Genomic DNA, 69,617 nt, shown 5'->3' on the forward strand with positions numbered 1-69,617 from the left:
CAGTGGGAGGTGTCCCTGGGTGGGATTTGGGGTCCCCCCCAGCCCAGCCCTGCCCACTCTGGGGCTCTGGGCCCCTCCCGAGCCCAGCAGCTCTGCTGGCACAGGATGCAAACCCGGCCGGGAAAAGCTCCGAGGAAAAGCAACTACCCCGCGGTGTCCTGGTCACCCAGAACTCCATGAATCCACAAATCCCTGCAGGCACAGAGCCACCTCCCGAGCATCCCCGGCACCGCCGCGTTTCCACGGCAACCCCGCCGAGACACAGCTCCCTCCCGGAGCGCTCCCGTGGCAGGAGAAGCGTGGTGGGAAAACGGCTGGGAAAGAAAGCGCTTCCATCGCCGGAGGGCCGGGGAGCGCCTCGGGAACCTCCGCAGGCCCGCTCCCGAACCGCCCCACCTGCACTGACCCGCGGCTGGAGCCGGGAGGGGCACACGGGAATATCCCGGGACCTGCCCTGCTGGAGGGGGAGCCGGGATCGGGACTATCCCGGGAATATCCCGGGAATATCCCGGTACCTGCCCTGCTGGAGAGGGAGCTGGGATCGGGACTATCCCGGGAATATCCCGGGAATATCCCGGTACCTGCCCTGCTGGGGCGGGAGTCGTGATAAGGAATATCCTGGGAATATTCCGGGAATATCCCGGGAATATCCCGGTACCTGTCTTGCTGGAGCGGGAGCCGGGATCGGGAATATCTCGGGAATATCCTGGGACTATCCTGGGAATATCCCGGTACCTGTCCTGCTGGAGCACAGCCTGCATTCCCTTTGCTTTTCCCAGAGCACAGCCTGCATTCCCTTTGCTTTTCCCAGAGCACAGCCTGCATTCCCTTTGCTTTTCCCAGAGCACAGCCTGCATTCCCTTTGCTTTTCCCAGAGCACAGCCTGCATTCCCTTTGCTTTTCCCAGAGCACAACCTGCATTCCCTTTGCTTTTCCCAGAGCACAGCCTGCATTCCCTGCCCTGCCCAGCAGAGCCTCCTCCCCAGCAGGAAGGAGAAACCTCGGGAATTTAAATCAGAGGGTTTCCATTCTGATCACTGCTGCTCCACTCCGGCTTTACAGTTCCCATAAACCCTTAAAGAGAGTATCCGGCTGGATTTATTTTGATGGATTGCACCTGCCCACTCTCGTGCATTTTAAGGTGCCTCATTACTGGGTGTTGGAGGATTTAATTTCTGGGCATGTGTAATAAACCTGGTACTTTGGCCACTTAATTGGTTCAGAAGCGCTGCCGTGCCCGCTGCAAAGCCAATAAAGGGAGCACAGAAAAGAAGAATATGAACAGTTCTGGCTTTGTACAGATAAGCTCAGCAGACAGGCCACGCTTTAATTAATACATGGAGAGCAAGGAACGCTGCCTTAAAGAGAGATTAAAGAATTCCTTGAGATTCTTTATTTTTTAATTCATTTCTGTGTCCCACACGCGTTTAACCCTCTGCGTCCCTTACAGGAGCTTCAGCTCTGACTTCATGCACCCCTAGAAAAAGGCACATTAAATTCTGGAGGAGTGCAGAGTGCCCAAGAACACTTTAATCATCGCCTTTACCAGAGGATCCTCTCTAGTAATTATCCTTACTTTGATTTAAATACTTACTTAGGGTGAAACTGACCAAGAATTAAATTTATCGCTCAGTTTCTCCCACCACAGATCTTTGCAGGCGGAATTCAAAAGGAGAAGGGTGAGGTTGGCTGCTCTGAGGGTCTCAGTGGGGGTTACAAAAATGTGCTTTGAGTAGCTTGGTGTGCAGGGAGTTAAATGGGGACCATATACAAATATTATGCACATATATGTAAATTATAAATAGAACAGAATTTTGCTGCAAGATACATTTTTCTAGGCATGTTTTCTTCTTGCATATGGCAATTCCAGCGAGCACCTGGCCTGGCACCAGCAGCTCTTCCCTCCCAGGGCAGGGAACGGAGCTGGGAAGGGGCTGGAGAATCCCTGAGGAGCTGGGAAGGGGCTGGAGAGTCCCTGAGGGAGCTGGGAAGGGGTTGGAGAATCCCTGAGGGAGCTGGGAAGGGGCTGGAGAATTCCTGAGGGAGCTGGGAAGGGGCTGGAGAATTCCTGAGGGAGCTGGGCAGGGGCTGGAGAGTCCCTGAGGAGCTGGGAAGGGGTTGGAGAATCCCTGAGGGAGCTGGGAAGGGGCTGGAGAATTCCTGAGGGAGCTGGGAAGGGGTTGGAGAATCCCTGAGGGAGCTGGGAAGGGGCTGGAGAATTCCTGAGGGAGCTGGGAAGGGGCTGGAGAATTCCTGAGGGAGCTGGGCAGGGGCTGGAGAGTCCCTGAGGAGCTGGGCAGGGGCTCAGCCTGGAGCAGAGGAGGCTCAGGGGGCCCTTGTGGCTCTGCACAGCTCCTGCCAGGAGGGGACAGCCAGGGGGGTCGGGCTGTGCTCCAGGGAACAGGGACAGGAGCAGAGGGAACAGCCTCAGGCTGGGCCAGGGGAGCTCAGGGTGGATATTTTGGGAATATTCCTTCCTGGAAAGGCTGTCCAGCCCTGGTGGCCTTGTCAGGGCCGGGGAATGGTTGGACTCTGGGCTCTGAGGGGCTGTTCCAGCCTGAACAGCCCTGGGTTCCATCAGTGACCCCCCAGCCCATCCATTGGGATCCTTCACCCCAGCCCCTCCCGTGGGAGCAGCACCAGCTCCTCCTGGATGGGGACAGGGCCCTGTTTCCCTTTGCTCCTGACCAACAACCCCTCTGGAAAAGGCATTTCCTTGCTTTCCCCACCTGCCAATGCCAACAGGAATTCTGATGGGGTATTTGACTTGCTTGAACAAATGCAGCCTTCATTAGCTGTTATTTTTCCCAGCGACAGGCACTGGTAAATCCCACACCAGACTTTTGTGACTGTGTCTAATAAATGTTGCCTCGAGGCCCGGTGCTGTCTTTAATAAGCACAAATCTTGCTGCTACGCTGCTTTCCTGGCCTTTCTTCCCAAAAAGAAATCTCTGCTGCTGCTGCTGCTGCTGCTGGTGCCTCACCCTCCCTTTGTTGGCAGAAAGGATCATTTTTTCCAAGGTTCTGAACGGAGATTGTTTTCTACTCTTTAGAAAAAGAGACCAAAACAACACAAAAAAAAAAAAGCCCTTTCTCTTTGTTTGCTGCCTTTTGCTTAGGAAAAGGGAAAAAAGGAAAACCAGCGACATTTGGAGAGCTGGGAGAGCCCAGAACCATTCCGTGCCTCTGTGAACATATGGAGGAAGGAAATGCATCCTCACGTTGACTGCAATCCTCTCCTACCCTCCCTGAACTTCCTTTATGCTCTTCCTTACTTTTTATAAACCTTTTTTTGCCAAAACTCCCAAGCTGAGGGCCAAGGTCACCCAGGCAGCTCTTCCTCTGTGAGTGTCCCTCCCCAGGAAAAGCGATATCCAGGAAAATGTAATTTAATCCCTGATGGGGACCCATAAAGCAAAGCCAGGCATTGAGGATGCAGAGCTACTGATGGCCCTGGGGTGTCACTGAGTGCAGCCATAAACACAGGATGGATCCCTGGGGAAGGGGACCAGGGCAGAAAACCCACAGCAGCACCAGGTGGGAATGATTCCCACAGGGACCATGGATCCACCTCCTGGCCCTGCACAGACCCCCCAGCCATCCCCCCTGTGCCGGGAGCCTCGGCCAAACCCTCCTGATGGAGGAGCTCCGGGACAGCCCTCTGGGATTGCTGCTGCAGGCAGCTCCCTGCCCCTCTCCCTCTTCCCGTTTCTGTGGGATCCAGGCTGCTCTCCCGAATTTCAGGCTGGATTGTGCCGCTCTGCACGGCAGGTCCGGGATGAGCAGGATGCCGGGAAAACCTGGCAGTGCCACTTCCCCCGTGCCATGGGCAGGTGGGCATTGCTGCACTGAGCTGTGCCTCCTGGGCCACCCCCTCCCGGGCCACCAAGGGTCCCTGCACCGGGAATGTCCCTGCACTCACCTGGGAAGGTCCAGGAGTGTCCCTGCCCCGGGAATGTCCCTGCACTCACCTGGGCAGGTCCTGGCAATGTCCCTGCCCCGGGAATGTCCCTGCACTCACCTGGGAATGTCCCAGGAGTGTCCCTGCCCCGGGAATGTCCCTGCACTCACCTGGGAATGTCCCAGGAGTGTCCCTGCCCCGGGAATGTCCCTGCACTCACCTGGGAATGTCCAGGCAATGTCCCTGCCCCGGGAATGTCCCTGCACTCACCTGAGCAGGTCCCAGGAGTGTCCCTGCCCCGGGAATGTCCCTGCACTCACCTGGGAACTGTCCCTGCAATGTCCTGCCCTGGGAATGTCCCTGCACTCACCTGGGAATGTCCAGGCAATGTCCCTGCCCCGGGAATGTCCCTGCACTCACCTGGGAATGTCCCAGGAGTGTCCCTGCACTGGGAATGTCCCTGCACTCACCCGGGCAGGTCCAGGCAATGTCCCTGCTCTGGGAATGTCTCTGCACTCACCTGAGCAGGTCCCAGGAGTGTCCCTGCCCCAGGAGTGTCCCTGCACTCACCTGGGCAGGTGCAGGTGCAGGTGCTGACAGCAGGACAGCCCCAGGGATGTGCTCCTGCAGCCCCCTCAGCCCTGCCTCTGTCCCAGGCTGCAGTGACACAAACAGCTCTGCAGGACCTGGCCGTGGCTTGGGTTTCTCTGCAAACCCCCAGGCCCTTCCCCCTCAGTTTTCCCAGGAAATCCCATTTGTTCCCACTCCCTGGCAGGGTGTGCTTCAGGGGCAGGAGCTGATTTACCCCCCTGATAAAGCACAATAAATGCAAATAACCTGCACACAACCACCCTGGGCTCCTCAGAAACCAGAACGTCAGCAGCTGGGAGCACAGAACCCACAACAGCCCCAGCATTTCCTGGGATAGTCAGGCACCCCCAGGGATTCCAGGAGCCAAGGAGGGAGCACAGAACGCCCAGCATTTCCGGAAGTCAGCACCCCCAGATTCCGGAGCCAAGGAGGGGCATTTCCTGGGATAGTCAGGCACCCCCAGGGATTCCAGGAGCCAAGAGGGAGCACAGAACAGCCCCAGCATTTCCTGGGATAGTCAGGCACCCCCAGGGATTCCAGGAGCCAAGGAGGGAGCACAGAACAGCCCCAGCATTTCCTGGGATAGTCAGGCACTCCCAGGGATTCCAGGAGCCAAGGAGGGAGCACAGAACAGCCCCAGCATTTCCTGGGATAGTCAGGCACTCCCAGGGATTCCAGGAGCCAAGGAGGGAGCACAGAACCAGAACAGCCCCAGAATTTCCTGGGATAGTCAGGCACTCCCAGGGATTCCAGGAGCCAAGGAGGGAGCACAGAACAAGAACAGCCCCAGAATTTCCTGGGATAGTCAGGCACTCCCAGGGATCCCAGGAGCCAAGGAGGGAGCACAGAACAGCCCCAGCATTTCCTGGGATAGTCAGGCACCCCCAGGGATTCCAGGAGTGGGGCTGTGTCCTGAGCTCCCCAGAGCCACCAGAGCCATTCCCAGCCTTTCCTGTGCTCCTCCTGAGTGCTTGGACCTTCCAGTTTGTCTGATTGCCCTGAGCTGGGGAAAGGAGCCCCAGTGAACCCCAATTCCCCTTCCCCCTCTGGAGACTGGGGAGCAGGAGAGGGAAACACCCCGGGCAGGCTCAGCCTTGGGCACAGCTTCTCCCGGGGGCAGAGCCTGCTCTGGGCAGCTCCAGGAGCTCCCAGGCCATTCCCTGCCCTGGTGCTCCCACATTCCCCCAGCATGGAAGGCAGCTCCCTTCCCAGGAACAGGCAGGGAGCGTGTCTGGTCCGGAGAGGTGAAGGTTCTGTGATCCAAATAAAGTTTATTAAAGTTTAAACACAGCTCTGAGAGCTTCAGGGGGGAACAAACCCTGGAATTTCGTTCCTTCTCCCTCCTGCAGAGGATTAGGTTTTACATCCCAGGAATTGTCCAAGGATCAGCCAAGTAAAAATAGAGGATTTGTGATTGCACTGGCTCTCCTCAGGAAGCACCTCCCACAATTAAAAATTCCCGTTTTCCGCCCGGCTCCTCGCTTAGGAGCATCCTTTCAGAGCATGGCTAGGTGCTCTTCCCCCCATTATTCCTTCCTTCCTTCCTTCCTTTTATCCACACATTTTGCTTTGGCAATGTGAAATTCCTATTTTTATCAGTCCAAGGCAGCCTGGCTGAGACGTGCTGGGTTCAGAGTGGGAGCCACAAACCCACGGAAACCCAGAGATAATGGCAAAACTTGCCTTCAGGATTTTTATCCTTTGCCTTCTGCCAAGTTTGAAATGCAAATTGCAGGGGCCTGTGGTGAAGTGCTTAAAGCTAAACAAATGCAGCTTCAAAAACTCCTTTAAAGAGCCAGGAGAGGCTCTGAGGATCCCAGGCTGGGGCTGGAGCTGGGAAATGCCACGGGAGGCACGTTGCATCTGGAATGTGAGGTGTCAGGACCATCCAGGCAGCACATTGATTCCCAGGCTGGCTCTGTGACATTCACCCCAGGTGCTCCCTGCCCTTCCTGCCCCTCACTGTTGTCCCTACTCAGCCCTAATAAAATTCCCACTGGTTTTGATGCCAGGCTGGGAATTCCCATCAGGGATTGTTTTCCCGAGGTGCCAAAGGGTTACAGGGCGTGGGAGCCCTCCCCTCACCCTCCCAGCCACGTCCTCTGCTCTGGGAGAGGGGACAGGACCCTCCTGGGGCTGCCTCGGGCTGGGGACATGGGGGGAACACTTCTCCCCCAAAACTTGGGAGGGTTGGCTCCAGAGGAGCCACTGGAGCTGGGTTATCCATGGGTTTATCCATTGCTGAGGGACTCCCTGGGCAGGGCAGTGCTGGCACTGCTGAGAGCCTCCAGTGCTGGGGCAGAGTGGGGATCCTCAGGACAAGGGACCCCGAGGGGCTGGAAAGTGTCCAGGGCAGGGGACAGAGCTGGGGAGGGGCTGGAGAATCCCTGGGGGAGCTGGGAAAGGGGCTGGAGAGTCCCTGAAGGAGCTGGGAAGGGGCTGGAGAATCTCTGAGGGAGCTGGGCAGGGGCTGGAGAATCCCTGAGGGAGCTGGGAAGGGGCTGGAGAATCCCTGAGGAGCTGGGCAAGGGCTGGAGAATCCCTGAGGAGCTGGGCAGGGGCTGGAGAATCCCTGAGGGAGCTGGGAAGGGGCTGGAGAATCCCTGAGGAGCTGGGCAGGGGCTGGAGAATCCCTGAGGGAGCTGGGCAGGGGCTGGAGAATCCCTGAGGGAGCTGGGCAGGGGCTGGAGAGTCCCTGAGGGAGCTGGGCAGGGGCTGGAGAGTCCCTGAGGGAGCTGGGCAGGGGCTCAGCCTGGAGCAAAGGAGGCTCAGGGGGCCCTTGTGGCTCTGCCCAGCTCCTGCCAGGAGGGGACAGCCGGGGGGGTCGGGCTGTGCTCCAGGGAACAGGGACAGGAGGAGAGGGAACGGCCCCAGGCTGGGCCAGGGGAGCTCAGGGTGGATATTGGGAATATTCCTTCCTGGAAAGGCTGCCCAGCCCTGGCACAGCTGCCCAGGGCAGGGCTGAGTGCCCATCCCTGCCCTTGGGGACACGGTCAGGGGTGGCCTGGGCAGGGCTGGGGATGGCTGGTCCCAGGAACCCTGGAGAGCTTTTCCAACCCCAACCATTCCGTGGCTCCATGCTGTTCCACTCCTGGGTTCCCTGGGTTGCTGGGTGTCCCTGTGCTGTCACTGCTCTGCCAGGCAGAGGTGTCACTGTCCTGTCACACCCCACACAGCTGTCCTGTGTCCATGCCCAGCTCCCAGTGCTGCATTCCCTGGACAATCCCATCCCAGGACACCAGCAGAGCCCAGAGCCCCTGCCCAGGGTCCCCACCTGGCTCTGCTCCACACCAAAGGCTGGGCAAGCAAAGGCTGAGTTTAACTTAGCAGCCCTTGGCAGATTTTTCTGGGGCAGACAATACCAGGAAGGATCATTTATCATAAGCACATTCCTCTAATATTCAGAGAAACAATTTTTCAGCTCTGTGTTATCTGTTATTGCTCCTTTTATGTTCTCGTTCCTTACTATGAGTTTCTGTTCAGGAGGAAAAAAAAATAAGTCTATTTCAGAGTGACTGGAGTCCTACATGCAGCTCTTGTGTGATATGCTCAATATTTTATGATTCCTTTCTTCTTAAGTATTTCTAAGAAGCAGAACGTCGCCGGCTGCCGAGGAGAAATCGGATTTGTTACTATTGAACAATCCTCAGAAAAGGAGATGGAACCACAGAGGTGTGGGGGAAGCTTAAAGGCTGAACTCTTCCATCTCCAAAGGACACAGAAGGCAGCTGGAAATAAGAGCTGTGGCTTCTGACCTTTGTGTCATCCCAGTTTTGAAAGAGAATCCAGGATTGGGAGCCGGAGGTGAGCTTTGGTTCCAAGGCTGTCCCTGCCTGGCGCTGGTGCCTGTCCCTGGCAGCAGCAGGGAAAGATCCCAGAGGCAGAGAATCCCAGAGAATCCCAATGAACCTTCTGGGCTGGAAAACCCTCCCAGGGTCACTGAGTCCAGCCTGACCGCCCTGTCCCCAGCCCAGGGCTGTGAGTGCCACCTCCAGGGATGGGCACTCCAACCCTCCCTGGGCAGTGCCAGTGCCTGACCCCCTTTCCATGGGCAAATTCCTGCTGTGTCCAGCCCAATTCTCACCTGACACAACTCAGGGCCATTCCCTCTCCTCCTGTCCCTGTTCCCTGGAGCACAGCCCGACCCCCCGGCTGTCCCCTCCTGGCAGGAGCTGTGCAGAGCCACAAGGGCCCCCTGAGCCTCCTCTGCTCCAGGCTGAGCCCCTGCCCAGCTCCCTCAGGGACTCTCTAGCCCCTTCCCAACTCCCTCAGGGACTCTCCAGCCCCTTCCCAGCTCCCTCAGGGATTCCCCAGCCCCTTCCCCACTCCATTCCCTGCCCTGGGCTCTCTCCATCCCCTCCTCATCTCTCATCCTGATGGTCCCAAAGTGCCCCATCAGCACCTCCTGGAGCAGCCACATGTTCAGGTTTTCCCATCTCAGGGCACGGTGCAGGAGCAGCAGCACACAGGTCATTGGGAGGTGAAAATCCTTCTCCAGCAGCAACGTGAGCCCAGGAGAAAAAAAAAAAAAAGGAGAAATAGTGCTAAAAAGATCATCCAACTCTTCCTCCTTTCCTTCTCTTACTTCATAAATCATTTTGTTTATGTAAGGGAGAACAATAAAGCAGGCCAGATTTAGAAAACATTTTTTCCTGTCAACGAGCAGAATGATTGATGCTGTGCAAAACCAGTATCTAAGTAGGAAAAAAAAGCTTTCAGGGATGATTTACTGAAACCCACCGAACAATTGGATTTGGATGCTGAAAAATACCAACTCCTGAGACTAAATTAATTAATGAAATATTTGGGAATGGCCCTGAATAGTTAGAACTAAACAGAAGTGGGGGGGAAGATGGGACTGCATAAGGTTTTCTTCAATTCCAACCTACTGTCCACATTATAAAGGAAATTATTTCAGAATAACAATGCAGCCCAAATATCTGGAGACAGAGAGGAGCCCCGAGCAGTGGAGCCTGCTCAGGAGGCCTTGGTGGCTGTGTGACAAGGTGTGAGTGGCTCTGGGATGCCAGCTCCCTGCTGGGAGCACTCAGCTCCCAGGGGTCCCAGGGTGTCCCAGCGCCTCCCTGCCCTGCATTCCTGGGAAGGGAGCTCAGGATGGGGTGCAGAGGCTGCAGGGTGGCAGGAGAGGAACTTCCCTCAGCCAGGGAAGGGGAGAGGGACATTTCCCTCTCCTGGGATGGCTGGGAATGCCAGCCTGGGATATTTGAACTGGGATATTTGCCCTGGCCAGTCCCAGTGTGGACAGAAGCACGAGCCTGCCCGCTTGGCTGGGGATATTTTGGGAGCTGCCTGGCCCAGGATGATTTTTCTTCTCCGTGCTCAGCTTTGAAGCCTTGGCAGCACACAAGCACTGCATTGATCCCAGCCCTTTCCCACAGCTCTTGCCTGGCTGAAAATCTGTTCCACAGGTTAAACGTCAGCGGATTGAGAGCTGCCAGCTCCTGCTTGTGACCCAACCCCCCTGGGATGCTCCTGCAGCACCAGAGCTGCAGATCCACACACTCCCAGCAGGAACAACGTGGGCTCAGCACATCCTGCTCACTTTGGAACTAAACCCACACATCCTGTCTGAGGCTGCAAATGCAAGATGTGGCTGGGGGTGTGTGTTCTATCACCATCCACCAGAGGTGGGGCATCATCCCCTGTTCATTGGGCAGTTTTATTTACCTCTGCCACAACCAATCCTCCCTCCTGGACAGTTCTTTCCAGGAGGAATTTCCCCAGAACCCAGCCTGACCCTCCCTGGCCCAGCCTGAGCCCTTTAGGGTCCCTACCTGGACTCCTCCAGACCCATTTGTCACCATCTCCCCAGGACTGACAGGCTTTTATCCCTCCCCGAGGCTTTCAGAGGAGGATTTTGTGCTGCTTTCCACAAGATTTACACCCAGCCTCCATCTCCTGCAGGTAAGGAGAAATCACTGCACTTTCCCATTCCAGCTGATGTGGGAATTAATCTCCAGGAGCCTCCACACTGAGCCCATCACCTGCAGGTATCAACCTTAATGCAGAGCAGTGGCTGAACCAAAGCACAGTGACAATAATCCCTCTCTGCTCTCATCCATCCCTGCTCTCCCAGCCCCGAGCTGGCTGAGCTGTTCCATGCCCTGCCTCTGAGCTGCAGCTTTTGTTTCCTGTGGATCTCCAGTTTCCAGATTCACTCTCCTGACGTGGCTGAGAATGAAGCTTGAAATACAGAGATTTCTCCAAGGCAGGGTTTGTGTGAGTTTGACTAAGACACGAAGAATAATGTCTACAGTTTCTCCAGGAGAAATGATTTTTAACTTCAATATTTTGCCTGGAGAACACGAAGCACTTCCCAGAAAACCATTCTCATGGAGAAGGGCCACCCCCAGCAGAAATCTCTGAGTTAAACATTCCTGTTTCACTGGCCCAAATCGCCAGCAGCTGGGTGGAAAATCCACCCGTGACTGGAGCTGCTGGCATGGAACTGACACCCGTGCACTGGGCAGGGGAAATAAAACCAGCTGGTCCTGGACTGGAGGGGATGGGGGGGATCACTCAAGGCAAACACAAAATCCGGCAGGAATACAGCATGGAGGGCAAACATGGATAATCCAGCAGCAGAATACAGGGCTGGGAGGGAAACTGGATAAATCCAGCAGCAGGATACAGGGCATGGAGAGGGCAAACCGGATAAATCCAGCAGCAGGAATACAGGGCATGGAGAGGGAAACATGGATAAATCCGCAGCAGGAATACAGGGCATGGAGGGCAAACACGGATAAAATCCAGCAGCAGGAATACAGGCATGGAGAGGGCAAACATGGATAAAATCCAGCAGCAGGAATACAGGGCATGGAGAGGGAAAACATGGATAAAATCCAGCAGCAGGAATACAGGGCATGGAGAGGGAAAACATGGATAAAATCCAGCAGCAGGAATACAGGGCATGGAGAGGGAAAACATGGATAAAATCCAGCAGCAGGATACAGGGCATGGAGAGGGAAAACTGGATAAATCCAGCAGCAGGAATACAGGGCATGGAGAGGGAAAACATGGATAAAATCCAGCAGCAGGAATACAGGGCATGGAGAGGGAAAACATGGATAAAATCCAGCAGCAGGAATACAGGGCATGGAGAGGGAAAACATGGATAAAATCCAGCAGCAGGAATACAGGCATGGAGAGGGAAAACATGGATAAAATCCAGCAGCGGGCATGGCAGGGATAAAATCCAGCAGCAGGAATACAGGGCATGGAGAGGGCAAACATGGATAAAATCCAGCAGCAGGAATACAGGCATGGAGAGGGAAAACATGGATAAAATCCAGCAGCAGGGATACAGGGCATGGAGAGGGAATCAGTGGGCATTCTGAGACACGTCCAAAGCACAGGGTTCAGTCCAGAGAGTGGATTTAGGGCTGATGGCTTGCTCCAGAGCTGGTCTAACTGGTGACATCTCAGATCCCCAGAATCCCAGAGCAGTTTGGGTTGGGAGGGACCTTAAACTCCATCCAGTGCCACCCTGCCATGGCAGGGACACCTCCCTCTGTCCCAGCTGCTCCAGCCCTGCCTTGGCCACTGCCAGGGATCCAGGGCAGCCACAGCTGCTCTGGGCACCTGTGCCAGGGCCTGCCCACCCTCCCAGCCAGGAATTCCTTCCCAGGAAGTTTCCTCTTGTATCCCTCACCCCTGGATCCCAATGCCCTTGGCTTATGATAAATTTCCATGCATTAATTACAACCAGACTCATTATTCATTTTAGCTCCTTTGCAGAGATCCTGGGACGTTTTCTAATGAGTTCCTGAGCTGTACAAGTGCAGTTTGGTTGGACTGGAGCTGACCCACAGCACAGGCAGCACGGAGCAGCCTGCAGCAAGCAGCTCACACAGAGAGAGGGGATTTTCTGGGCTGTGCTGGGGGGTTGGCCAGGTCTGGGGCATTCAGGAGCCTTGGCTGTGCAGGTCTCTGCTGCTCTGTGCATTCCCACACACACTGAGCTGCAGCTCTTCCCACAGACCCTTTAGCAGCCCTCCCACAGCCCATAAACCTCACCATTCATTTATCTATCCATTCCCACCACTGATGCTCGGGACCTCCTGGAAACAACATTTATTTCCAATTTTTAGCAGTTTCTCAGCAATGTAACATTTCCCAGTGTTAACACCACCAGCAGCAAGTGTAAATGCTGGTGAGGAGCCAGAGTTCAGCCCTTCTGCTTTAGCACATGGAATTTATTTCCCTGTTCCCAGCCCTGACTCAGCCCAGCCCTGTCCTGCCCAGAATCACAGAGTTAATGGATTAGCAGGGCAGGAACAGCTAATTACTGGAACATCAATATCTTGGTGCTGTGGAGGATCAGAGGTCACAGAGAAATGGATGTGGGTTTAAATCAGGGCTTTGATTGTGAGCTCATGCTAAAGAGTAATTAGCAGTGTGTGTTAGTGCATGTAACAACTGCTAATTATGGGGTGTGGGGCAAAACTTCTGCTCCAGCCAGAAACTTCAGCCCTGCAGCTCCTGGATTTGAGACCAGCTGATCCTTACAGAACCACAGGATCATCCAGGTTGGAAAATTCCCTGAGCCCATCCAGTCCAACCATGCCCCACAGAGCTTTAAATCCCTCCAGGGATGGGCACTCAGTCCTGCCCTGGGCAGCTGTGCCAGGGCTGGGCCAGCTTGTACATTTGGGGAAAGTCCTTCCCTTCCTGGAGAGGGTTGTGCATCCCTGGACATTTCCCCTTGTCCTGTCCCTGTTCCTGGAGCACAGCCTGACCCCCCGGCTGTCCCCTCCTGGCAGGAGCTGTGCAGAGCCACAAGGGCCCCCTGAGCCTCCTCTGCTCCAGGCTGAGCCCCTCCCCAGCTCCCTCAGGAATTCTCCAACCCCTTCCCAGCTCCCTCAGCCTCTCCTGAGGCTCCAGACCCTTCCCTGGACACGCTCCAGCCCCTGGGGGTCTCCCTTGTCCTTCCTGAAGGACAGCAGGTGACACCATGGGAGGGATTTGTTGCTTCCACACCAGGGACAAATTCTGATTATTGATGGGAAGTGACTGTAACACCATTGCTACCAAAAAAGGACCTAAAACCAGGCCAGCTTATCCAGACCCCATGGAATCAGAACCCCAGCCTGGTTTGGGCTGGGAGGGACCCAAAGCCCACCCAGTGCCACCTCTGCCATGGCAGGGACACCTCCCACTGTCCCAGTGCTCCAGCCCCAGTGTCCAGCCTGGCCTGGGGCACTGCCAGGGATCCAGGGGCAGCCCCAGCTCCCGTGGAAGATTCCTTTGGAGGAAGCTCTGGTCTGTTGGAAGTGCCTGGCACAAGTCAAGGCATCCATTGATTTCCTCAGTAAATGAATCAGATCTGTGGAGCACAAATTGATCCAAATATTGGGATTTTCCTATGTAAATGTCAGGACTCTACAAACAGCAATTAATGAAAGACAAGGTGAGCACTGGGGGGGTTGCAGAGGCATTTTGGGGGAATAAATGGGAATAGCAGGCATTGCTCTCCAGTGAGCTGCCCTGCTGGGAGCTCAGGCTCTGGGCAGGTGGGCAGTGAGCCCCGGGAGCACCAGGAGCTGCTGGGGAAGCACAAGGAGCTGTGGGAGCTGGGGGAAAGCAGAGGGGAAATGGGAACAAGGGAAGAACAGGCCAAAAGGAAGAGAGTAATTGTGAGCAAGAACATTCCCATTGGAGATGGAACACGAAGAACTGCACAGGACAAGGTTTTTGTTCTGAACATGAGATGAAACCTAAAATTACTCACATCTTTACATTTTTATCAATGGCCTTAATACACTTTGCCATTTAATTGTATAGAGCCATCCTTTACAAGAGTATCTGTACTTTTTAAAATAAATTGTGCTTTTAATTTAAAAAACCCCTCAACACCCCATGAAAAGCTACAGATGGAGTTTCCATAGAGAGCTGTTTGAGTCCCTCTCCCATTGAACACGTCCTCAGCAGAGCCTTGCTGCACCTGCTGCTTTACATCTCTGAATATTCATGGTCCAGCCCGGAGGGAGGGCTGGGGGGGCTGTCCCAGCACGGGGAGGGGTCCCAGGCTCACCCATCCCACCCAGCCCCAGCTGGTCCCACTGCTCAGGCTCAGGGACTGCAGCCAGCAGGGAAAAATCCCTCTCTGGAAGCAGGTGAGGCCCTGGCACAGGTGCCCAGAGCAGCTGTGGGTGCCCCTGGATCCCTGGCAGTGCCCAAGGCCAGGCTGGACACTGGGGCTGGAGCAGCCTGGGACAGTGGGAGGTTTCCCTGCCATGGCAGGAGGTGGCACTGGGTGGCTCTGGGTGGCTTTGGCCCTCACACCCAAACCAGCCATGACTCTGATTTTATGAGCTCCACCTCCTTGGCCTTCACTTGGAATTCTTCCATTAATTTTGTTTTTTTTTTAGTGAGGGTAAAACCAGATCTTGCTGTGACCTTGCAGTGTTTGCATGGGAGCAGCACCCCAGAGGATCCAGGGACCCAGAGGATCCAAGGACCCAGAGAATCCAGAGATCCAAAGGGATCCGGGGACCCAGAGGGATCCAGGGACACAGAGGGACCCAGAGGGATCCGGGGACACAGAGGATCTGGGGACCCAGAGGATTCAGGAACCCAGAGAGATCCAGGGACCCAGAGGTATCCAGGAACCCAGAGGGACCCAGAGGGACCCAAAGGATCCAGGGACCCAGAGATTAAGGAACCCAGAGGGATGCAGGGACCCAGAGGATCTGGGGACCCAGAGAATCCAGGAACCCAGAGAGATCCAGGAACCCAGAGAGATCCAGGCACTCAGAGGATCCAGGAACCCAAAGGATCCAGGGACCCAGAGGGATCTGGGGACCCAGAGGGACACAGAGGGACCCAGACGGACCCAAAGGATCCAGGGACCCAGAGATTAAGGAACCCAGAGGGATGCAGGGACCCAGAGGATCTGGGGACCCAGAGGATCCAGGGACCCAAAGGATCCAGGGACCCAAAGGATCCAGGGACCCAGAGAGATCCAGGGTCCCAGAGGGATCTGGGGACCCAGAGGGACCCAGAGGATTCAGGAACCCAGAGAGATCCAGGGACCCAGAGGTATCCAGGAACCCAGAGGGACCCAGAGGATTCAGGAACCCAGAGGGATGCAGGGACCCAAAGGATCCAGGGACCCAGAGATTAAGGAACCCAGAGGGACTCAGAGGGACCCAGAGGATTCAGGAACCCAGAGGATTCAGGAACCCAGAGGGATGCAGGGACCCTGAGCAAGCAGCAGTGGTGCCTCTGCTGGGAGGCCATTCCAACACAAGGCTAAATCTCCACGTGGTCAGTTATTACAAATTCCAATGCAAATAGAGACAGGGATTTTTATTTCTGCCTTCTGAGCATATGTAGAATTTTAACACAAGCGTTTTATTAAAAATCAGAGCTATGAATCATTCATGGCCAACAAGTGACTCCCACTCGTTGGCAGAATGACCCAAGCCTGGCTTTTCACTGACAACAAATAAAGCAGTGCTTAATGAGCCCAGACAGGTTGTTCTGAAGGCACGGGAGAAGCAAAATCAGGTGGATTTTTAGGATTCAAAAAAAAAGATATATTTTGTCAGCATCTCACTGGGTTGTTGGGTTTTTTTTTTCCTTTTTTGAATAATGAATGGAGTTGTTTTAAGGCAGTGCTAATGCTGGAGTGCTGGGTGAGGGATTGAATGGAGAGGCTGTCAGGGGCTCTGCTGTTCCTCTGACAAGGTTGTCATGTCCCTGTGACACCTGACGTGCACAGCCACGGCTGATCCACGGCTGGAAGATGGAATTGTCACTCTGCATTACCTGGCACCAGCAATTACCTGGGAGGAGAGGAGAGGAGAGGAGAGGAGAGGAGAGGAGAGGACGGAGAGACAGACGTGAGTGGAGGAGCGAAGGAGAGGATACTGAGGAGAGGATCTGTGATGAGGAGAGGACGTAGAACGCGATGAGAGAGAGGAGAGGAGAGGAGATGTCGGAGAGGAGAGCGAGAGGCGAGGAGAGGAAAGAGGAAAGGAAGGAGAGGAGACGGAGAGGAGAGGAGAGGAGAGAGCGAGAGGGGAGAGGCAGAGGAGATGAGAGAGGAGGACCGGAGAGTGACCAGAGGAGAGGGAGAGGAGAGGAGAGGAGAGGAGAGGAGAGGAGAGGAGAGGAGAGGAGAGGAGAGGAGAGGAGAGGAGCCAGGCTGGCTGGGGCTGGCAGCACCCTGGGCTGTGGCAGGTGTCCCTGCCCATGTTCCTGCCATGGAACCAGAGGAGCTTTAAGGTCCCTTCCAACCCAAGCCCTTCCATGATTCCCCGATCCGATCCAGTTTGGATGGGGAGCAGCGCCCGTTCTTGCAGAGAGGAGCCCCGGGTGTGGATCCCTCCGGGGAGCTCATTTCGGTGGAAGAGCCCCCAGCTGCCAGCGGTTCCCCGTCCCTCAGGCCGGCCGTGGCCCTTCCCTCGGTGCCACCCGCGGTGTCCCGGCAGCAGCAGGACACGGACCCTGACGCTCTCAGCGTCCCTGGGCTCGTCCCCTTCCTCAGGGGGCTCCGGGAACGGCTCTGCCATAACCATGGCAACGTGGAACCGCTGCTGGCAGCCCCGGCGGAGCTGTGACACGAGCAGGAGGCACAGTCCCACCCTGCCGGGCTGGGCAGGGACCCTGCGGGGCTGGGGGGGTCACACTGAGCCGTGGTGACAGATCCCACACTGGGGACAGAACTGCCCCACCTGGCACATCCCGGGATCCCTCTGCCTCACCTGGCACCTCCCGGGTCCCTCCTGCCCCACCTGGCACCTCCCGGGGTCCCTCCTGCCCCACCTCTGCCTCACCCAGGCTCTGCACCGTCCCCTTGTCACAAGTTTGGGCTGGGGACCGGACCCAGCCTCAGGGCAAGGGTGGCTGACCCATCTCAGGAGGGTTTGGGGAGCAGGTCTGAGCTGAGGAGGTGCTGAGCTGCCGGCCCCCCACACCCTCCTGAGCTGGGCTCTGGCCCTTTTGCTGGTGGCAAACAGCCTTGTGTGGGATTCCCAAATTCCCCAGGAGCCGAGGAACACCTGGGGATCTCCCTGGACATCCAGAGGATCAGGTCACAGGGATGCACCCCTAGGAGTGACCTTCTGGGCTGCTCCCTCCTCGGGGCTGCTCAGTTCCTTCAGCCACGCTCCTCCTCTTTGGCTGGTTGGTTGTTGGTTTATTTTGTTAGAACACAATTTGGAGAAGAAGCCAAACATTTCCTGTCAGGGAGATGCAAAAGCAGAGAGCAGCAGTGAGCTCCAGGTGTGAGGGGTCACTTCAGCACCCAGAGGAGCCAAGTTCTCCCCCCAGAGTTTGGTGCAGCTCAACGCCTTCAACAAGAACAGGGCTCAGAGTAATAATATTTTAGTTAAAATTACTGCAGAAACTTGCTGGTGCAGTTTCTTCTGGAATTGTTCCTTACCCTTTAAATGTTCCACTGGCACATTCCCATGGACTGGGATCCGTGTGAACAGACTGCAGCACTTGTTTATGGAGGCAGATTGCCAGAGGAAGAGATGCTTTGGCAAATACATTTCATTTACAAGAACAAAGTAGAAAATTGTGGCTCCAATCGACTGCTGTGAAAGGGTTAATTGTTTCTGAGCCCGAGTCACACTTTGGTCGACTTCACACCAAATTTCAAGGAGTAAACTTGAAATTGCAGGAGCGACTGGATCTGCAGAGCCTTGCAGGGAGCCCTGCTGGTCCTGCCACGGGCAGAGGAGGAAAGCCAAAGGTGAGGAAGGTCTGGAAGCACAGAAACCTCCAGGGAGGGGCTCAGATGCCAGGGATGGACATTCCTGGAGGCAGGAATTCCAGGAACTCTGGTTAGTGGTGGAGTGAGGGGAGCAGGGCAGGAGCAGCACCCAGCAGAGGTTAATCACAGCTCGTTTTCCTTTCCACTCCCCAGACGATGAACCTTTTCCAACCTGCCTTTTGCAAATATATGTATTAGATCCTCTTCTTACCTGCCTCACCTTTACTCCTACACTTGCCCATTCAATGCTTTTACTCCAAGAAATTTGTGATCAAAATCAGGTTCTGTGAAGCACAGCAATTAATGCTGTTAGAGGGAGCATTATTTATCCTGCATCTCACCTCTGGGCTCCAAACACACCTTTCAAATTTCTAAATATTGGCTTTCCTATGTGTGTTTTTTGGGAACACACATTCAGGGAGCAGGTCTGGAAAACAGGATTCCTGCTTTTCCTGCTGGGAGTGCCCCTCCTGGGGTGACACAGGAGCACAGAGCCCCTCAGCACCATTCCCCAGCATCCCACAGGTGCTGGAGCTGGTCCCTGCCCACCTGCACTGCCAGGCTGGCATGCTGGAAGAGCTGGAAGTTCTGCAGGGACACTGGAATACCAGAGGAGGAGGCTTTGCTGTGCTCACAGAACGATCTGCACCATGGAAAAGGAACAGATGACAAGGTTTTGTGCTGTTTCTCCTGTCTGACAGACTCCTCTGATTCCAGAGGGGAATCCTGCAGCCCTCTCCTGCAAGGCATCCCAGAGGAGTGGAACAGAAGGAAAATGAGAGGGGAACAGCAGTGAGAAGCACAGAGCAGTTTCTTGGATAAGCTCGGAAGCACAGGCTGGTGTGGCTTGGGAGAGGCCCCAGAGCTCAGTGACTTCTCCTGAAACGAGCAAGACTTGGCTTCATTTCATTTGGCTTTGAAGGCTGAGTGTAAAAACCTAAACCCTGTGGCTCCAGGAGACTCCTAGGCTGAGCTGCCAAGGCCAAGAGAATTGAGGGCAAACTCGGTTTGGATGTTCCTGTCAGAGGAGTGAGGAGCATCCTGAGACTGGCTGATCCCTGAGCGAGCTCCAGCCCTGCAGCAGCTCCTGCCAGGAGGGATTTGCTGGAGAAAATCCCACATCTCCATCAAACTGAGGCTGCAGAAAGGCTCTGTCAGTGATGGAGGCGGGGGGAGAATGTGCTGCTGCTGTTTGGGAGCAGGATTTGATGAGATGTGATCCCTTCCTGCTGAAATCCCGTGTTATCCCGGGATCAGGGCTGCCAGGGGCAGGGGGGAGCAGAGCTCTGAGCTGAGCACAGGGCGAGCTGGGAAGGCTCCTCCTCTGACAGCTGAGGGGCTTTCACTGCTGAAAGTGTTCCCCATTCCTGCCTCCCCAATGACACACAAAAACAGGAATGCTGGCAGAGCAGGAACGAACACATTTAGGAGCAGCTCGATGGGAAATGCAAACTTGCACAGCCAGGGTACCTGGGATCCATCACTCCTTCAGCACCTCCAGCAGCAGGAGGGGAATGGCCAGGTGGGATCCACATCCCCCTGGAACCACCGGGGCCCTGGGCTGGGTGACATGTGTGTGACATGTGACATGTGTGTGACAAGTGTGTGACGTGGCTGTGGCACATGTGTGACACATCTGTGAGACATGTGTGACCCCTGCATGCCCTGAGTTTAGGATACCTTCCTCCACAGAACCAGGGCTCCATGGACATTTGCCAGCCCTACCCCGACTAAAATACATTTAAATATTATTTCAGGTATTTCTGATTGGATGTGAGCTCAGCAGGCTTGAATCGTTCCTTAATTATTAAATCAATGAATGCCACGCAGGGTCTGACTTCTGCACGGGTCACACGTTGAAGGAGATCATTCCAAAAGCACAACAGCTTGGGATCATATGGAATCCAGGATGGATGGAGCTGGAGGGACCTTAGAGCTCATCCATGGCAGGGACACCTCCCACTGTCCCAGGCTGCTCCCACCCCCAGTGTCCAGCCTGGCCTTGGGCACTGCCAGGGATCCAGGGGCTGCCCCAGCTGCTCTGGGCACCCTGTGCCAGGGCCTGCCCACCCTGCCAGGGAACAATTCCTAATTCCCAGTATCCCATCCCACCCTCCCAGGGAACAATTCCTAATTCCCAGTATCCCATCCCACCCTCTCAGGGAACAATTCCTAATTCCCAGTATCCCATCCCACCCTCTCAGGGAACAATTCCTAATTCCCAGTATCCCATCCCACCCTCTCAGGGAACAATTCCTAATTCCAAGTATCCCATCCCACCCTCTCAGGGAACAATTCCTAATTCCAAGTATCCCATCCCATCCTCCCCGGGAGCAATTCCTGCCCAATCTCTGCTCTAAATCCAAACCTCAGCACTTGCTTGACAAGCTCCACAACCAAAGGTGGCACTGGAACAAAGCAGGTCTGACCAGCTGTCCATGGGCATCCCACACCCCGCTGAGATCCCACACCAACCCCACCCCGGGGGTGTCTCAGGGCTCCCTGGCACCTGCAGTGCCCACACAGCCCCACATCCACGTCCTGGCTATCCCAGGAGCCCCCCTGCTCGGTGCAATCCCAGCAGCTCAAAGCAGGCCCACAGCAGCCAGCTCGCCCTGCTGGAAGCACTGAGCTCCTTAGACTCCCAGAGCTGAAATTAATATTATTATTGTGTCTTGGAAGGCATCAACAGTGTATTAAGTGCTTTAAAGTGATGCTTAAAAACCTGGGAGCCCTGAGCTGCTGAGTGAAGAGCGTGGCACGAAGGCAGCACCCCAGGAAGGGCTGGGAAGGGCTGCAGGCACAACCTTCCTTTAATTACCTGCCTTTGATCTTCCTGGCCTTTGTACCATTTAGTTTTTCTTCAGGAAGCTGATTTTCAGGGCTCGTTGGTAGGAATTGGCTGTCTAGAGCTGGGCCAATTAAACAGTTTTCTGCACATTGATTCATTCTCAACTGCTCGCTTTCATTACGGTAAAATGATGGCTGATGTATTTCTCATTTACGGGGTTATTATCAATTCCTCAGCCTCGTCTGAAGGCCAAATGTGCTGTGATAGAAACAGGAATCCAATAAAAGTGTTCACAAGCTATTGGGATACGGGGGAAGATATTTAAATGGAGCTTGGTGGGAGGAACACGGGAAAAGAGGAGCAGCACAATGGAAATCCGAGAGCAAAGCTGCTCCTTCAGTAAAGGGAATATCCTGGACAGACACAGGATTGTGTCTGGGAACTCCAGGTCCCCCCTTGTCCACCTGGGCTTTGCTTTAGTCATAAATTAAAGGTTTGGGGCTATTTTTCAGTTCCCAGTTGGCTTTTCAGCTCTTAATCACAGCTGTGGCTGCCCCTGGATCCTGGCAGTGCCCGAGGCCAGGCTGGACACTGGGGCTGGAGCACCTGGGACAGGGGAAGGTGTCCCTGCCATGGCAGGGCTGGCACTGGGTGGGATTTAAAGGTCCTTCCCAACCCAAACCGCTCTGGAATGCCATTAAATTTCGTAAATATTGGATGAGCAGAGTTTAGCACACAGATTTCCTTCCGACATTCCTGCTCAGCCAACATTTTTTGGTACAGGGAAGGAGATCCCAGCAGAAGAATCCCTTCCATCCATCACTCATTAATTTCCTCCCCGGGCTGGTTTGCTCTCCCTGGCTCGACACTTTCTGGTGGATATTCGCACTTCTATGAAAGGCTTTTCCCTAAAGGCACCGGGAATGGATCAGCTCCAGGTTGTTCCTCCCTGGAGTCCTCGGGAGCAGCTGGGTGGTGCCTGTTGGTCAGGAGCAGGCAGTGGGAATATCCCACTGGCCAGATGTAAAGTTGTGTTGCATTTCTCTCATGGGAAAGAGCTTTAAATAGGAAGAGATGATTAAAATGGATCAATGGCCTGCACTGGTATGGTAAAAAAGGTAGTTTGTCTAGTTGGCTTAAACTGAGATGGTTTTTAGCCAACTGTAAGGCAGCTCCTTTTCCATAGACTCTCTTTTGTTAATTACTTAGGATTTTCAGCTGCATTGCATGAGCAAAATTAATCGTTTTGCAGAATAAAACTAGTAGTTTTGCATAATAAAATGAATAGTCTTGCTGCACCTGCTGCATCCAACAGCTCCGTGTCCTGTGCCAGGAGCAGCCCGAGGTCAATCCATGCTCGGTGCCAGGGCCAGCCCCACACGGTGGCACTGGCGGTGTTTCCTATTGATGGGCTGATCTCTAAAACACCCCATGGAAAAGCGGGTTTTTCCATGGGAAACAGGCGTTCCTCAAGTGCCACCTGCTGTACTGCCTGCAGCAGGACACGGCAGCGGGGAATCCCTCCGGCAGCCTCTCCTGCCTCATTCCAAATTCCAGCCCAGCCCTTCCCCGGCAGCAGGAAAACACAGCTCTGTCCTTCCTGATTACTGGGGACATTCCCTAGGTGGGGATTTGCTCGGCCCCCCGCGCAGAGCGGGTGCCCCGGCGCTGCTTCAGACTTTTATAAATAAACAGCAACAGCACTGTCATCTCCGCATCACCCCGAGAGGGATGATAAAAACCAGCTCCAGAAGCAGATCCCAGATGATTTTTCCACAGGATGTGGCTACGAGAAGGAGAGAAAGGATAAAAAACTGCCAGGGAGGTAGCATTTGCTGTAAACAAACACGCAGCAGGGACGTGGTTCGGGAATGCTGGGCCACCTAAGCACAGCAGATCCTGGCAGATCACACCCAGGCCAGAAAAAAACAGGAGGGGGGATATCAGAGGGGGTTTGAAAGGAGATACCAGGAGAGCACTGAGGATGGGCACAGCCCTGGCACCCTGGGCACACCCAGGGGACAGAGGACAAGGTCCCAGCGCTGGCCCAAACCCACCCACAAACCATGGCATGGGGCATTAATCCAAATAAAAATATTTATTTAAAAAACAGGTTGACTCAAACACTCCCACACTGATGGTTATCCCAAAGATATTGGGAAAGGTTCTTCCCCAGAGGGTGCTGGCACTGCCCAGATCCCCAGGGAATGGGCACAGCCCCGAGGCTGCCAGAGCAGCTCCAGGAGGGTTTGGACAGCGCTGCCAGGGATGCCCAGGGTGGGATTTGGGGTGTCTGGGCAGGGCCAGGGGCTGGGCTGGGAGATCTTTGGGGTCCCTCCAGCTCAGGATATTCCCTGGCTGTGACTCTGTGATATCTGAGCGCTCTCTGTCCCGGGATGTTACCGGGACCATGAAAACCAGCCCAGCCCGGTGTCTGTGCCAAGGAGGGTTTGTGGGGTGGCTGCTGGGAGCCGGCAGCAGCCGGGGCACTGCGGGCTGCTCTGCTGGGGAGGGAACAGCCGAGAGCTGCCCTGAGGGACTGAGGGACGGACAGCTGAGACACCGGGCAGAGACAGAAATACGGAATGGGCTGGGGCAGAGATTAAACCCTTTAAACCCAGTGCCACCCCTGCCATGACAGGGACACCTCCCACTGTCCTAGGCTGCTCCAGCCTGGCCTTGGGCACTGCCAGGGATCCAGGGGCAGCCACAGCTGCTCTGGGCACCCTGTGCCAGGGCCTGCCCACCTCACACAGCCCCATCCTGCCCCGCTCCCGTTCCCTTTTCCCGTTCTCCTTTCCTGTTCCCATCCCCTTTCTCATTCCCGTTCCCTTTTCCCTTTTCTCTTTTTCCTTTTCCCACTTTCCCGTTCCCATTCCCTTTTCCCTTTCCCTTTTCCCCATTCCCGTTCCCGCCCTCGGATCCCCCTCACGCCTCCCCTCCCCTCCGCCAGGGGGCGCTCGCGCCCCGCTCCCGCCCCGGCGGCCGCGGCTGAGGCGTCCGCGGCGCTGCCTGAGCGGAAGGCGCGCGGGCGGGGCAGGGCAGGGCGCAGGCGTGCGGCGGGCAGCCCGCACGGCGCAGGGCCCGGGTCCTGCGTGTGGCGGCGGCGCTCGGCCCGGCCCGGCTCGGCTCGGCCCGAGATGGCGACCAAGAACTTCCGCGTGAGCGACGGCGACTGGATCTGCCCCGACAAGAAGTGAGGGCACGGCCGGGAGCGGGAGCAGGGCAGGGAACGGGGCGCACCGGCAGTGTGGACGGGGAGCGAGGCAGGGAACGGGAGCGGGACTCCGGGAGCCGCGGCTGCCGGCTCGAGGGACCACAAGGTCCGGGCCCGGCCCGGGCTCAGGGAGCTGGTTCTTGGCGTGGGACAGAGTCGGGTTCGATTGCGGCGCTCGGGGTGAGCCCCCGGCGCTGGAGCCCCGCGCTGCGCGGGTTCCGGCCCCGGTTAATCCCGGCCCTCGTGCTCTGCTCCGTGCCCAGGTGCGGGAACGTGAACTTCGCCAGGAGGACGAGCTGTAACAGATGCGGCAGAGGTGAGTTCCCGGCAGCACACACGCCTTGTCCCCTCGTCTCCTTCTGCCCCGTAAAACAACACTTAAAATTCCTGTCGAACCCGAAGCTGTTTGAGAAGTCCACTTGTTTTTGTTTAAAAGACCCTGAAATGTTTCCGGTAAGTTCCGAGGCTGCCGTTTCAGGCGCTCTTGTGTCTCTCCCCGCAGAGAAGACGACGGAGGCCAAGATGATGAAGGCGGGGGGGACGGAGATCGGGAAGACGCTGGCCGAGAAGAGCCGGGGGCTGTTCAGCGCCAACGACTGGCAGTGCAAAACGTAGGCTCCGACACACGGCTGCTGCCTCTCCCTGGGAATTCCCTGTGCTGCGGGGACAGCTGGGCTCGGGGTCACAGCCCCGGGCCGTGCTCTGGGGTCAGCCCTCGTTTGCTGCACGTTAATTAATAGAGCAGCAGAAACGGCAGCAGTGCCCAGGAAGAAGGCCAGGTTTGATAAGCTGGGACACTGCCCAGGTTTGGAGGGAATGTGGAGATGGCACTGTCACCCCCATGGCATTGGGAGGTGCTGCCTTTCCTGTGAGGGTGGGCAGGCCCTGGCACAGGTGCCCAGAGCAGCTGGGGCTGCCCCTGGATCCCTGGCAGTGCCCAAGGCCAGGCTGGACACTGGGGCTGGAGCAGCCTGGCACAGTGGGAGGTGTCCCTGCCATGGCAGGGTGGCACTGGGTGGGCTGTGATGTCCCTTCACACCCAAATCAGCTGTGGCTCTGCGATTCTTGGATGTGGCAATTCCAGAGAGCACCTGGCCTGGCACCAGCAGCTCTTTGTAAGGCAGGGAATAGAGCTGGGAGGGGGCTGGAGCCCCAGGAGAGGCTGGGGGAGCTGGGAAAGAGCCCTTCCTGTGCAGCTGTGCTCCTGTCCCTGCTCCTGCCCATTGATTTGACATCTTCCCCACATGTCTCCAGTGCTGTCACCTTCCTGAGTGCTGTGTCCCCACCCTTGTATTCCCAGTCTGAAGGATAATATTCCCAATCCAAGGATAACCTTTTATTCCCAGTCTGAAGGGTAACCTTTTATCCCCAGGCTAAAGGATAATATTCCCAATCCAAGGATAACTTTTTATTCCCAGATAGATTGAAGGATAAGGTTTTATTCCCAGTCTGAAGGATAAAGTTTTATTCCCATCTGAAGGATAAGGTTTTATCCCCAGTCTGAGGGATGTTATATCCCATCTGAAGGATGTTTTATGCCCAGTCCAAGGGATGTTTAATCCCCAGTCTGAAGGGTAAGGTTTTATTCTCAGTCTGAAGGATAAAGTTTTATTCCCAGTCTGAAGGGTAAGGTTTTATTCCCAGTCTGAAGGATAAAGTTTTATTCCCAGTCTGAAGGGTAAGGTTTTATTCCCAGTCTGAAGGGTAAGGTTTTATTCCCATCTGAAGGATAAGGTTTTATCCCCAGTCTGAGGGATGTTTTATCCCATCTGAAGGATGTTTTATGCCCAGTCCAAGGGATGTTTAATCCCCAGTCTAGAGGGTAAGGTTTTATTCCCAGTCTGAAGGATAAAGTTTTGTTCCCATCTGAAGGAAAAGGTTTTATTCCCAGTCTGAGGGATGTTTTATTCCCAGTCTGAGGGATGTTTTATCCCATCTGAAGGATGTTTTATGCCCAGTCTGAAGGGAAGGTTTCCCTCTCTGTCTCCCTGCAGCTGTGGCAATGTGAACTGGGCGCGGCGCTCGGAGTGTAACATGTGCAACACCCCCAAGTACGCCAAGCTGGAGGAGAGGACAGGTGAGCTGGGGGTGGCCCAGGTGCTGGCACTGCTGGCAGAAAGGGCTCTGGGAATCAGAATGGGCATTCCTTGTTGTCCCTGAACTGGCACAGTTCATACAAGGTGCAGATTCTTGGCCTCAATGAGTTTTGGTGCTGAGGGAAGTGGTGGCTCCGAGTGGGAAATCGAGGAACGTTCAGCCTAAGCTGCCCCTGTGTTGGATTTTGATGTCAGGACTTTGGAAGCAATGTTTAATTAATCTGCAGAGGCCTCCTGTGGGCTGGCTGTGTACAGATAAGACTGTTATCTGCTCAGGAGGGCTGGGGCTCAGTTTCAGCTCTCCTGAGGCAACTTGAGCCCAGAGGGAACTGGGGCAGGATCTCCTTACAGCTCCTGCACTCTCCCCTCTGCACCTGGGATCAGGCAGGGAATTCACTGCAGGACTGGAGCAGGGCAGGGAGTTTAGAGCACTGGGTGGAACACAAAGGCACAGAAATAAAGGAGCCTAGAGAAGAGCAGAGAGCTTATTATTCAAATGAAAAAACAATATTTCAGTATTGAGTATTGTGAAAATAGTAAAGGATATTAAATAATATAATCATATTTCATATAATTATTATAACTGTAAATAATATATCCACTTATTTATTATTTAAATAACTTAATGAAGTACTTAGTACTTAATTAAGTTGATAAATACTTTTAGTGGTCCTAATTCATTATTTTAATTAGATTTGTGAGAAACTGCATTTAATAAACGTGCGTGGGAACAATTCATGTTCCTCCTGAGATCCTGTTACATCCTTATGGCAGATTTGTGATTCCCTGAGGGTTTCCAGAGCCCCTGTGGAGGTTTCTGTGCTCCAGGCAGCTGAAGGCATTGTGTTGTTTTGCCCCTTTTTCAAGGCTATGGAGGAGGATTCAATGAGCGGGAGAACGTGGAATACATAGAGCGGGAGGAGTCCGACGGGGAGTATGATGAGGTAAGGGAGGGGGTGGGATTGCTCTGGGGAGGCTCTTGTTATGTTTTTTAAGGACATCCCATAAAATTGAAATGCAGAATGCTCAGATTCCCATTCAGCTCTGTGGAATCCTCGTGCCCAAGATGAGTGTCTCTTTGAAAGTTCCTTGTTGCTAATTGATGTTCCATAGCACTCCCCTTTCCCTTGGGGCAAGGTCCTATTTAAAATTGATGATTATTTATTTTCTTATAGAAGTGTTATCAAAAATACAGTTGGTGATTGTTTTTGTTTAAATGCTGTTCTAATCCTGGCACAAAATTCCTCAGTTTGGGCGCAAAAAGAAAAAGTACCGGGGGAAGCCGGTGGGTCCTGCCTCCATCCTGAAGGAAGTGGAAGATAAGGAGTCTGAGGGGGAGGATGAGGAGGATGAGGATGAAGATCTCTCCAAGTATAAATTGGATGAGGTAGGATGGTTGTTGGCTTGAAACAGTTTTTAATCATGGTTTCAGTGCTGCCCAGGAGCTGGGGAAGGGCTGGTCAGTGTTTTCAGCTGCCTTTATAGCAGAGCTCTGGCAATAACGACACCCAAAGCTGCTGGAAGAGATGTGCACAAGCTCTGCTTTGTTCTAAATACCTGCACTCAAAAATGGGCAGTTCCTTAAATCATAAATGACAAGCCTGTCTGAGATCAGAACCCAGAACTCCAAGATCTTTATTTGGAACCTGGATGTATGGTTACCATGTATAGTGAGTGCTCTTGAGTTTTCTTCCTTTTAAAACCACATCAGATTTATTTTTTATAAAATGAAATAAAATATTCTGAGGGCTTTTTTCATCCTGTCTGGGCTTTATGTGAGTATCACTTATTGGATTTTCCACATCTTTGGGCAGCAGCCCTGCAGAGACATGTGCAGATGGTCCTGTTTTACACAGCAGTCACCAAACTTTGCATATGAGATCTATCTCTGCAGAGTTGGGCTTTGCTTAGAGATTCTGAGGGTGAAAATTGATTTAAAATAAGTGGCAAAAATGTCTGTGTGCTCATTAACTTCATTAAATAAAGGGGGGGGTGTTGCAGATTTTTTATTACTTTGGTTCAAAACCAATTTTCAGTCACTCTTTACTGCTTAAAATTGTGGGGTCTCATTAAATTCCGTTCAGCTTTCAAAGGCGGGGAAAGAGCACGAGGTAAAGGCTGGGATAAGTGAAAACTGAAGGGGGGCTCAAAGCATTGCCTGAGTCTGCTGTGTTGTGCCTGTGGCAGGATGAGGATGAAGATGATGCTGACCTGTCCAAGTACAACCTGGATGCCAGTGAGGAGGAGGACACCAACAAGAAGAAGAAGCCGCCGAGGCGCAGCCGCTCCAAGTCCCACTCCTCCCACTCGCGCTCGTCCTCGCGCTCATCCTCTCACTCGAGCTCAAGGTCTAGGTCCAGGTAAACGGGTACAGGTCCAGGGTAACGCCAGGCAAAATGTCAGTATCTGACTTCCTTATTTACTTTGTTTCATTGCCTTACAGTTGTATGATGATGTGAATAACTCTCCATTTACAGAGGTGGTGATGCTCTCCCTGAGCTGCAGCAGGGAGGCTCTCTGGGGCTTCTTTTAGTGATTTAAGTTGATGTTTGGTGAAATCCTTCAGAGAAATGGAATAATGTAATTTATTTTCAGGTTTTCAGGCTCGTTGGCCATGTGTGGTTCTGTTGTTGAACAGAGGGGGGCACTGCTGGAGTGGGAGGAAGTGGCAGAAGAGGCAGTGACAATGCAGCCCAGGCAGATTCAGGGAAAGGACACAGTGGGAATATCCTGGGAATAAAGACAAGAAACTTGAACTTGAGTTAATGGCAAGTAACCAAGTTTTAAATGCAGTGGCAGTGTTGTCAGAACCTTCCCATCCCTGGAACTGTCCAAGGCCAGGCTGGACAGGACTTGGAGCAGCCTGGTCTGGTGAAAGGTGTCCCTGCCCATGGAACAGTGACATGAGATGAGCTCTAAGGTCCCTCCCAACACAAACCACTCTGGAATTCTCTAATAACACTGAAGTTTATAGGGGACCTCACACAGGTGTGCTGGGCAGGCTTACGCTCTCTCATTGCTCTTTAAATTCAGTAATAAATGAACAGTTCAGTCAGTGCTTTGAAATGGGGTGATGTCAATATTGGAGCTTTTGAGCTGCCTTACAGCTCATGCAAGGAGGATCCTGATAATTCAGAACAAGCTCCCAGGGTCGTTTACTAAATTCACATCTGTAAAGTTCAAGTTTCTTCTGATCTTCCCGGCTTCATCATTGCCCCTCTGTGCTCTCAGTGCTGTCACTGGCCAAACTCTGCAGCCCCAGCCTCTGGCTTGGCTTCTCCCCATCACTGTTGGCTCTTGCTCCTGCTGCCTCTTCTGTTCCTCAGCCTCCCCTGCTTCCCACTGCTCAGAGCAGTGTGAGTGCAGTCTTGGCTGGGAGGCTCCAAGGACATTCAGTCATCTCACCTGCCCATAACTTTGGTCATTGATTCACAAATATTAACAGTGAAGTCAAGAGTAACTTGTCCTAACTGAGATTTCAACTTCCTCTTGAACTTTTTGCTTTTAGCTACAGATAATTGGAAATATCAGTAGCCATTTATGGATGCCTTTTTTGTGGGTTTTAAAAAGGTTTAAATGTTATTTCCTAGCTAGGAAATGTTCACGCTACTGTGTCCTGCCCAGTAAAATGAGAAAGTCATGGTAACAGAGGCTGACAGCAAGTTGAATATATTTTTACCTGAAAATACTATTAGAATTTGTTATTAGAATTTGGTTTTGGTGCTTTTGGTTCCAGTGGTTGCTGGAGCCTGCTGCCATTGTTACATTCCTCTTGTGGTTTGTGCTTTAGAGAAAATCCATCAGTGAAAAACTGGGAAATAATTGTGGCCAGTTGCAAGTTGTATTGGATATGGCAGTATTTGAGCCCCAAAATAACCACTTAATTTATAATGCAGGGGAAAATCTTTATGAAAATTTGAAGGTGATTACAAAGTGGTTGTGAGAAATGGCTGGGGGGAAATTTAGCTGCCCAATCCTAATGCTCTCATCTGCTCTGCCTTTGAAGGAAACTGATGGGTTTCCAGTTAAGGCACAAATTAAAGCATTGATTTCATTAAATAATGAATAGATAGGAAGTTATTTCCTTTTGCCAGATAACTGCAATCCTGTTTAATTGTTGTGCTTTGTTTTGGGAACCATAATCTAAAGCTGATTTTGTAATGTTTTTAATGCTGTGTAGAAGTGTCTGGTTTAAAGGGTGCTGTGGTGATGCTGGGGGCAGGAGGGGATTGGCATTTTAGGACTCAGACTGTGTTGCTGCCTCGTGTCTGCTGCTCTCAGGAGCAGTAACTCTGCTAAATGCAAGTCAGACACTGGAAAAAGATCTCCCGTGTTGTTGCAGGTCCCATTCCAGGAGTTCTTCCAGTTCCAGATCGAGATCCCGCTCCAGCTCCAGGGAGCAGTCCCGGTCCCGTGGGTCCAAATCCAGGTGAATGAGGTACCAGCCTGTCCCTGCACAGACACAGGGCACAGGCTCCAGCTGCTCTGGCCCCACCGTAAGGCTGTGCTGCTCAGACCAACATTAACTGCTTTTTATCTTGGAAGTCAGACCTGCTGGGTCTCTGCACCGGGTGTTGCCACCACAGCTGAGCTCACTGAGGAGCAGAGGTTTTGGTGCGAGAGGTTCAGTCTGGCCTAAGCCGGACGAGCGGACGCCACCGAGCTGCAGTGGAGGAAGAAGGATTTGAGTGCATGGTTCCCTGCTGCAGGCATTTGAGTGCTTTTCCTGTTTCCACTGGGGCTGCTTGAGCTGGAGGAACGTTAGAAATGCCACTGTCCTTCTGGTTTTGTGTTCAGGGAGAACTCTGCATCTTCCACGAGACAGGGCAGCCGTTCCTGTATAAACCTGGGGGATCATAGGAAAATGTTGGTAGGAAATGGTGGGAGAGGCTGAAAGCAGAGTGACTTGTGTAGAGCATCACTGAGCTGGACAGGGCGCAGGAACAGAAGCACACTTGAGGTGTCCTTGCACAGGCATTCCATTGGCAGAGCATTCCCTCTGTGATGGAATGAAGGGCTGTCCCTTCTCCATGCATGCAGAGAATCCCAAAATTCTAAATGAGGTTGGGAAGAAGAATCACAAATGGTGCCACCACCCCTTGGGGGCAGGGACTTGCTGTGGATTATCCCGTGAGGGTCAGCACAGGATGGAATCCATGCTTTTGGGAAGAGAAGAGGTGTCCCTGTGCCCCACCAGAGGGGCACTGTGTTCCAAGAGATGCTTTTTAATATTCTGACTCTATTCTGAGAGGCTTTTTGCAGTATTTTGGTTGAGGAAGGTTTTAGTCTCTTCACAAATGTAGTTTGAGATCTGTAAATATAGCAGCTGGATTTGATACTGTTAGTTCAGATGAACATGCAGTGTGAAATGTCCATTAGGATAAAGTGAACCATGGTAAATCAGCTTTAGGTCTCTGGTTTCCAGGTTATTCTGATGTGTGAATTTAACTGCTGAGGACGGTCCTTACAGAGGCAACTTCCCAGCAGCCTCCCAGTGCTTTTTTTGCCAAAACGGCTCACTTTGGGGCATGCTAGGAGGAGCTTTCCAAACCATTGGTGGTCCATTTATCAGGAAACACTACTTAGCAGAATTTCTTAGGCAAGCTGCCCTGGCAGTAGCAGTGTTCTTGGCAGAGTAAGTATGGAAGCCCCTCACGTTTATTTTCCATACCCTTGGAGAAAACAGAGTAGCGAATGTTCATGAAAACTGTCTCTGCTTGTTCTGTCTTTGTGCCTTCTCCATGTTCCCAGAATTAAATGTGGTTTATTTCTCAATCAATAAAGATCCAGCTCCAGGTCCTACAGGGGGTCTTCCACCCCAAGGAAAAGATCTTGCTCCAGCTCTCGCTCCTCGTCTTCCCCCGAGAGAGGCAAGAAGCGAAGCCGCTCTAGATCCTCTTCCTCTGGTGATCGCAAAAAAAGGCGCTCGAGATCACGGTCACCCGAAAGGTTTGGGTTTATGTAGAATAAGAATGGCTGTATTGAGATGTGTGCTGGTTTATTGTAATTATCCAAGGACTGAGATTCACTGGGAAGCTATTGAATCTGAGCAGTTGTTCTCATAGTAAAAGTAGTTTCCTCTCTTGCCCTCCTCTTACTTTTGTTAACCCCTCTGTAATTGCTTTTTTTTTAAATAATTTTCCCCCTCCAATGAAAGTCCTCCTGGTAGGAGCATGTTCTGTATAAACACCTGGCTCACCCTTCTTTCAGTGTGTGACAGTGTTAATGTGTTCATTATTGGATTATTTTCTTAAGTAAATACTGTATTAAAATAGAAACTATTCTACTCTCAGTATTAAACTTAGACTTTTAGTGTTAAATTAGTGGCTTAAAGTTACTTGTATATTTTTGTAAGGCCCCCCATGAGATTTACTTGGCTTCCAGCTATGATAGGATGCTGCTCAAAGTGGGTGCCAGGATGAATCTGAGCTCATTTCTGTGCATGCTTTCTCCATTTGTATCTTGCAGACGCCGCAGATCTTCCTCCGGATCCTCCCATTCTGGTTCCCGTACGAGTTCTAAAAAGAAATAATGTGTAAAAGCTCACACTTACAAAAACCCACCAAAATTCCAGTCAGTGCATGAGACATTTTTAAGAAGTTGGTGTCTTACTTGGTCAGAAGTGCTCAATCTGCTAGTAGAGGTGCATGTCTGTCCTGGCTTTCTGGCAAACTGCAGCTTTGTTCATCCATCACCCAAACCCGCAGCAGCATTTTAAGCCATAAACTCCCCGGCACAGGGGGAAGTTCTGTGGTGTGGGGGGGGTTTCATTATTTTTCAAGATCAGTTCCTCCATTCCTGGCTCCCTCAGCTGGAGGAGCAGGTTGGGAATGTCCTGGCACAGCTCTCTGTGCGAGGAGGAAGCCGTGAGTTTTCCAGAGCAGGATGGAGCTCCCATGGGACCACAGCAGGGGCAGGGCTGGGGGCACCTGGGGCCAGCAGTGGGGCCTTGGGCTGAGCAGTTTTTGTTTTGCCACGTAGCAGTGCCAGTGCAGATGGACACCCCTCTTTAGCAGCTCAACCCCCCAGTCCATCATGATTCCAGAGGGAATTAGCCTCATTCCTGGCGAGGGAGGACGTTTGCAGCCAGCACAGTGCTGTGGCTGTGGTGGTTTCCAGAGCCCGGACTCCAGGATCCCTCCTTCCAAAGGGATCGGTTGGGATCTGCTCTTGGGCTGGAGGAGTATGGAACTGGCTCCTTGGAATCAAGGGAAGCTTCTGCAGGCCGCCTGTAAAATTTCCTTTGGGGCTGACTAAAATTTTCAAGGTATCTTAATTTTATTTTTCTTTAAAAAATGAGAATGAATAAACTGTGTAGAAAGTTCTGGCATCTTCAACGTCTTCTTCATCGATCTTTTTTTTTCCCTTCAACATAATTTATGGCTTAAAATGCTTTATGGATTCCATTTGAGTATAAAACTCGGTCTCTCTTGAGCTCCGTTTGGTTAAGAAAGGTTTAAGTTTCTTCAGTGCCATCACAAGGTAAGTATGGTAAGGAAAACTCTTCTTCTTAAGCAAGCAAAGAGCAATATACCTTCATTTATTTCAGTAATAAAACTGCCAGATTTGCTGCTTGTTTTGATAAACTGCACAGAAACAAACGGAGCAAAATCGAAAAACTCCATTCTGCTTTTTTTTTCTCTTTTTTTTCTCTTTTTTTTTTTTTGAGCCATGTCTTTTGGACTGGTCTAGAAGCAAAATGTTTTTGATGTAGAGGTATTTTGATAAATCTTTGCAGAAAAAATGCAGTTTCCTCTTTAATGCTTTCTTTTCTCTCTAATTTCCATGCTAAGTGTGTGTAGGTTGCACAAGAGCAGGTTAGTCTGTAACTGTGCCTCTGACTTCAATGTCCAACTAAACTGTAAAACCAGATCAAGTAGACGCTCTGTTGTTAGCCTTGGGTTTTCTTGTGCTTTGTATTCCAATTGTTGCTGTACTTAACAGATGGGAGGTTTGAAATTTAGCAACTGATAGGCCACAGGCAAAGGAGGAGGAGGATGGTTCATTTGGCTTAGAGAACGTGTAAGGCAAAATGATGCTGTAGACAAGTGTAAATAAAACCTGTGAGTCAACTGTGCTCGAGTGCTTTGTCTTGGGGACACTCAGACTGCCCGGCGGCCTGCACTGCTCCTGGTCCCTGTCACCTGCACTGACCCTGATCCTCCAAGTCAGCTCACCTGGCCCACGGATCCCACATGGTCACATTGTTGCAATCCTTTAAGTCTTAAAAATAATTTTTAGTTTCAAAGCAAAAGACTTAAAAAACTTACAGGTGTTTTCACAGAATGATGGAATATCTTGGGCTGGATGCGACCCACAGGCATCATTGATCCAGACCCCCCAGTAATCCCACCCTGGGCATCCCTGGCAGAGACCAAACTCACCCGGAGCTCTGGCAGCCTTGGGGCCGTGCCCATGCTCTGGGGAGCCTGGGCAGTGCCAGCACCCTCTGGGGGAAGAACCTTTCCCAATATCCACCCTGAGCCTGCCCTGGCCCAGCCTGAGGCCGTTCCCTCTGCTCCTGTCCCTGTTCCCTGGAGCACAGCCCGACCCCTCCTGGCAGGAGCTGTGCAGAGCCACAAGGGCCCCCTGAGCCTCCCTTTCTCCAGGCTGAGCCCCTGCCCAGCTCGCTCGCTCCCTGCCCAGTCCCGCTCCCGCTCCATCCCCTCGGGCTCTCTCCGCTCCCGCTCCGCCTCTCCCGGCCCCGGGGCGGGTCCCGGTCCCGCCCGTCCCTCCCATAAAGCGGCGGCGCGGCGCTGCCGGCTCCGTGCCTGCTCCGTGTCCGCTCCATGCGGGCTCTGCCGGCTCCGTGCCCGCTCCATGCGGGACCTGCCGGCTCCGGGATGAGCCCCTGGCAGCAGCGCCCGCCCAACGCCAGCGCGGCCGGCGGGCCGGGCCCGCGGGGGAACGGCACGGGCCGGGCGGCGGAGCGCGGCAGCGCCGTGTCCGTGGCCATCCCGCTGACCATGATGCTGACGGGCGTCGTGGGCAATGCCATGGCCATGCTGCTCGTGTCCCGCAGCTACCGCGCCAAGGGCAGCCGCAGGAAGCGCTCGTTCCTGCTGTGCATCGGCTCCCTGGCGCTCACCGACATGCTGGGCCAGCTGCTCACCAGCCCCATCGTCATCTCCGTGTACCTGTCGGGCCGGCCCTGGGCGGCCATGGACCCCTCGGGCCGCCTCTGCGACTTCTTCGGCTTCAGCATGACGGTGTTCGGGCTGTGCCCGCTGCTGATCGCCAGCGCCATGGCCGTGGAGCGGGCGCTGGCCATCCGCGCCCCGCACTGGTACGCCAGCCACATGAGCCCGCGGGCCACCGAGCGCGGCCTGGCCGCCATCTGGGCCGCCGGCGTGGCCTTCGCGCTGCTGCCGCTGGCCGGGCTGGGCCGCTACGCGCTGCAGTGGCCCGGCACCTGGTGCTTCATCAGCACGGCCGGCGGCAGCGCCTTCGCCGCCGCCTTCGCCGCCCTGGGGCTGCTGTCCCTCGTGGTCACCGGCGCCTGCAACCTGGCCACCATCGAGGCGCTGGTGTCGCGCTGTCGCGCCAAGGGCGGCGCGGCGCAGCCCGGCTCGCGGTGGGGCCGCATCGCCACCGAGACGCTGCTGCAGCTGCTGGGCATCATGTGCGTGCTCTCGGCCTGCTGGACACCGCTGCTGGTAGGTGACCCCCGGGCTGCCCTCGGCATCCTCGGGGCGGGAGCCAGCGGGGCCGGCACGGGGAGCCTCCGGGTGACACCCATGGACAGCCTCTCGGGAGGACAGCGGGGATGGGGACAGGGGTGCAGAGCATAGAAGGGGTGTAGGAGAGGAGCTGGGAAAGGTCCCAGAGGGGGACACCCATGGACAGCCCCTCGGGAGGACAGCGGGGATGGGGACAGGGGTGCAGAGCTTGGCACGGGTGTAGGAGTGGAGCTGGGAGAGGTCCCAGAGGGGGACATCCATGGACAGCCCCTCGGGAGGACAGCGGGAATTGGCACGGGTGTAGGAGAGGAGCTGGGAGAGGTCCCAGAGGAGAGCCGAGTGCAGGGAAAGCAGCTGCAGGAACCAGAGATTAAAGGAGGAGAAGAAGGTTCTTGTGCAGAGGAGAAAAGGGGGATGTGAGGAGAGGCTCTGGGAGCAGGGCACTGCAGCCGGATGGGATTTAGGGGCTTTTGTTTGCTCCGACCTGGCAGCAAAACTGTCAGTGTTTTATGAGAAAACACACAAGCCATGACTCTGTGAGTGCCTTGTGGCTGGCAGCCCGCTGGGTTTGAGTTACAGCAACCTTCAGGGCTTGTCCAGCCTGGCCTTTAAGGATCTTTGCATTGCTTTCCACTATTTTATTATTCCTTCCTTAAGAACCCCTCCTCGTGATGTAGGAGTGGGAGAGGCAGAATGCACATCTGTGCTGTGTGGGACCAGGGCACACCCGGGGCTCTGGAATCCCAAAGGCTGGGTTATTCTATCAGGGACTAGTAGGATTTTTGGAAAATTTGTTCTTGGGCTCTCTGAGCAGGATGGGCTGAGGAAATGCTGAGGTTATGTGAAAGATTCTTTCTGCCTGGAGAAGGAGTTTTCTTCTTGTCCTGTCGCCCCTGAGGGTTCCACCAGCCTTGAGGCTTGAGAGGAGAGCCCTGAGGTGGGGGAAGCGTTTCCTCCTCATACCCAGGTAAAACCAGTGAGGAAGCAGAGATTCTGCTTGGTGGTTTGGTGCCCTGGGCATTTCTGTGGTTTCAGAGGCAGGAGTCAAGCCACAGGCACGAGGGAATTCATCAGCACTTCCCTCAGCAGCAGCCACACTTGGAGGTGTGGAACTTCTTCTGTGGGGTTGTCACAATCCAGACTCATGGCTGTGGGGGTATTTTTACAAATACACCTCCATTTTTGTACATAAAACTCCATTTACATGCTCCCCAACCTGTTCTGTACCCCCCTGAAGTGCAGGTCAGGAATTAGAGACCAGACTTTTGGAGAAGTGAGCTCGGAGAATGCAAATGCCTTTTCAGTGAAAGCCAGCTCGTAGCAATCATTTAACCTGTGGCTGCAGCGCTCAGCAGTTGTAAGAAACAGCTGAAATGGAAATCTGGAACTTGACAGAGGAGGTTTTTTTGTTTCTGTTGTTTTTTTAAAGACATCTGAGTTTTGTAACTGAGAACTAATGGATCCTGGCAGCTGCTGCTGTGAGGTAAACAACGCCCTCTCCACACACGGTATTTTTAGAGCTGATCTGTTGATGTAAACGACAAAATCAAATGTGATTTAGCGGCAGGGGGAAAGCTCTGACATCGTGGCTGTGCTCTGGAGGGCTCCTTGCAGTGTCCTGGCTCTCTGCTGGCCTGGAGAGGAGGGAGGAGAGCAGACAGTGCAGGAGTTGTTTCCTTCTTCCAAGCACACAGGAGGAGTGGCAGGGAGCACCTGGGAGAACACCCCACTCCAGGGTGGTGTTGCTGGTTTCCAGTTCACACTGACCTGTTTGTTTTGGAGCCTGTGCTGACAGGACTCAGGGAATGGCTTCCCAGAGGGCAGGGTTAGATGGGATATTGGAAGGAATTCCTGGCACAGGGTGTCCAGAGCAGCTGGGGCTGCCCCTGCATCCCTGGCCAGGCTGGACATTGAGGCCGCCTGGGACAGTGGGAGGTGTCCCTGCCATGGCAGGGGTGGCACTGGGTGGGGTTTAAGGTCCCTCCATTCCCAAACCAGTCTGGGATTCTGGGATAGTCCCTGAGCAGGAGGCAAGCAGACAAATGACCCCGAGGTGAAATGGAGCAGGCTGTTCTTAGATTTCACAGAAACGCCACCACAGCACAACCTGGAATTAAAATAATAATAATTTTGGAATTCCAGCTACAAAATTATTCCTTCCCAGAGTTGTTCCCAAGTTATTTAAAGCCAAAATGCTCAGAAGTTCTGCTGCTCTTCCTGTTAAAATACTTCTGCTCCTTATCCCTCCTGGCAGACGGAAATTACAGATGTATAAAGCCACACTCATGATAACAGTAAAGTTTTGGCTGCTCTTGTTGAATAAATCCAATCATTTTGAGCCAGATTTTTAATGGCATAAATTATGTTGACTTTATTCCACCTGATGTTGTTCCTCTGCCTTGTGCAGGCTTTTAATCCATTTAGAAGACCAATACAGGCCATGATAAACAACCTCTAATGATATCAAACAAACAAAATTTCCAGTAGAGCAGCTGTTGGCCCAACAACTACTGCAATAAAGGGATATTACGTAATAAAACCAGAAAAGAGCCGCAGTTGTGTGCTTGGGAAATGTATTTTTATTAGTCTGGTGGTTTTGGAGCGCCATCTGAAAAAGAGATGGCAGAGTCTGGACAGGGCCAGTGTGTGAAGAGCCAGGGAAGTGGTCAGGTTCTGGCAGTATGGGTCTGGTGCTCCAGTGGCTCCTGATGTGCTCTGGGTCTGTGTCAGTGTTTTTACAAAGCTCTGCATCCCTGTTTTCACAAGGCTCTATCCATGGCCACTTCGGTCAATGAAATGTCATGGGTAGAATCCTCAGCTGCTTCTGTTTAAAGAAACAAAAATAATCCTGTGCTGTCCACGCTGCCCTGCCCTCCAGACTCAGCCCAGGCTTTCCAAGGTCAACACATGGTTATTGATCTGGCACCCAGAATATCCCTTTGAGTGGAAAAATCCTCCCTGGAGCCTCTGCTCCCGGTCACTGTGGCTCCGACTGTCCCAGCCTGTGGGGACAGCAGCAGCCCAGCTGTGACCTTTGTGGTGACACAGCTCTGAGGAGCTTCCTGTGGGATTGCAGGTTGGCCTGCCTCTTCCCAAGGGCCAGGACTGGCAGTGATTCCCTGCGGGTCTGCTCCCTCGGGCTGTTCCCAGCAGCTTTGGGCCTGGCTGCCAGTTTATCTGGGGCTGGAAGGGCTGGGAGTGCTGGGCAGAGCTGGAGGTGCCCTGGGCAGTGCTGGGGGTGCATTCATTGCTGTGGCACTGGGGGCACACACAGCAGGATGGACAGACAGCCCCACTGGGGACACACACTGCAGGATGGACAGACAGCCCCACTGGGAGCACACACTGCAGGATGGACAGACAGCCCCACTGGGGGCACACAGCAGGATGGACAGACAGCCCCACTGGGGACACACACAGCAGGATGGACAGACAGCCCCACTGGGGACACACACAGCAGGATGGACAGACAGCCACACTGGGGGCACACACAGCTGGATGGACAGACAGCCCCACTGGGGACACACACAGCAGGATGGACAGACAGCCACACTGGGGGCACACACAGCTGGATGGACAGACAGCCCCACTGGGGGCACACAGCAGGATGGACAGACAGCCCCACTGGGGACACACACAGCAGGATGGACAGACAGCCCCACTGGGGACACACACAGCACATGACAGCCCACTGGGGGCACACACAGCTGGATGGACAGACAGCCCCACTGGGGGCACACAGCAGGATGGACAGACAGCCCCACTGGGGGCACACACAGCAGGATGGACAGACAGCCCCACTGGGGACACACAGCAGGATGGACAGACAGCCCCACTGGGGGCACACACAGCACAGTGACAGCCCCACTGGGGGCACACACAGCACAGTGACAGCCCCACTGGGGGCACACACAGCAGGATGGACAGACAGCCCCACTGGGAGCACACACAGCAGGATGGACAGACAGCCCCACTGGGGACACACACAGCAGGATGGACAGACAGCCCCACTGGGGACACACAGCAGGATGGACAGACAGCCCCACTGGGGGCACACACAGCAGGATGGACAGACAGCCCCACTGGGGGCACACACAGCAGGATGGACAGACAGCCCCACTGGGAGCACACACAGCAGGATGGACAGACAGCCCTGTTCCACAGGGATCCCAGGCAACACACTTGCACAGTTGGCGCCTCCCAAGTCATGCCCAGGAAAGATTTACCATCAGAAAAAGGATCTGTTCAGGAAAACGAGGTGTTCAGGAGCCCTCCCACAGAATCCCATACAGGCTGGGGTTGGGAGGGACCGTAAGCTCAGGCAGTTCCACGGGCAGGGACACCTTGCACCATCCCCGGCTGCCCCGAGCCCTGTGTGGGACACTGTGGGGTGCAGGGGCAGCCCCAGCCTGCCGTGCAGTGCCCCGCAGGCAGCAGCCCCTGACGGTGTCCCCTTGGCAGGTGACCATGCTGCGGATGGTGTCGGAGCACGGGGCCGGGCCGTGCCGGGGCTGGCAGCGCTGGGAGCCGCGCAGGGAGTGCAACCTGCCGCTGACGGCCGTGCGCCTGGCCTCGCTCAACCAGATCCTGGACCCCTGGGTGTACCTGCTGCTGCGCCGCATCCTGCTGCGCAAGTGCCGCCAGGCCGCCAGCGCCGTGTCCCACTGCTCCAACGCCGAGTGCCGGGACAGGGACAGGGCCCTCACCCTGTCCGAGGAGATCCGCCGCACCGCCGCCTGAGGGACCTGCACTGCGATGGCCTGAGGGACAGCCCGCCATGGCCTGAGGGACCTGCACCACTGTGGCCTGAGGGACATCCCGCAATGGCCTGAGGGACAGCCCGCGATGGCCTGAGGGACATCCTGCACCACTGTGGCCTGAGGGACATCCTGCAATGGCCTGAGGGACATCCCACAATGGCCTGAGGGACCTGCACCGCGGCCTGAGGGATATCCCGCAATGGCCTGAGGGACCTGCACCACTGTGGCCTGAGGGACCTGCACCACTGTGGCCTGAGGGACATCCCGCAATGGCCTGAGGGACATCCCACAATGGCCTGAGGGCATCCAACAATGGCCTGAGGGACATCCTGCAATGGCCTGAGGGACATCCTGCAATGGCCTGAGGGACCTGCACCGCCACCTGAGGGATATCCCGCAATGGCCTGAGGGACCTGCACCACTGTGGCCTGAGGGACCTGCACCACTGTGGCCTGAGGGACATCCCGCAATGGCCTGAGGGACATCCCGCAATGGCCTGAGGGACATCCCGCAATGGCCTGAGGGACATCCCGCAATGGCCTGAGGGACCTGCACCACTGTGGCCTGAGGGACCTGCACCACTGTGGCCTGAGGGACATCCCGCAATGGCCTGAGGGACCTGCACTGCAATGGCCTGAGGGACAGCCTGCAATGGCCCGAGGGACATCCCGCAATGGCCTGAGGGACCTGCACTGTGGCCTGAGGGACATCCCGCAATGGCCTGAGGGGACACTCCACTGCGGCCTGAGGGGACACTCCACTGCGGCCTGGGGGACACTCTGCAGTGGCCTGGGCAACACTGCACCGTGGCCTCTGGGACTCTACAGTGGCCTGAAGGAACACCCTACAATGACCTGAGGGACATTGCACAATGGCCTGAGGGGACATCCCACAATGGCCTGAGGGACACTCTGCAGCGCCTGAGGGGACATTCCCACAACGCTGGGAGCCACGGCCACCTGGAAACCCTCCTGGGAATCTGCTCTGCACTGGCACCCCCTCCCGGTGTCACTGCTTGGACCCAGAGTGCCAGATTCTTCCTGCAGGGTGCCACAAGTGCTGGGACACAGCAGGAGAGGACACTCCGTGATCGCTGGTGGCTGAGCTGCACAACGGGATGGGGACATCCCATGGTCCCTGCAGAACGAGATAAGGGACATTCCACAGTCACTGCAGACAGGATGAGGACATCCCATGGTCCCTGCAGAACGGGATGAGGACGTTCCATGGCCACTGCCACTCGTGGCTGAGCTGCAGAATGGGATGAGAACATCCCATGGTCCCTGCAAACAGGACGAGGACATTCCGTGGCCACCGCCACTCGTGGCTGAGATGCACAGGGGGAGCTCTTGTGGGCCTGAAGTAGAGCCTGAGGGGGCCTCTCTTGTTTTAAGGTGGAAAAAAATTGCTTTCCTGACAGCCAACAGATTGTAGAGAAGGAGTTACTGAGGGGACTCACTCCTGAGAATGTTCAGTACTAACATTATCTCCTTCAGAGCATCCTTCCTCATTTTTTCTGGAGAGGCAAGAGGAGACAGGGAGAAAAATCACTGGGAATAAGGAAAAAAACTGAAATTTGATTGGATTTCAGTGTCTTAAAACTGAGCAGGGGTGGTGGCAGTGATGGAACATCCATCCCTTCCAGGAACTGAAGGCAGCACGAGTCTCCTGAGTCACAGATGTGTCCTGATAAACACTGTCCGTGTGGCAGCTGAAGGGAGCTTGAGGAGGATTAGCACTGGGGCAAGGGAAGAAATCCCTGATTTTTCCCTGTGGAATGCCCAGACAGGCTGGAATTGCTGCTTGCACAGCACCCTCAGAGCTGCTGGGGGCAGAGGGAGAGGGGCTGGAGCAGGGACTGCAGCTCATCCTCCTGGGATCGGTGAGAGCCAGAGCCACTGCTGCCACGGGAGTGCCCCTGGGCAGGGGCTGTGTGAGGAATGGGGATGTCACTCTGTTCCTGCTGTGCCCTACGGAGTGCCCAGAGCAGCATCCCAAAGAGTTCAGCTCCTCCTCCAAAAACACAAATGGGGCAGCTCTGGGAGCTGGAAGTGTGTGAATTTGTCAGGTCTTTTCCCAAAGAAACTTCCATGGTTTAGTTACAAACTCAGTTCCAATCCATTTGTGCCACATCTGAAGCATTTTTTTTAAAAAATGCTGTGTCTTAATGCATTTTATTCACCCTTTTGGAGCTGACAGCCTCTCATGTCTCCTGTTTTGTGGCCTTCAGGGTGAAGTTAAATGCAAATACAATAAAATACAGCTGATATTCCATGTGCCAGGCGCTGTGGAATTCAGGGGTCTTACAGGCAAATGAAGTCCTGCATCTGTGAGGAATTCCTTGCACAAAACCTTTACTTTTACTCTATTTAATTTGTTTATAAAAGTAACTCCTCAGCAAAGAATCCGTGCCTTCATTTTTGTTCTGCATTGTCCGATTCTTGTCCACTTAAATCTGATTTTTTCCAGGTGATGTCTGAGTCCAGCCTGAAAGCCAAGGTTTAGCTGTAATTGAAGACCCAGCCTAAAAGTAATGGATTAAATGCCTTTTTTTAGTTAGAGCTCTGTGCTGAGCTACTCCTGGGTGTAACAACTACAGGTACATCAGTGCTTCAGTTACTGGGTGGTGCTTTAAGGAAAAATACGGGTTCTTTTTGCTTAAAAAAGTGCCTTGCTGGAGTCAGACTGTCTTGTTGGAATGATGTAGGGCTGGAAAAAGCCTGTGGTGTGCAGAGGATCCCTTTTGTTCCCTCTGTGTACTTTTCCTTTGGGAAAGAGCTCAGCAGAGCCGCTCACTTGTGAAATATGTCGGGATGACCTCAGCCGCCTGCATCAGCCCTGGCCGGCACATTCCTGGCTCCCGGGTTGTCTGGGATCAGGCTGGGATGGAGAGGAGGGAATCCACCCCTGTGATCTGCTCCTTTATAGGAGGAGCAGGGTGCTGGGTCTCTGAGCACCGTGGATCCCGCATGGAAAACCGGGAATGTGACACTGGGAAGGGTCCTCCAGCAGACTCAGGGCAGCTGGTTCTTAATATGGGCGTGATTTCACTCCAGTTCACATCAAACAATGCCTTTTGTCATGAATATACAGGGTTTGGGGTGGGCACTTCTGTCCCTGTGCTGGGCTAAAAGGAAGGAGCTACTTCATCAAAATGGGAAGGGATGGGAGCTTTACCCAAGTGGGAAGGGATGGGAGCTTTGTCCAAGTGGGAAGGGATGGGAGCTTTATCCAGATGGGAAGGGATGGGAGCTTTACCCAAGTGGGAAGGGATGGGAGCTTTATCCAAGTGGGAAGGGATGGGAGCTTTACCCAAGTGGGAAGGGATGGGAGCTTTACCCAAGTGGGAAGGGATGGGAGCTTTACCCAAGTGGGAAGGGATGGGAGCTTTGTCCAAGTGGGAAGGGATGGGAGCTTGTCCAAGTGGGAAGGGATGGGAGCTTTGTCCAAGTGGGAAGGGATGGGAGCTTTATCCAGATGGGAAGGGATGGGAGCTTTACCCAAGTGGGAAGGGATGGGAGCTTTATCCAGATGGGAAGGGATGGGAGCTTTACCCAAGTGGGAAGGGATGGGAGCTTTACCTAAATGGAAAGGGATGGGAGCTTTACCCAAGTGGGAAGGGATGGAAGCTTTACCCAAATGGGAAGGGATGGGAGCTTTGTCCAAGTGGGAAGGGATGGGAGCTTTATCCAGATGGGAAGGGATGGGAGCTTTATCCAGATGGGAAGGAATGGGAGCTTTGTCCAGATGGGAAGGGATGGGAGCTTTATCCAGATGGGAAGGGATGGGAGCTTTGTCCAAATGGGAAGGGATGGGAGCTTTACCCAAGTGGGAAGGGATGGGAGCTTTATCCAAGTGGGAAGGGATGGGAGCTTTGTCCAGATGGGAAGGGATGGGAGCTTTGTCCAAGTGGGAAGGAATGGGAGCTTTACCCAAATGGGAAGGGATGGGAGCTTTACCCAAGTGGGAAGGGATGGGAGCTTTGTCCAAGTGGGAAGGAATGGGAGCTTTGTCCAGATGGGAAGGGATGGGAGCTTTATCCAGATGGGAAGGGATGGAAGCTTTTCCCAAATGGGAAGGGATGGGAGCTTTACCCAAGTGGGAAGGGATGGGAGCTTTGTCCAAGTAGAAGGGATGGGAGCTTCCTGCTTGTTTACAGGAGAGGAGGAGTGGGAGCTGTGCCCTCCAGCCATGGCTCTGTGAGGGGCTGTCCTTCCTAAAGCCGATCCAAGGAGCTGAAGTGCACCTGGAGCTTCCATTCCCCCGTTCACAGCACGGGAAGCTGTGTTCGTGGCATGTTTCTTTCACAATGCCTTTTCAGCCTGCTCTCTCTGTGCGGTTTGGGAGCTGCAGGGCACAGAAGATCCACCTGGAGATGATGGTGTGCCTGCAAGCCACCCGTGTGTGTCCCAAAGCTGAGCGTGTTGGACCAGGGAGAATAAAAACCAGAGTGACCCTGGTGTGTGCTGGGTTTCTGCGGGAGCTGCTGGGGTGGGGCCAGAGCAGATCTTATCTGCCCCGTGATCCAGGAACTGCCTGTGGGAGCTGCTCTGCTGGGAATTCCAGCCCAGGGATCCCTTGGGGAGCACCTGCACCCCAACCCCAGACTGGGCTGGGTTGGGAGGGAGCCTAAATCCCACCCAGTGCCACCCTGCCATGGCAGGGATACCTCCCACTGTCCCAGGCTGTTCCAGCCCCAATGTCCAACCTGGCCTTGGGCACTGCCAGGGATCCAGGGGCAGCCACAGCTGCTCTGGGAATTCTATTCCAGGGCCTGCCCACCCTCCCATCCATCCCTGTGTAACAGAAGTGTGATTTCCAGGATCACACCCTGCTCCAGGTCCTTCCTGGAGTTTCCACCCCCTGCAGTCCCTTCCCTGGCACATTTCCCAGACCTGTTGCTGAGGGCTGCAGGGCTGGCCAGGTGTGTCCAGGCTGGGCCCTGCAGCTCCCCAGGCCTTGCTGGGGCAGGAATCTCCAGCAGCTCCACAGTTCAGGCTCTGCAGGTTCCTGCTGGGCACCATAAACTGCAGCTTTTCCCTGCAGAGCCCGGCTTACAGATTAACTCTGCTGCTGCTGCTCCACAGCTGGGCTGCCCTGGGCAGAAGGAAGTGTGGGCAGCACCTGGGCATCACCTGGGCAGCGCCTGGGCAGCACCTGGGCTGTGCTGGGAGGGTCTGTGCTGCTCCTGCTGCTGCAGTTCCATCCCAGCCCTGCATCCCAAGGACTTTCCCTGCTCCCTGTGGGCAGTTCTGGCTTTCCCAACCCTGCTGCCATTCCCAGGGAGCCTTGGCTATTGCCCTGGTGTCCCCCTGGATGTCACCCTGCTCCCTGCTGCACATGCTGGCTGTCCTTAGCCAGACCCCAGGCAAGCCCTGGCTCCCTCCAGCTCTGCCTTCCCTCACAGCAGTTTGGGATTATCAGGGATGAAGCCAAAAGGAGAATTAATCCTGAGCTCGGCCAGGCTTGTCAGCAAGACAGAGCAGCCCCAGCAGTGAGGGGGGAGCAGGAGCTGAGCCCCCCCCGCTCTCCAGGGCACAACATGAAAGAGCTGCTCTGAATATGAAATATGTCAAATATGCCCAAATGCATTTTGTAAAAGACAATGTATTTATGTTTGGGGCTGCTTTGTTTGAAGAATCCATCATGGCCAGGGATAGAAGCCCCAGTTATTTTTGTTTCTGTAAACACAGTGCTTGGACAGACCTTGTTCCCCCTCCCCACACAGGCTGTTTGCTCCATGGAGCCACAGCTCCTCCATGCATCCATCAGGACACGTCAACTCAGCTTTGTTAGGGTTCAGGGGCTGGCAGATGAAAGGAAGTGTTCATCCCCACTTGGAGTGCCTTTCCAGTGGAGGGGGTCCTTCCCAGCACTTTGTGCTTTGTGTGACAGGTTGGACTTGGCCTGATGTGTTTGCAGCTGCCTGGCTCTGAACAGGCCCCCAGGAACAGAGGCAAACACAGGCCTGGAAACCCTCTGCCCACATTGGGGCACGGCTTTGTCCCGTCCTGGCCTCAGGGGGAGGTCAGAGCCGGGCAGTGCCACCAGAGAGCTGTGCCCAGCCCCAGCCGAGGGAGCTGCACATCTCACCAGCACCCAGGGCTGAGCCCTGCACAGTGCCCAGCACAGAGAGGGCTCCCTGAGCCAGGGGGCTGCACACGCAGGGCTTTGGGCTGGGAGTGCCCTGGCACAGAGCCCAACCACCCCAGGGCATCACCCCGGGAGGGGAGAGCTCCAAACCCGCCTGGATGCCAGCCTCCCTGCAGCCCTCCCCAGTACAGGCACTGGGGCCTCTGTTCCTAGGATTGAGAGGGATCTGCAACCTCTAAAGGCCACAGCTTTCAACATTCAAACCCAAAGGAAGGATCTGGGGACCTGTAAATGCCACAACTTGAAACATTCAAACCCAAAGGAGGGGTCTGGGGACAAGGTGGGGATGGGCCACAGCTTGGTCTCAGTGATCCTGGAGGTCTTTTCCAACCCAAATATCTCCGTGATTCTGTGGCTCTTTGAAGCACTGGATCAGTCGTGGCACACAGCTGTCCCAAGGGCAGGGCAAGGCCAGCTCTCTGCAGGATGTCCTCTGGCTGAGTGAGAGCCAGCAGGGCTCAGAGGCCCGGAGCAGAAGCAGCCCCCGCTGCCCAGCCCCACCTCCGGGGATGTTTACACTGTGACAGCCAAGAACTCCCTGTCCTTGTGTCCCCTGCTGCTGGTGACAAGTGAGGACACGCTGGGTGCCCGCAGCAGGACCTGGTGGTGGCAGTGGCAGCTGCCAGGGCTGCCCAGCCCGAGCATGGGAGGGACAGGCTCCCTCCAGGTGCCACCTCTGCAGGGCTCCTGTTCAGCCAGTTCGGCCGCGTCAGTCTGTGCGAAAGCATAGGCAGAGCCCTGTCCCTGTTTGTCCCCGTTCCCTGCTGGCACAGCCCCCCCGGCCGTGCTGGCACCGACCGGTCCCGGTGTGGGAAAGGAGGCACCGGAGCGATTTCCCAACAATGGCCCGGTTAATCATTCAGCCGCTGCTCCGGCAGCCGTGCCACCGCGGGCACATTCACGGCAAACAGCTCCTGCAAGGACACCGCTGTCCCCGCTGTCCCCGTGCCCCCCGTGCCCCCTGTGTCCCCGGTATCCCCGGTATTCCCAGTGTCCCCAGTGCACCCAGTATCCCCTGTGTCCCTGGTGTCCCTGGTGTCCCCGGTGTCCCCACTATCCCTGCTGTCCTCAGTGTCCCCAGTGTCCCCTGTGTCACTAATGTCCCCAGTGTCTCCACTATCCCTGGTATCCCTGGTATCCCCACTGTCCCCAGTGTCCCCGGTGTCCCCAATGGAGGGACAGAGAAAAACTGTCCCCACTGTCCCCCTATCCCCGGTGTCCCCAGTGTCCCAGTGTCCCCGGACTCCCCAGTGTCCCCATTATCCCCAGTGTCCCCACTGTCCCTGGTGTCCCCAGTGTCCCAGTGTCCCCGGACTCCCCAGTGTCCCCATTATCCCCAGTGTCCCCACTGTCCCTGGTGTCCCCAGTGTCCCCACTATCCCAGTGTCCCCACTGTTCCCAGTGTCCCCACTGACCCCGGTGTCCCACGGGGCTGGCAGCCAGCACCGAGCTGTTTCCCAGGGCTGAGTGCAGAGCAGGTGCTGTGGGACACTGAGCTGTCCCTTCCTTTGCGTTTGTCACCCCAAACAGACACAGATGGAGGTGACTCTGCACAGCCTCCCATGGCTCTGGCAGTGGCACTGAAATGTCCCAGTGCCAGCCTGGCTGCTGTGATGGATCCAGACTCCCTGAAGAGACACAGCCAGGCAGGGCGAGCTGCATTCCCCGTCTGGGGATGTGCCTGCTCACTGTGACAGTGTCACTGCACCCGTGGTGACAGTGCCACTGCACCCATGTCACACTGCCCTGCCTGGAGCGTCCCACGTGGGCACTGGCCCAGCTCAGAGCAGCTGCAGGTGAGCTCAGAAGCCTCTGCAGTGCCCTGGGAAATGCAGTTCATGGCTGACAGCAGTTTCCCAGTGGCACTGCATGGTGCTGGGTGGAAGGTCCCCCTCAGGAAGGGTTGGTGTCCCCATGTGTCCCCTCGTGTCCCCTCTGATCTGTGCTGGGCCCTGCAGCCACCAGGCTCACCCCAACCAGATGCCCCTGGCTAGGAGGGCATTCTAATTCCTGTTTTCCACTTGATCCAAAGGTCCCCATCCCACCTGGACATCACAATCCTTGGCTTGTACCACCTTGGAGTGGCATAAAATCCCTCTGTACTGGAGGGGAGTTAAATCACTCCCTGCTGCTGGCTGATTTTGTGCTGTGAGTCCGTGATCTTCTCCAGCTGTGTTTAGAAACACCAGGGACCAAATTCCCCTCAGTTTTACACAAATAATTTTAATTAACATATTCAAATAGATGTCTTAACATCACCCTGTCACCTGCCTTCAACTTCATTTGTGTTGCCCTTTTCCCATCCCTAAACTCTCAGCCTGGGATTCCCAGGGCTGTCCCAGGGCGGTCCCAGGGCTGTCCCAGGGGTGTCCTGGGGTGTCCAGGCAGACATTGCACATCGTGGTGAGTTCCCTGCCTGCATCCAGACCTCAGTCCTGCCTGTGGCTGTGACTGTCACAGCCAGAGCTGTTCCTCAGTGCTGGGAATTCTGAGCTCTGTTGGGTTTGCAGGAAGAACACGGCAGGAGCTCCACAGCCTCTGGAGCACCAACTGCTCCCTCCTGACAAAACAAGCATTTAGTAACGCCTGGCACCCCAAGGGCCTTTTCCTTCCCAAAATACCCGGGCTGAGCAACACCCCAAAAATGAGAGCTGCTCTCCCACATCAGAGGGGTTTGTGCAAGTGTGACCCTGGATTTCACAGCAGACACGGGGTGCCCACGGGACATTCCCAATCCGCTTCCCAGCACCGCCTCTCAGGAGACTCTCCCTGGATTCACACCAGGCACGACCTTTCCCAGAATGGGAGCTGCCACCATTGGGAAAGGGTGGTGAGAGTGCAAGGGCTGCATTCCAAGGGCTGATGGTGTTCCAGGGCCTGCATTCCAAGGGCTGATATTCCAGGGGCTGGGGTGCCAAGAGCTGGCATTTCAGGGGCTGGCTGAAATATGGTTCTCCTCGAGCCAGGTCTCCTAAGCTCTTGGAGATCTATTTCACACCCAAGGCAGCTCAGCTACCTTAGAAGGCATAAAATCAGCAGGATGGCTTCTGTGCTAGTGTTGGAAAAAAAAAGGTTTTAATAAAAGGCAAAATAACAAAACTCTTTACAGAGAAAAACCGAGCCAGGTGCAAGAGGTTCTTGCTCCTGGTAAAACACCTCACAAAAGCCATTAGTTTCTTTGTTCTCTTCTTTTTCTAGTAAATTGCTCAGGCTGGACTTTTTGGGTCCTGTCCAATTAGCTGTCCTTAAGTTTGAGGTGAAGTCCCCCAGGTCCTATGAGATGTCTTTTCACCTCATTGAGGAGAGAAACTTCTGGGCTTATTTCCTTTTTAAGGGGACAAAGGAGAGTTTTGTCACTCCGACACAGGAGACACATTCCTATGGGTGGCATTCCAAGGGCTGCTGCTCCAGGGGCTGGCATTCCAAGGGTTGGTGTTCCAGGGGCTGGCATTCCAAGGGCTGCTGCTCCAGGGGCTGGGGTGCCACGGCCAGCAGTGAGGGGCCACCAAGCCCCATCCAGGCCGGCCCTGGGGGCTGTCACTGTCAGTGCCCTGCTGCAGCACAGCCCAGCTTCACTCCCAAAGCCCTTGGGTTTGTCCGTGCCCAGCTGTCACCAGGTGCTCCCAGACCCAGCCCAGTGGGGACACCAGTGCTGCAGTGCCACTGTGCCCTTCCCACCAGTTCTCCTCCCTTTTTGTGTCAGCAGCACAGAGCTGGATCCCACCAGCTCCCTCCTGGGATGTCCCTCAAGTGCCCCAAGCCCTGCTTTGGGCGAGCTCCATGGGTGCTGCTGGTCACTGCTGACCCTGTCAGGGATCTACCTGGGGCAGGTGACACCTGCCAGGGGCTTTGGGCACAGCAAGGCTGCAGGAGTGACCCTGGAGCTCCCTTTGGGCTCTGGTTTGTAGCTGCAGCTGTTGTGGCTGATCCTGCCGGCTTAGGACACGGAGTTATTCTGGCATGGGAGCCGCGCTGAAATCCTGGAGAGGTTTCCCAAGATCTGGCAGGCCCCGGCAGGGTTGTGCAACGACGGGGACATCACTCAGTGTCTGTCACAGGGAGGGCTCGGCTCGCTGCTCCTGCCGCCGCCTGGCTCTGCCAGGAGTCCTGGCACATGGAACACCAGATGTGGGCTCTGCAGTCCCTGCCAGGAGTCCTGGCACATGGAACACCAGAGGTGGGCTCTGCAGTCCCTGCCAGGAGTCCTGGCACATGGAACACCAGAGCTGGGCTCCCTGCCAGGTCCCATGGACCAGGGCTCTGCGCCCTCGGCCCGCACATGGAACACCAGAGGTGGGCTCTGCAGTCCCTGCCAGGAGTCCTGGCACATGGAACACCAGAGCTGGGCTCTGCAGCCCTTGCCAGGTGTCCTGGCACATGGAACACCAGAGCTGGGCTCTGCAGTCCTTGCCAGGAGTCCTGGCACATGGAACACCAGAGGTGGGCTCTGCAGTCCCTGCCAGGAGTCCTGGCACATGGAACACCAGAGGTGGGCTCTGCAGTCCCTGCCAGGAGTCCTGGCACATGGAACACCAGAGGTGGGCTCTGCAGCCCCTACCAGGTGTCCTGGCACATGGAACACCAGAGGTGGGCTCTGCAGCCCCTGCCAGGTGTCCTGGCACATGGAACACCAGAGCTGGGCTCTGCAGCCCCTACCAGGTGTCCCGGCACATGGAACACCAGAGCTGGGCTCTGCAGCCCCTGCCAGGTGTCCCGGCACATGGAACACCAGAGCTGGGCTCTGCAGCCCCTGCCAGGTGTCCTGGCACATGGAACACCAGAGGTGGGCTCTGCAGCCTCTGCCAGGTGTCCTGCCACATGGAACACCAGAGGTGTGTGGCATCGTGTTTTTAAAGATTTGTTATTATTATTTGTGTTAGTTGTTTTGTGTTAAGAAAATGGTTTGGTCCTTAGTTCCCCCCATGTTCTCCCCTCATGATGGTTTGTCCCAGGTTGTCTGTTACTTTCCTTTCCCGCCACTTGCCTGCCCATCAAACCCAGTGGTGCCACCCACTCCTCTTGTCACTCACTGTAACCACACCCCTTTTGTTCCAGATTTTTCCATGTCAATCACCCTTACTGTGCTGTATGATTTGCCCCTGGGGCTTTTCCCCTCCCATGTATGATCTTTATTGGTTCAGATATGTTGTTTGTTCCTCCCCTACCCTATTCTTATTGGTTACTCTGAGTCTCCTCCTTCCACGCCCACTCCCTGTATCAGCTCCCCCACGAGTCTGTCTCCTTTGTCACTTCCCTCTGGAACCATTAAAGAATAAAGCCTCCTTGACAGCCACGCAAGTGTCCTCTCTTTTTCCTTTACCTTGGACTCCTCGTGGTCTCCTCCTCGCCTGTGCCACCCACGCCACAGACGGCACCACCACCTGGGGTCCTCTAAGGGAACCTGGGGGTGGCAAATCTTGTGGCTTCCTCCAGCCAAGCTTGGGGAGCAGCTAGCCGGGACTGCTTTGCTCCCGTGGCTGCAGGGAAGAGCCACAGAGGTGGGCTCTGCAGCCCCTGCCAGGTGTCCTGGCACATGGAACACCAGAGGTGGCCAGGTGGGCTCTGCAGCCCCTGCCAGCCCAGCCCAGCCCAGGCTGCGACTCTGGGTTAGAAATGCCCGCAGGTCTCACTGATTTCCCCTCTCCTGGCAGCCCCCGCGGTCACGCCGGGGTCAGGTGAGGTGCCGAGAGTCCCCCGTGCCCACGGGCACTTCGCAGGGAACATCCCGGATCTTTCCCTATTCCCCCTCCAGCCGGGAGGCAGCATCGTGCTCTGAGGCGTTTTTCTCTTTTGGCGATGGATTTTGCTGTTCGGAGGGACCAGCCCAGCCTGTTCCTGGCCCCGAGCAGAGCAGAGAGAGCCCGGGGCAGAAAGAGCCCGGGGCAGGGGCAGGGAGAGTCCGGGGCAGGGGCAGGAGCAGAGCCCGGGGCAGGAGCAGAGCCCGGGACAGTGACAGAGCCCGGGGCAGGAGCAGAGAGAGTCCGGGGCAGAGGCAGAGCCCGGGGCAGGAGCAGAGAGAGCCCGGGGCAGGAGCAGAGCCCGGGGCAGGAGCAGAGCCCGGGGCAGGAGCAGAGCCCGGGGCAGGGGCAGAGCCCAGGGCAAGGGCAGAGCCTCGGCCGGGCTTCCAGAGGATTTCCCTGCCCATCCAGGGGGATGGAGCCCCTGTGCGGCCGGGGGCACATCCCACCTGCTGCCCCTCCCATCCCACCTGCGGCATCCAGGGATGAGAGGGATGGCAGCGCTCCGGGAGCAGCAGAACCGACCGGAGAGGCAGAAATCCCGGCGGAGAGATCCCCTGTGACAGGGAATGCCGAGGGATGCCGAGCTGCTGCCAAGCTCTGCCGGGGAGGAGGCCGGGCTGAGCCCCGGGGAAGGGAGCCTGGCTCAGGGGCAGCACTGGGAGCACTGGGAGCGGCAGGAATGGGGGCAGACAGGGCTCAGCCCCTCTGTGCGCACCCCAGCCCTCAGCCTGGCTCCTGGAGAGCCCCTCACTCACACCAGACCCACAGGGAGAGCTGGGGCTGCCCCTGGATCCCTGGCAGTGCCCAAGGCCAGGCTGGGCACTGGGGCTGGAGCAGCCTGGCACAGTGGGAGGTGTCCCTGCCATGGCAGGGCTGGCACTGGGTGGGATTTGAGCTCTCTCCCATCCCAAAGCAGTCTGGCATTCTGGGATTCCCTGGTCTTCCACCTTTTGATTTCACTTCTGATTCCCAGGGTTTGCACGCCTCCCCATGGATGGAGTCCTGTGGGGGGGCCCAGATTCCCTGGAAGTCCCTGCTGGCTCTGGGGTTGGGGTTTGTGATGGATTTTGAGGGCTGGGGATCACCAGGATCATGCACAGGGCAGGAGAGGGGGCAAGGCTGGGCCTGTCCTGGTCCTGACCCCACAGGGCTCTGGGGACACCCCAGAAAGTGCAGTGGGAAGGGGCTGGGGGGGTGGGTGGGGGCAATCCCTGCCTGTCCCTGTCATGTTTAAGGCCTGGCTTCAGCAGCAGTTCCCATTTTCTGTGGAGCTCCAGCGCCGTTCCCAACACACTGGGTGTCCTGGGAGCTGCTCCTGGCAGGGCCACGGGGACAGCCCAGCCCCAGGGCTGCACCTTGCGCTTCCCAGCACTGTAAATTAAGCACCAGAGCCACAATTTATTCCTTTTTTGGGAAGCTTGTACGTCTCCTCCAAAACATCCCCGCTGCAAATCCTCCCCCTCCGAAGGCACAGGGGAACCCAGCCCAGGAGGGCTGAGCCCGAGGCAGCAGAGCTTTTATTTGTGCTTTGCTCACTGTTTATGGGGGTTTTAATTCCGTTTCTAATGTTGCTTAATACCCAAGTAAGTTTAATTTCCCTGAGTTCCCAGTGAGGCTGTCCAAGGCAGAGCAGCCCACGGGCTCCCAGCTGGATCGAGAGCCACAAAATGATTTCCCTGCCACATTCCATGGCCACGCTGAAAAAACCTCGGAGAATGAATGGTTTTGCCCCAATCTCACCTGTTTTTTCCTTTTTCCCTCTCAGTCTCAAGTGTCTGCTGGGACCTGGGTGAGCTCATTCCCTTTTCCACTGCTGGGAGCTGCAGCCATTCCCTGGGAACAGCAGCAGAATTCCATCCCTTCCACGGCACCACGGGCCCAAAGCCACTCAGGAAACTGCTCCAGAGGCTCCATGTGAGGGCAGGTGAGCACCTGGGGAGAGCCTGCCCTGGCTGAGGCTCAGAGGCACCAAATCAGGGCTGGCTCCTCGTGTCAGCACCTCAGCAGGCTGCAGAGCTCAGCTGAGGAGAGGGAGGGTGAGCACAGCCTGAAAAAGGAGGGGAAAAAACTTTAAAAATAAACATAAAATATAAAGAAGCAGAAAATCTACTTCTGTCACGGCTTCGTCCAACTTCCAACCCTACTTCCAGTTCCAAGTTTAGTTTAAATCCACCCAGTCCTGAGAAAAGGGGAAATGCTGGGCCCTGGAGAGGCATTTTCCAGGGAAGGGAGGGGGGAACCCATACATTCCATGGCAGAGGGTGAATTGTGGTGATGTAACAGTGATGTCATGGTGATGTCACAGTGATGTCACGGTGATGTCACAGTTATTCATGGCAAAGGCCACTGCAGATGCCCCTTCCAGCCCCTCTTCCCAACACCCTGTGGGGTTTGGATTCCATGTTGGGTTTCATTTCAATTTGGATTTCATTTCCAGTTGAGGTTGGTTTCCAGTTGGGATTGGTTTCCAGTTGGGATTGGTTTCCAGTTGGTTTTCATTTCCAGTTGGGGCTGGTCTCCAATTTGGTTGGGATTCCAGTTGGGTTTGGATTCTGTTTGGGCTTGGTCTTCAGTTGGGTTTGGATTCCAGTTGGGGTTTGGATTCCAGTTGGGTTTGGATTCCAGTTGGGGTTGGATTCCAGTTGGGGATGGTTTCCAGTGGGATTTCATTTCTATTTGGGTTTGGTTTCCAGTCAGGGTTGGTTTCCAGTTGGGTTTGGTTTCCCTGCTGGATCCGAGCATCCCCCGGATTTTGTGGGGCACAACCCAACCAATGACATTTGATGTCTGTCCCCTGTTTTCCTGCTCTTCCAGGAAGATTTTCCTCCAGGGATTTCTGGACAGGGGCTTTGGGAAAAGCTGCCTCTCCCGAGGGCTGGAGCTGTCCCGGACAGCGCTCGGAGCTCCAGCCTGGAGTGATGCTCCCCTTCCCCCGTGCTGGGATGGACCCTGGGGCCCTGCCCTGCTCCTGCCAGCCCCACAGGCCCTGGGAGACAGGGCAGGTGGCCCTGGAGGGGAAAGGGGTTGGAATGTTTCCCATTTCCCAACAGGAAGGGCAGCTCAGGGAAATTCAGCCCCTGCTCCGCTGGATTACTCCATGGGCTGGTTTCTGCAGAACACAAATAGCACATTTACCCCCTTAAAGACATTAATAATTCCACAGGCTGCAGTCTGAAAGGTGTTTCTTTTACTCTAAGTGTTTGCAGAGGGAAATTAAACTGCTGTAAGCACTGAAGAAAGGTAATTTATTTTTGTTTCCATTTTCCCTTTCAACCATGGCATTAAATATTAACTGAGGCGTATTTTACCAAGCACATCAATTCATTTCCTGTGGGGGCAGAACCAAACAGCCTCCACGGGAGCTCTTAATGGAACCCTGCATTAACCAGAGCAGTGGAGCAGACCCTGGGTGGCAAGAACCCCCCAGCACCCAGATTTCCCCAGGGCTGCTCTCCTGCATCCTCCTCTCTCCCTTCCATCCTCCTCCTCCTCCTCCCTCAGTGGCCTCGTGCCTCTGCTGAGGCTGAGCTGCTGCAGCCTGGGCTTTGAGGGGGGACACGAGGGGGACACGAGCCCCTCCTGTGCTCCTCGGGGTCAGCCCCACGTGGGGACCAACCCCACAAACCCCCTGAGCCCTCGGGGCTGAGCTCAGCCCAGGCAGGATGCTCCCAGAGCCCAGACTGCTCATTCCTGCTCTTGGCTTTCGAGCTGGGCAGGAGGAGAAGGAGGAGAGCTGGAGCCTCCCCTCCAGGGACATTTGGGTGGCTTTGTGCCCCCTCAGCAGGAGTTCAGCTCTGAAGGGACAATGTCTCTTCCCAAAGGACAGCACAGCCTCCAGCGGGGCACAGATGGGGAGCAGGAGAGAAATCATCATTGTTTTTAGAACAAGCCACAGGAAAGGAAGAACCTGCTAATTCACAGAATTAATAAGGTTGGAAAAGCTCTCCAAGAGCATCAAAGCCAACCTGTGACCCAGCCCCACCTTGTCACCAGCCCAGAGCTCTGAGTTCCACAGCCAGTGCCCCATTCCTGTCCCCATCTGGATTTTATCTGTAACACATCTGTACATCTCCACACCTCCCAGTGAAGACTGGGCCTGATGATCCCTGTGGATCCTTTCCAGCTCGGGATATTCTGTCATTCTGTGACTCCCTTGGTTCCAGTTCTGCTCTTTTCTTCCAGGCTGGATTGTTAAAGCAAAGCATGAACAGCAGCATCCTCAAACAGCAACAACAAAAAAAGCAGTGTTCCATCTGTCAGGCTTTTATTCAACCTTCCACAGGGCTGTAAAATCTCAGAACAGTTTGGGTTGGAAGGGATCGTTGGGGTTCCTCTAATCCACACTCCAAAATAGATCAAAAGAGGGTGGAGGTTGGTTTTGCTTTCCCAGCAGAGATGCACGTGGCTTGTCTGGCATTAACTCATTCTTTAAACTACTATTTTTCTTGCAAAAAGCCCTGACTCAGAGTGCTCTTGAGCAGGACAACTTCCCTGGTTCAAAATAGCCACTGCAGTTCTTTGAAACAAACCAAGCCTCAAACCACATCCTTCCCTCTGAGGTGAAAGCTGCAGGAACAGGGGTGTCAGCCCTGGTGGTGCCCAGGGACTGCTCCTGCCCCTGGCTGCAAACTCAGAATTTGAACTGCTGGAACCCCCAGAGCAGCTGCTGAGGGTGCTGGGGCTGTGCCAGCCTGGCCCCCACCCTTGCAGCTCCCCCAGGTATGGAAATCAAACAGATCCAGGCAATTCCAGCTGCACTTTGGCTTCCAGCAGCTCATTCCTCTCTCTGCCCAGCAGCACTCTAACCTGGGGGCAGCAGGAACAGGCAGGGCTCCCCACATCCTGCCTTCTCTGCCATTTATTTCTCTCCTTTGTTTATTTATTGATCCTTTGGCAGCAGCAGTTGCCATGGCACCAAACATCAGCGGTGCCAGTGCCCTGCCTGCTTCATAAATACCAATTATGGCAGAGCAGCTCAGGGCTCTCCATCCGCACAATCCCATCCTGTTTCTCCCCCACCTTCTCTCCACAGGTCATTCTCTGCTCTCTGATCAGGATTTACCTTTCCAAGCCCCTTCACTCCCATTTCCCTCCCCCTGGGCAGGTGTGGGGCCATCCCTTGGCCCGAGTGCCCGGCAGGACCCAGGGCAGGAGCTGCCTTCAGGCTCCCAGTGGGGCACGGGGAGGGAACCTGGGAGGGTGGGCAAGGGAACGGGGCTGGAAGCAGAGTTGGAGCAGCAAAAAGCTTTTGGCAATTTTCAAAAGGAGGGGATTACCCAGAAACAGGGAACCCCTGACTGGTTTGGGCTGGGAGGGGCGTTTGAGATAATCTCACCCAAGGCAGGGACACCTCCTGCTGTCCCAGGCTGCTCCAGCCTGGCCTGGGACACCCCCAAGGATCCAGGGGCAGCAGGGAGCACCTGCAGAGTGCACAGGGAAAAGGGCAGGAGGGGAATTTGGGGCTGGATGTGCAGCAGCCCCTCAGCACACAGGCAGTGCTTTGAGCTGAGCCCAGGCTGGGCTCTGAGCCCAGCCCTGCCAGGCTCTGCAGGGCACCAGGGCAGCCCCAGAGGCTGGGCCAGAGCTCTGCATCTTCCTGGGCTCCTGCTCAGGGGGCTCTGATGGAGCTCAGCTGGGTCTGCCCAGCCACAGGCTGGGTGGAAATGCAACAAGAAAATAGAGAGATAAATAAATAGATAAATCAGTCAATCCCTAGCAACAGGGGCAGCCCTTTCCCAAGATTATAGAATTATGGAATCCCAGAGTGGGTTGGGGGGCAGCTCAAATAAATCCCACCCAGTGCCACCCTGCCATGGCAGGGACACCTCCCACTGTCCCAGTGTCCAGCCTGGCCTTGGGCACTGCCAGGGGTCCAGGGGCAGCCCCAGCTCTCTGGGCACTCTGTGCCAGTGTCACAGCTGTGACCCTGGCCCTGGCCCCGGGCTGCCAAAGGACAATTCCAGTGGAAGATGATGTCCCAGGGTCCCTCAGCCACAGGAATGTGCTGAGTGAGCAGATTTCACTCCTGCCCCAGCACATGAGCCCAAAACACCAGGAAAAATCACTTTGGTGTTGATGTTCATCCCCAGCGTCCCCACAAACATCCCCTGCCCTTTGCACCTCAGACCTCTGGGGAATGGCCTGATCTAAATCCGGCCTGATCTAAACCCAGCCTGATCTAAACCCAGCCTAATGTAAACCCAGCCTAATGTAAACCCCCAGCCTGATTTAAACCCAGCCTGACCTAAACCCAGCCACCTGAGCTGTCTGTGGAGTTTATTCCTCCTGGCCAGCCTGGGAGGTTGTGGTTCTAATTTGGCAAGATGCAGGATGGAGGAGGCAGCAGAGCAGGCTGCAGGCATGGGGGTGGTTGGGAAGCTCCTCCAGAGCTGCGTTCTGGGGCTGTTCACCAGGGCTTGCAGCACCAGGAGATTGTTTGTGTCCCTGCAGACCAGCAGCAGTGTTTGTCTCGGCAGGATCTGTGCACAGCACTGGGGATGGAAAGCAGCAGAGGAAGTTGTATAAAATAAATAAATAAAAAGAAAACAGGAGTTTTTCCCCCTGCTAGGGAGCCAGGTTTTGTTCTCCTGGATGTCCTGCCAAGATACACAAAACGTGACAGCCCCAGGAGTGCAGGAGCCCCAGCACCTCCAGCTCGGGGTGGCCTCGGTGCCACAGGGCAGGGGACACCCTGGGCTGCTGGGAGTGACTTGGGGGTGTCACACCCCGGAGCTGGGGGCTCTCCCTGGCACATCTGGGGCTGTCCCTGGCACATCTGGGGCTCTCCCTGGCACATCAGAGCTCAGGTGGCACATCTGGGGCTCAGGTGCCAGGGGCCAGCCCCAGGGTGCCAGGGGGTGCCAGGGCCATGTCCCTGTGCAGAGGGGACTGTCCTGCTGCTGCTGGCTGGGCACGGGGCTGGGACAGCCCTGGGAGGAGCAGGAATTGAGTCTGGGGGCTCTGAGGTCCCAGTGGCAGCCAGGGGACCCCAGGAGAGCCGAGGTGCCCAGGCCTGTCTGTCCCAGGAGGGAGCAGAGCAGGGCAGCACCAGCCCAGCCCGGTCAGGAGGGGACATCTCCCACTCCTGGCACTCCTTGTGCCCCCTGCCCTGAGCCTCTCTGCCTGCAGCCCCCCGCCCTGGCCGCAGCAGGAGGGCACAGAGAGGGGCTGGAGGTCCCCAGGGGCAGGGGACAGCAGCGGTGGCACTCGGGCCCTCCTGGCTCCTCTCGGTTTATTTCTGTTTCTCAGTTTATTTTGCAGCTCCTATCTGTGTCTGTGTGCCCAGTTCTCCTCCTCAGGGCACAGATTTTCCAGCAGATTTTCCAGCAGATTTTCCAGCAGATTTTCCATTCCCAGCTCTTTCCTGGGGGCTCAGCACACGAGACCCAAGAGGTTAAAGCTGAACGAGCTGGGAGGAAACGCAACATTGTCCAACAAAGAGAGAGAACAGGAGCTCTGCACAACCACAGAGCTGGGCAGTGAGCTTGGGAAAGGCTGGGAAAGGCTGGGGAGGACCTCCAGGACCTTGGAGTGCAGCTGGCAGTGAAAGGGGATGTGTTTTGCTGAGCTAGGTGACACGGAGCAGTCGGGACACGTGGCTGGGGGCCAGAGGCTCTCCCTGGGGCAGCAGGAGGGGTGGCAGAGCCAGCTCTGGGAGCCACCAGCAGCCAGGGGAAGGCTGAGCTGTCCCGGGGGGGGACACGGGGTGTCTGCACAGGGCAGGGCCTGGGCAGCTGCTGGGGGACACCCTGGAGAGCCCAGAGCTCTGGGACAGGGAGCTGGGGCTGCCCCACCCTGGCAGCATCCCTGGGAGTGTCCCTGGCCATCCCCGACGTCCCCACAGTGTCCCCAGGCCAGGTGACATCTGCAGCCAAGGCTGAGCTCATCCCCATCCCTCTGCAGCTCCCAGACCCGGGACAGCCAGGGAGGTGAATTCCCCTCACAATGAACCAGCGAGGAAAAAACACCTCCTGGGCCTGGGGGAGGGATTCCCACGTGCACAAGTTTTCCAGATAAAAAAGACAGGGATTTGTTAACATGTGTCATTCCTCTCTGTGGTTGTATTTCATAGAGGAAAGCTTTCAAAACAACTCTGACTTTTATTAGAGGACACACGTAAAGAACTTTTTAATTTTTTTTTTTAAATGAATCAGCTGTTCCATCTCCCCCGAGTCCAGATCCTGAGAAGCACAAATTCTGCAGGAGACGCCTTTGGGAACCCAAAATCCCTGATCATGTGCTGCTCATTAATGAGGATCACCTGGGATGATGATCACCCTTAAAGAGACTCACCTGTGATGAGGATCACCTTTAATGAGGCTCCCCCTTAATGAGGCTCCCCCTTAATGAGGCTCCTGGCCACACCCACCAGGCTCCTTCCCTTTGTTAAACAAATTCAGCCGAGGGGGGGCCAATATTTGCTCAATATTGATCAAATGAACACCCTGAAGTGGAAAGTGCATTACTGCAACTGCTTAATGGGCATGTTTTAATTTTAAAAACCCCTTAAATCAGTCCAGAGGAGGCTCTGGAGCCAGGCTGGGACACCTGGGGGTGCTCACCTGGAGAGGAGAAGGATCCAGGGAGAGCTCAGAGCCCCTGGCAGGGCCTGAAGGGGCTCCAGGAGAGCTGGAGAGGGACTGGGGACAAGGATGGAGGGACAGGACCCAGGGAATGGCTCCCACTGCCAGAGGGCAGGGCTGGATGGGAGATTGGGAATTGGGAATTGTTCCTGGCAGGGTGGGCAGGCCCTGGCACAGGTGCCCAGAGCAGCTGTGGCAGCCCCTGGATCCTGGCAGTGCCCAAGGCCAGGCTGGACACTGGGGCTGGAGCAGCCTGGGAGTCATGGCAGGGGAATGGGATGAGCTTTAGGGAGTGTTTTTCAGGGGAATGGAAATGATATAAATTAGAGATGTGGAACAGGTCCTTAAGCAGGGAATTTGATGAATAACAGCTCCTTGGAGCTGAGGAACAACAGGAATTCAGGGTAGAGCAAATTCTTTCCTGTGGAGGGGAGGTGCAGTGGGGGATGAAAACCAGGGAAAAACACAGCAGAAAACACTCCCAGGCACAGGGGGGATTTTGGGATGTCTGTGCAGGGCAGGAGTTGGGTCAGTGATCCCTGGGAGTCCCTTCCATCAGGACATTCCATGATCCTGGGATAAAACAGCCCAGGAGCCACAACATCCATCAGTGCAGGATGACACCTCGAGACCTCACCCTTTAATCCCTGAGCCAGGCCTAGCCAGGGTGGGGTTTAATTCATGGCTTTGCCTGGCCAGCCCAGGAGCCTGGAATTGCTGAGCAGTGCCCCCGGATTTGGGCACACGCCGTCCTGAGGGAGCGGCGCCGTCCCCGCTGAGAGACGTGAGCACCAGTGGGCAGCCCATAAATATCCATTATTGCTGCCTGCACACAGAAATGCCTGCAGCAAGGAGCAGTGGCCCTCAGCAGGAGAGGAGGAGCCCTGAGGAGCTCTGGGAATTATTTGGGGCATGGCAGGAATGTCTCTCCCCTCGTTCCACCTCTTTCATCCTTCTCCTGGTCTTTAGGATCCTTCAAACATGAGAGCTCGTGTGGAAAGCAGGGAAAGGTCAGCAGGCTGCTGGGTGGGATCAGCCATGGAGGCCGATCCCCTGGATTCCCCTGGATTTGGGTTATCAGGGACCTCATTCCAGCCTCTCCTCTGCTTCCAAACAAGGCCTGGCGAGAGCAGAGCACGGCACCACCAATCCCATCCCATCTGGGCTTCCCAGCTCAGAACTCCTGGCTGTGGGACCTCCCTGCCCCAGCCCAGTGCTGGGGGACAGTGGCACCGTGTGGGACACTCCTGGGAATGTCCAGTGGTGGTGGCAGGAGAGCTGATCCCCCCGACCCCACACACAGAGGGGCTCCAGCTGCAGAGCAACACCCACACCCTAAAGCCTCACGTGGCCCTTGGGGACCCTCAGCAGAGCAGGGACCACCTGGGGCAGGTTTGGGGCACTCAGTGGGGCAGGTTTGGGGTACCTGGTGGGACAGATTTGGGGCACCTGGTGGAGCAGGTTTGGGGACCCACATGGGGCAGGTTTCGGCACCCAGTGGGGCAGTTTGGGACACCCAGTGAGGCAGTTTGGGGCACCCAGTGGGGCACCCACATGGGACAGATTTGGGCCTGGTGGGACAGTTTTGGGGCACCCACATGGGACAAGTTTGGGGTACCCACATGGAGAGGTTTGGGGAGCCACATGGGGCAGGTTTGGGGACTCACAGGGACAGGTTTGGGGCATCCAGGTGGCAGGGGCACCCTCCACAGGCCAGAGTGCTCCAATGACATTTGCATGAATTACCCAGGAGGTTTTTGACAGAGAAAAGATGCAGAAAAGCAGAGTTAAATCTTTCTCCTGTCGCAAATCTGCCCAGGGGAGCAGGAGCATCCTGTTTGCACTATTATGAGATAATAATGGCATTAAACAGGACATCATTATGGCCTCATTATTTATGGCCCTACACATTTGTTTGGGGTTTAAATCTCTCCATTCAGACCACAGACTCGACCTGGCCTAAAAATCCCACTGAAATTAAAAAGTTTTCCCTTAAAGTGAAGTCTAAGAGTTAATAAAATCCACGGGTAACCAAACACACACAATTCCTGCTGGGATCTCAGTGCCAGGGCTGTGGCACTGTGGGCATGGCTGGGACAAGGTGGCACTTTCCTCCTGGCCACACGTGACACAGAATCAGGGGATGGCTTGGGTGGAGGGGACCTCAGAGGTCCCTGTGCAGGTCCCTGCAGTCCCTCCCCTGCAATGGCATCTCTCAAATGATATTTATGTCCTGCTCTGGCTTTTTTTAATAGAGGAGGAAAACTTCCCTCCCCTCCCTTCCTCCTCATTTATTACAAGCATTAAGTTAAACATGGTTTCCTCTTAAACCCGACCTAATCCAATTAGTATCAATATTGCCCTGAGCCAGGCTGATCTCATTAGTGTCGATATTTAATATCTTCGCTGCGAGTTGTGCTGAAAATGAGTTTCTTGCTTTCCAGCGACTCTGGAAAGAAGGAGCAGATTTTCCTTCCACCCGGGAACGAGGATGGGATGGGAAAAGGAGCGGCCTGGGGCAGGGGTGCTGGACCCAGCGGCTCCTCTGCGCCCCGGCCCGGGCAGGAGAAGGGCTGGGAATGGGACCTGGGGGCCTCGGCCGAGGAGGGATTGGGAGGAACCGGCGGGATCAAGAGAGCATCCCCCTGGGGCATTGCCAGAACTCCGTCCCCGGCCGGAGGAGCCCCCTGGGCACGCCGGTGCGACACCGCCGGTCCTCCCGCAGCTCCTCCTGCTCCGGAGGGATGCTCCGGGCGCGGCTCATTGACGGGGGGCACGGCTCATTAACGGGGGCACGGCTCATTAACGGGGGGCACGGCTCATTAATGGGGGATAGCTCATTAATGGGGGGATAGCTCATTAACGGGGGGGATAACTCATTAACACAACGCTCACTAACACGCTAAGGTCGGGGATTGGGTTTATTCAGGGCTGGCGGACTGCGTGCTCCGCAGGGGACCCGAGCTCTGTGCCCAGCGGGAATTACGCCCAGGAAACCCAGGATTCCTGCAGGGGAATGCAGGAGGGGCTGCAGGAGCTGCACAGGACTTCCAGCCCTGGTTGTGTCCCCTGCTCCCCTTCCCTTCCCTGGGAGCAGCTGCCGGGGCCAGGGACAGGGTTTGGAGCAGAGCCACCCCAGACTGTGGCTGCAGCCCTAGCAGCCGGTGAAACGGGACCCCTGCTATCAGAATAAAATTCATGTTTTGTTTTGGATCCAGCAGCAAATAATTGGGACCTATGGAATGCCACAAAGCCATAGAATGGGGTGGGTTGGGAAGGACCTTAAAGAACAAGATGATCCTACCCAAACCATTCCATAACTTACAAATAATTTCCTTTCATGTGCAGGGACTGTGGGGATGATGCAATGAAAACTGCTCGTCTCCAGCCCCAGGGCTCAGTGTTAGATGTGTTCATCCTCCTCCCAAACCACAAAATTAATCTTTCCTTGCCATGACCTCCTGGTTTGAGGCCAGGCTGCTTTCGTTCACCTCTGCCCCCTCCCACCACGTCCTGGGCTTGGCACAGACAGCTCCAGCAGCGCTGGCAGGAGCAGCAGCAGCTCCCACCTCGGCCCTGCTCCCCTCTCCAAACCCATTTTTAGGGAATTTATGCTGTGTCTCAGCCCCCCCGAACAGTCACCAGTGGGGCACACGTGGGACAGTCCCACCTGAGCCCGGGGTGGGGGGGGGGGGGAATAATCAGGGTTTTGCTTGTGGCTTTTCATAAAATGGCCAGGTTTGGATTGGGAGGGACCTCAAACCCACCCAGTGCCACCCCTGCCATGGCAGGGACACCTCCCACTGTCCCAGGTGCTCCAGCCCCAGTGTCCAGCCTGGCCTTGGGCACTGCCAGGGATCCAGGGGCAGCCCCAGCTCTCCCTCTGGGCACCTGTGCCAAGAATTCCTTCTCCGTTTTCCAGCTCTCCCATCCCGAATGCATCCCTGCCCTGCCCCGCCCCACGGGCAGCCCCAGCACCGGGATGACTTCCTGAGATTCCCGGGGCCCCTTGTGGACCTCGCCCAGGTCCCTGGGATGCCAAAACAGAGCTGGCAGCGGTGGGATTCGAACCCACGCCCCCGCAGGGACTGGAGCCTTAATCCAGCGCCTTAGACCGCTCGGCCACACTACCCTGGAAAAGCATTATTTGGGAATTCACTTGGAGTCGGGATCCGCCCGTGGGCACAACGCCTTACCCATCCTGGCTCTTCCTCAGCTGCCTTCTCCTGCTGCACTCCCAAAGCTGCCTTGCCTTCCAGTGTGAGATTGCTGCCCTTCCCTTCCCTTCCCTTCCCTTCCCTTCCCTTCCCTTCCCTTCCCTTCCCTTCCCTTCCCTTCCCTTCCCTTCCCTTCCCTTCCCTTCCCTTCCCTTCCCTCCCTTCCCTTCCCTCCCTTCCCGTCCCTTCCCTCCCTTGCCTCCCTTCCCTTCCCGTCCCTTCCCTTCCCTCCTTCCCTTCCCTTCCCTCCCTTCCCTTCCCTTCCCTCCCTCCCTTCCCTTCCCTTCCCTTCCCTTCCCTTCCCTTCCTTCCCTTCCCTTCCCTTCCCTTCCCTTCCCTCCCCTTCCCTTCCCTTCCCTTCCTTCCTTCCCTTCCCTTCCCTTCCTTCCCTTCCCTCCCTTCCCTTCCCTTCCCTTCCCTTCCCTTCCCTTCCCTTCCCGCCGTGCCATGTCCCAGCTGTGCAGAGGGACCAGGGGCTGAGGTGACAGTGACAGTGCCAGTGCACTGCTGCTCAGTGGCTGTGTGGCCCACAGATCCCACACTGGCACTTTGGGATCAGGGAAGGTGCCAAAACCCACAGGAAACCTCCTGCCAAGCGCCGGGAGCCAGACGCAGGGAAGTTCTGGAGTCACGTAAATATTTTTGTTCCCCGGGTAAACACAGCCACTCTCTCCTTCCTCAGCACGGCGATAAAAGCACATTTCAATAAACAGGGCTTCAAAGGGATGTTTGCACTTGGCTCCTCTTCCAGCCTTTTTCATTCACTGGAACAGCTCCTGGCTCTAGGAACTGCAGGTGGCCCCCAGCTCCCTCAGCTCCCTCTGGAAACTCGGCACCTTCTCCCAAATCCTCCCATTCCCAGACACGTTCTGATTTCATCTATAAAATAACCAGTGATAAAAAAGGAGATGTTCTCTGCAATTCCTTGCTCCATGGGATTTTTGATCCACATTGCTCCACTCCTAGGAGTCCCCAGACCCAAATCCTGGGATGGATCCCTGTCACCCTGATTTTTGAAGATTTTCCAAGCCTATTGATATTTACATTCTTGTAACGAACTTTCTCACACACTTTCTGTAAATAACTTATTGGTTTGCATTCTTTTATAGAAGAAAAGAAATCTGATGGGCTGTTGGTTTGTGCAGTGTCATTGGAGAGGTGGCACTGCCACCCTCCAATCCACTGTCACTGTGGAAATATATAAATGTTGGAGTCAGAAAATAAACATTCCCTTTTTCACCCTGAGAGCAGCGGTGTCTGCACCTCGTGCTATTTTGTGTCCTACCGTGACAGATCCCTGTCAGGGATCCCCTGCAGGGACGATGAAACTCCAGGAGCAAATTGGTTATTTGAGGATGATAATTGGATTTTCATTAAGGGGACACTCAAAAACTGCTGCAGATTTCTGAAAGTCTATTTATTTCCAGTCAGCAGCTGCCAAATCATTCCCAAATAAATTCCAGCCCCACGGAAGTTTCCCAGCTCCATTTGGGATCCCATGGATCCGGGGACCCTGATCTGCCCCAGGAGAGCAGGGGAAGTGCAGGATTTGAGGCATTTTGCACCTCAGTGTGTGGCAGGGGTTGGGAAACCTTCCCAATAAACATCCTGCAGCGCTGGGGAGGTTTGGAATTAAACCCCAAACCACTTTAATCAATCCAATGGGATTATTTCAATTAAAAAGAAGTGATTACAACAGCCCTTATTTTCTTATTAGGGCATTTAAGCAGCCCCTATTAAAATATTAGAAGATATTGAGCCTTTGTAGGGCTCTCAAAAACACTGTTTGGAATATCCCTGGTTAAAATGATTGCTGTTTAAAAACTTCTGCCTAAAAAATACATTATTAAAATTGGACATCCCTGTCCAAATCTGGGACAGCAGCTTTGAGAAGGCCTGAGACCTCCCCATGGATCACCCATGGCCATAGAAAACCCACCTGGATTTGTAGAAAATGTTTTTATTCCCCGGAACCAGAAGAAAAACCCCTTCAATATTCCCTGATCTGCTCATTCTTGTGTTCTCCAGCAGCCCAGCCCAGGGCCAGGAGCTGCCAAGAGCAAATAATTCTCATTTCCATAGATGAGGAGATGAATCATTCCTGGTATTTTTAGCAGGTCATTAAGGGCTGGCAGGGATATTTGCAAACTGACTCGTGAGGGTTTGCACTGGTGTGAGCACAACCTCGGGCAGAAAACAGCTGGGAGTCAGAACAGAGGGAGTGGGAGGACTGGGAACTGCATCTCCAAGTCTGAACCTGACAGGGAGGGATGGGATGAATGGGGTTTGGGGGAGCCTGGGCCCCACTCCACTGAGACACGGGGTAGGAATTGTCCCACCCCGTGGATAATGTGGGAATCCCAGCCCATGGATATTCACACGCCCTGGGGAGGGGAGCTGCAGGCACTGGGACAGCTGGGGCCCGTGGGCTTGCATGGAAAGGGAGTTTCCCTGCTGCTCTGGGAGCAGGGAAGGTCTTTGGGAGTTCAGAGGAGCATCAGGGCACCTCAGAGGGGTCATGGAATGGGTTGGGAGGGGGCTTAAATCCCATCCAGGGCCACCCCTGCCATGGCAGGGACACCTCCCACTGTCCCAGCTGCTCCAGCCTGGCCTTGGGCACTGCCAGGGATCCAGGGCCTGCCCACCCTCCCAGCCAGGAATTCCTTCCCCAAGTCCCATCTCAATCTCTCCTCCTTAGTCCAAAACCATTCCCTCGTGTCCCATCACCATCTGCCCGTGCAGAATTCGCTCTCCTGGCACAGAGGAAGAGCTGCTCACCCATCAGTGGAGCAGAGCTTCCAAAAATGGCCATTTAATGAAGATACTCTAGATATTAATATTCATATTTAACAGCTCCTTCTCCTTGTCTGTGCTGCTGGGGTGCGATGAGCCCCGCTCAGGGGAACTCCAGGGAATAAACCCAGCTGGAAGGATCCCAGGGAGCCTCTGGCAGCACGAGGGCAGCTCACACATCCCGAGAAGCCTGGGCAGCCCGGCTCTGCCACGGCCCAGGCTGACAGGGCTGCACATTCCTTCCCAAATGTGGAGGGACTGCCTGGGAACGGGATACCAAGGAGGCCTGTGCCAGGGCCACCAGCCCTCAGCTGTCCTGCATTGCCCTGCAAAACCCAATTAACCCCAGGCATCGGCAGCACATCTGCAGGGGTGGAGCTGTCACCCTCTGCAGAGCAGGGATGTGTGGGGACACCACCTCCACTGGGACAGCCCATCCATCCCAGCAGGGTCCAGGGGCCAGTGGGGATCTTTGGGATCCTCTCTGCACAAAGTCCCTCACATTTGGGAAGAATTCTGTACCTCTCCTCATTTGTGATTCAGTGGTGGAGCTGCTGCTGCTGTTGTTATCCTGAGTCATCACTAGGCAGCACAGCCCATCCATCATCCATCATCCATCATCATCCATCATCATTGTCCATCCTCCATCATCATTGTCCATCCTCCATCATTTTCCATCATTATCCATCATCCACTGCCCATCATCATCCATCATCATCCAACATTGTCCATCATCCACTGTCCATCATCATCCATCATCATTGCCCATCATCCATCATTGTCCATCATCCACTGTCCTTCCATCATTCATCATCATCATCATCCATCATTCATCATTGTCCATCATTATCCATCATCCATCATCTTGTCCATCATTCATCATTATCCATCATCATCCAACACTGTCCATCATCCACTGCCCACCATCATCCATCATCATTGCCCATCATTCATCATTGTCCATCATTATCCATCATCCATCATCGTCCATCCTCCATCATTATCCATCATCATCCAACACTGTCCATCATCCACTGCCCACCATCATCCATCATCATTGCCCATCATTCATCATTGTCCATCATTATCCATCATCCATCATCATTGTCCATCCTCCATCATTATCCATCATCATCCAACACTGTCCATCATCCACTGCCCACCATCATCCATCATTGTCCATCATCCCTCAGCAGCCAGAGCCACCTGCTCCTGCAGAGCCAGGATGAGTGCAATGTCAGCAAGGGGAGGGGTCTCTGCCTGGGCCAGGGGTCACCCATGTCACCCCCAGGGCCACCCTGGCAGCAGGAAGGTGGCCCTGGATTTGGAGTCTCTTCCGGAGCTGTTT

The 69,617-nt window shown here is 55.1% G+C and overlaps 2 protein-coding genes and 1 non-coding gene across 3 annotated transcripts; 2 read left to right on the forward strand and 1 right to left on the reverse strand.

The window, feature by feature from the left end:
• The first annotated feature begins 24,075 nt into the window (after positions 1 to 24,075).
• On the forward strand, positions 24,076 to 34,420 carry ZRANB2 (zinc finger RANBP2-type containing 2). Its single transcript, XM_009088956.4, has 10 exons — positions 24,076 to 24,226; positions 24,511 to 24,563; positions 24,750 to 24,858; positions 26,242 to 26,324; positions 27,211 to 27,287; positions 27,593 to 27,730; positions 28,531 to 28,703; positions 30,686 to 30,772; positions 32,128 to 32,292; positions 32,812 to 34,420. The coding sequence occupies exons 1-10, from the start codon at positions 24,171 to 24,173 to the stop codon at positions 32,873 to 32,875; spliced, it is 1,005 nt and encodes a 334-aa protein (XP_009087204.2). The 5' UTR covers positions 24,076 to 24,170; the 3' UTR covers positions 32,876 to 34,420.
• Positions 34,421 to 35,186: 766 nt separating this feature from the next.
• PTGER3 (prostaglandin E receptor 3) lies at positions 35,187 to 40,884 on the forward strand. The gene is made up of 2 exons (XM_030226552.2): positions 35,187 to 35,999; positions 40,485 to 40,884. The coding sequence occupies exons 1-2, from the start codon at positions 35,187 to 35,189 to the stop codon at positions 40,761 to 40,763; spliced, it is 1,092 nt and encodes a 363-aa protein (XP_030082412.2). The 3' UTR covers positions 40,764 to 40,884.
• Positions 40,885 to 65,309: 24,425 nt separating this feature from the next.
• Positions 65,310 to 65,391, reverse strand: TRNAL-AAG (transfer RNA leucine (anticodon AAG)). Its single transcript has one exon. It is a non-coding gene; the product is annotated as a tRNA-Leu (tRNA).
• Positions 65,392 to 69,617: the final 4,226 nt, after the last annotated feature.

This window comes from Serinus canaria, chromosome 8 (genome assembly GCF_022539315.1).
Source record: "Serinus canaria isolate serCan28SL12 chromosome 8, serCan2020, whole genome shotgun sequence".
NCBI classification, from domain to species: Eukaryota; Metazoa; Chordata; class Aves; order Passeriformes; family Fringillidae; genus Serinus; species Serinus canaria.

Bases quoted from the DNA above. Each gene is read 5' to 3' on its own strand.
- PTGER3 (XM_030226552.2), top strand. From the start codon at position 35,187: ATGAGCCCCTGGCAGCAGCGCCCGCCCAACGCCAGCGCGGCCGGCGGG. The intron at 36,000-40,484 runs GTAGGTGACCCC...TCCCCTTGGCAG, and splicing joins CCTGCTGGACACCGCTGCTG to GTGACCATGCTGCGGATGGT.
- ZRANB2 (XM_009088956.4), top strand. From the start codon at position 24,171: ATGGCGACCAAGAACTTCCGCGTGAGCGACGGCGACTGGATCTGCCCC. The intron at 24,227-24,510 runs GTGAGGGCACGG...CTCCGTGCCCAG, and splicing joins TGGATCTGCCCCGACAAGAA to GTGCGGGAACGTGAACTTCG. The intron at 28,704-30,685 runs GTAAACGGGTAC...GTGTTGTTGCAG, and splicing joins AGCTCAAGGTCTAGGTCCAG to GTCCCATTCCAGGAGTTCTT.